Source organism: Aotus nancymaae, unplaced genomic scaffold (genome assembly GCF_030222135.1).
Source record: "Aotus nancymaae isolate 86718 unplaced genomic scaffold, 86718_ANA_hifiasm-v0.15.2.pri h1tg000012l, whole genome shotgun sequence".
Lineage (NCBI taxonomy): Eukaryota > Metazoa > Chordata > Mammalia > Primates > Aotidae > Aotus > Aotus nancymaae.
Window position 1 is genome coordinate 28507623 of NW_026988423.1, and position 72089 is coordinate 28579711.

At 36.3% G+C, this 72089-nt stretch overlaps 5 protein-coding genes across 5 annotated transcripts; 3 read left to right on the top strand and 2 right to left on the bottom strand.

Annotated features, from left to right (window-relative positions):
* Window positions 1-14104: 14104 nt before the first annotated feature.
* Window positions 14105-15070, bottom strand: LOC105729473 (olfactory receptor 10S1). The gene has a single exon (XM_012470229.2). The coding sequence runs from the start codon at window positions 15068-15070 to the stop codon at window positions 14105-14107; it is 966 nt and encodes a 321-aa protein (XP_012325652.2).
* Window positions 15071-26122: 11052 nt separating this feature from the next.
* On the bottom strand, window positions 26123-47334 carry LOC105729472 (olfactory receptor 10G6). The gene is given in 6 exon segments (XM_064375290.1): window positions 26123-26154; window positions 26157-27123; window positions 32672-32831; window positions 40581-40642; window positions 43423-43595; window positions 47265-47334. Coding segments are annotated over 6 exon segments (1464 nt in total).
* Window positions 46200-49902, top strand: LOC105718961 (olfactory receptor 10G9-like). Its single transcript, XM_064375314.1, has 2 exons — window positions 46200-46269; window positions 48930-49902. Exon 2 carries the CDS (start codon window positions 48956-48958, stop codon window positions 49889-49891), a length of 936 nt encoding a protein of 311 aa, XP_064231384.1. The 5' UTR covers window positions 46200-46269; window positions 48930-48955; the 3' UTR covers window positions 49892-49902.
* A 9962-nt stretch (window positions 49903-59864) lies between these two features.
* Window positions 59865-60800, top strand: LOC105729470 (olfactory receptor 10G9). The gene has a single exon (XM_012470226.3). The coding sequence runs from the start codon at window positions 59865-59867 to the stop codon at window positions 60798-60800; it is 936 nt and encodes a 311-aa protein (XP_012325649.2).
* A 6025-nt stretch (window positions 60801-66825) lies between these two features.
* On the top strand, window positions 66826-67761 carry LOC135274573 (olfactory receptor 10G9). Its single transcript, XM_064375315.1, has one exon. It carries the CDS (start codon window positions 66826-66828, stop codon window positions 67759-67761), a length of 936 nt encoding a protein of 311 aa, XP_064231385.1.
* The last annotated feature ends 4328 nt before the right edge of the window (window positions 67762-72089 follow it).

Genomic DNA, 72089 nt, shown 5'->3' on the forward strand with positions numbered 1-72089 from the left:
CCTTCTTGCTTTTTTGTTTGCTTGGTAGATTTTTCTTCAGTTCTTTATTATAAGCCTATGTGTGTAATTGCATGTGAGCTAGGGCTCTAAAAAACAGCATTCAGTTGCATCTTGCTTCTTTATCTAATTTGCCACTCTGTGCCTTTTAAGTGGGGCATCTAGCCCATTTATGTTCAAGATTAATATTAATATATGCAGAATTTTTCCTGTCATATTGTTAGCTGGTTGCTATGTAGACTTGATTGTGTGGTTGGTTTATAATTTCAATGTTCTATGTACTTAAATGTGTTTTTGTGTTGGCCAGTAATTTTTTTTTTTTTGAGACGGAGTTAATTTTTAAGTTTTTTCAGATATAAAAGCAACAAATTACTGATACATGTAACAATCTAGATGAATATTCAGATAATCATAGTAAGTGAAAAAGTCAATATCAAAAGATTACATGCTTTATGATTTTATTTATATAACATTCTTGAAATGGTAGAATTATAGAAATGTCAAACAGATTAGTGAGTGCCAAGTGTCAAGGTGAGAGAAATGGACGTGTGATTATAAAAAGGCAGTCTTAAAATCCTGGTTGTTATACCGTGCTATAGTTTTGCAAGATGTCGTTATGGGGGAGAACTAGGTAAAGGGTACACAGCATCTCTATTATTTCTTGTAAATATAAATACATAATTATATCAAAGTAAAAATTTAATGAAAAAATACTCAGCAAAAATGACTGTAATATTTGCAATGTATCAATTTATATTTTAAACAATATTAATATATTTAAAGTTTAAATATGCTAACTAATACAATTTATATGGTGTCAAAATTTTGCACTTGATACATCTGGGTTTTTCTTAAAAACATAGTTTTTTGGAAAAAGAAGAACCAAGGATAAATTACACAGTTAAAATTTAAGGTAAATGAAATTTAAAATCTCACAGAGTAAGCCTAAGGGTAGATTGAAAACAACAACAAAGTACAGAAACAGTAAACTCAAGGGAAAAAAATCATATAATATGAAAAGAGAAAAAATAGACTAAACAAAAATAATCAGATCCTAAGAGATCTGTGGAACAAAACTTAACATGTAATATTTTTGTCTTTAGTCACAGAAAGCAAAGCTAAGTAGTGTAAAGCTGAGAACAATATTCAAAGACATGGTGGATGAAAATTTCTGAAATTCGGTAAAGAACATAAACATTCAGATTTAGGAGTTGTGCAAACCCAAACAGAATAATCCTCAAAAATTTATGCTATGATCTATCATGGTGAATGTTTTAAAAACTATGAGGAACAACAACAAAAAACCCCAAACTAATATATTCAATGTAGGTAAAGAGAAATGACAAATATTGAGATACAGCAATTCTTAATTTGGAATAATCATTGCAGAAGAAAATGATTCAACATTTTTTCAAGTGCTGAAAGGAAGGAACTGTTAATCTCAAATTCTTTATTCACTGACAAAATCTTCAGGAGTAAAGAGGAGAAATAAAGACATTTCCAGATGAAGAAACCCAAAATAATTTGATTCCAGCATACCTACACTTACAGAGGGCTAAAAAAAAAGCATACCAGAGAGAAAGGAAATAATAACAGAAGGAGGCTTGGAACTTCAGAAAGAAAGAACAATGAAATGGGTAAAAATAGGAATAAATGTAATAGAATATTCTCCTGTGTAAAAAAATTTTTTGACAGTTGAATAAAATGTTGTAATATCATCTCATATGGCAATCAATATATGTAAAGGAAATACAACTTTCTAAAGGGAAAAAGGGAAAAGGAAAATAAATAAAGCAACTTCATTTAAAGTTGTAAAATGTCAGTACCAGTACACTGTATAAGTTACATATGTATATTTTAATAGCTAGGGCAAATAGTAAAAACTTAGAGACATATGCTTTAAATAATCATACATCAAAACTGAATTCTGAAAAATATTGAATAATTCACGGGAAAGCAAGAAAATTGAAAACAAGAATAAGAAACGGGAACAAGTAAAAAACAATGCAATAATGGAGTAAGGCCCACAACATCACTAAATCAATAAATGACCTAAATAAATTATTAAATTAAAAGGCAGATATTATCAAAGTGCATTATAATTTCTCAACTCTATGCTGTTTATTAAAAAATCACTTCAAATAAAATAATATAGATGGGTTGAAAGTAAAAGAATGGAAAATAACATACAAATATAATAAGTTATAAGAATTGTTTATGTTTTCTTAGTACATGTCCTTGTAAGATATACATTTTGAAAAAATAGTCTCTCAGTTTGTGGCTGACTTTTCGTTTGCTTAATTGTATATTACAACTTAATATTATGGAGAGGAATAACGAAATCAGAAATTAGGCTCAATATTTAAACAGACATTTCATCAAAGAAGATATAAAACAGGTTAATAAGCATATGAAAAGATGCTGAACATAAATATTTATAAAGGATGTAAGAATTAAAACCAAAATGAGAGTCTATAATTCTCTAAAATGACTGTAATTAAAAAGACAAACAATACCACGTGTTGACGAGGATGTGGAAAAACTCAAACCCTCATAGACTGCTAGTGGGAAAATAAAATAGTAGAGCCTCTTTTGAAAATGGTTGGGCAGTTTAATAAAAAATGAAAGATAAACTTTCCATTTAACATAGTTCTACTCACCACACCTTCATTTAACTTACTCTCCTCAGAAGCCCAAAAGCATTAATCAGTGCCACCACCACTAGTATCTGTATCCAGATATCTTTGTTGACTTATCATGAGCCTGAACTACTTTTTGACAAGTGGTGGTGGGATAATTAAATAGGGATATGCAAAACAAAACAAAACAAACAAACAAAACCCTAACTTCAATAATAACCCACACCATATAAAAACCTTAATTCAAAATAGACCACAGACCTGAATGTAGAACTGAAAGCTATAAAACTTCCAGAGAGAAACATAAGAAAATCTTACTGGGACTTTGGGATTAGCAAAGAGTAATTAAATATGGTACCAAGAGCACAGTCTATAATAAAATACGGAGATATTCATATTTATAAGAATTAAGATTTTTCTGTTTTTTTGAAAAACACTGAAGAGAATAAAAAGAAAAGACCCATACTAGAAGAAAATATCTGTAAATAATGCATGAAATCTCAAAAGTTAATAAGGAAACAAAAAATCCAATTTAAAAAAAGGGCAAAGACTTGAATAGTTGATTTATCAGGAAACTTATATGAGTGGCACATAGCACATGAAAAGTGCTCCATATTACTAATCATTAGGAAAATTAAAATTAAAACCATAAAGAGATCCACTACATACCTTTTAGAATGTCTTAAATTAAAATGAATGACCATGGTCACATTCATGACTGAATGAACATGGGTGTGGAGAAACTGAAATTCTCATGCACTGCTGATGGGAATGCAAAGTTGTAAAGACTTTGGAAAACAATTTGAGAGGTTTTTAAAAACCTAAACATACAAGTACCATATAACCCAGCTATTCTACTCGTATATATTTACCCAGGAGACATGAATCCATATCACACAAAGACTTGTACATGAATGTTCACAGTAGCTGTGTTTGCAGTAGTAAAAACTGGAAACAATCAAAATGTTCATCAAAAGGGCAATGGAAAAAAATTGTAGTGTATTTACATAATTATATCTGAAATACATAAAAAAACCATTTAAATCATTTCAATCACGTATGTTTCACACTGTTGAAATTGTTCCAAAGATATTGGATATGCTGTTCTGTTTCTCACTTTTTTCTTCTTGAATTTGAGTTTGGGAAATTTCTGGCCATGTACCTTCAAGCTCACTGATTTATTTCTTAAGCTCTTTTGAGTTCAAATAAGCACATTGAAATGATTCTATTTCTAACCACTTCATCGAGGTATGATTGATATACGAAAGCTGTACATATTTAATATATACAGTTCAATAAGTTTGAGTATGAGTATACATTCCTACAATTATTACTAAAATCAATGTCATAAACATATCCATCACCTCCACAAGTTTCTTCCACTTTATAAATTAACTAATTTTTATGACATGAACACTTATAAGATCTATACCTTGTTAGCAAAATTTTAAGTACACACCACAGTATGGTTAACTATAAGTGCTGTGATGTGCAGTAGATCTCTAGGATTTGTCTTGTATAACTGAAACTTTGTACACTCTGACAAATACCTCTCCATTCCCCTGCTCTCCTGTATTCCATGACAACTACCATTTTACTGTAACTATGAGGTCAACATATTTTTTAAGCTTTTACATATAAGTGAGATCATGCAGTATTTGTTCTTCTGTGTCTGGCTTATTTCACTTATCATAATGTCCTCCAGGTTCATCTATGTTGTCACAAATGGTAGGGATTTTCCCTTTTAAAAACTGAATACTATTTTATTATATATATGTCACTTTTTTTAATATAGTCAATGATAAATGGACATTTATTTCCATGTCTTGGGTTAATGGGACTGCAATGAACATGAGAGTGTAGATGTCTCTTTGAGATCCTGAATTCAATCTTTTGCAAATATATCCAGAAGTGAAAATGCTGGCTCATATGGTGTTCTTTTTTTTTTTGAGATGGAGTTTCGCTCTTGTTACCCAGGCTGGAGTGCAATGGCGCGATCTCGGCTCACCGCAACCTCCGCCTCCTGGGTTCAGGCAATTCTCCTGCTTCAGCCTCCTGAGTAGCTGGGATTACAGGCACGCGCCACCGTGCCCAGCTAATTTTTTGTATTTTTAGTAGAGATGGGGTTTCACCATGTTGACCAGGATGGTCTCGATCTCTTGACCTCGTGATCCACCCGCCTCGGCCTCCCAAAGTGCTGGGATTACAGGCGTGAGCCACCGCGCCCGGCCCGGTGTTCTATTTTTAATTTTTTTGAATAATCTGCATACTGTTTTCCATATTGGCTGCACCTATTTACATTTCTAATAGCATACAAGGGTTCCCTTTTCTTCACATCCTCATCAACACTTGTTATCTTTTGTCTTTTTGAGAATAGAGATGTGAGGTGATATCTCCTTGTGGTTTTGATTTGCTTCACCCTGTTAGTGATTGCATTTAGCAAAATCTGACTATTTTTCTCTGGATTCAGAGTCTGGAGTTCACATCATTCCACCATGGAACCATTTCAACTGTTTTCTCTATGCTCACACTCAAGATAGACCATTTCTGTGAGATGTGTGCAGTATTTCTCCACCAGCCAATTCTCTGACTCCAGGTGGGTGTCCTATGGTTTTAACTCAATTCTGATAATGACAACCTGGATATAGCTTCAGCTCCCATGGAATAAGGGCTCAATCCCACAAGACTAACCCAACTTCAGATGCCAATTGAAAGTCCAGGTTGTCAACTATGCTTCTAACTGACTGGCTATAAATCAGAGGTGTATTCCTTCTTCATGTTCAATCATTTGCTAAAGTGGCTCACATGACTCAGGAAAAACCTTTAATGTTTTTATTTAAAAAATTAATAATGTTTATTATAAAAGAATACAACTTAGTAACAGCTGGTTGGAAGGGATGCATAGGGCAAGGTTCAGAAGGGTCTCCAGCATGGGAGATTCTGTCTCTGTGGAACTAGGATACACTACCCTACTAGCATGTGGGTATGTTCTTGTTTACCAACCCAGAAGCTCTTTGTGCTCCATCTTGTGATTTTTTTTTTTTAATGGAGGATTCAACACATAGGCATACTTGATGAAATCAGCGGCCATTGGTGATGAACTCAACCTTCAGTCCCTCCCCACTCCACCCTGATGATTCCATGTTGAGGTTGGGGATAGGCTGAAAATTCCAACCATTTAATCACTTAGTTGGTTCCCCTAGGAATTAGTCCCTATTTTGAGGCTCTCCAGGATCCCCAGTCATTAGTAATCTCATTAGCATAGAAAAAAAAAAACACATCACTTTGGACATTCCATGAGTTTTAAGCCCTCCATGCCAACAATTGAGATGAAGAACAAATATATGTTTATTATAAATCACAATGGCATGTGATATTATGTACACTTTTATATACCTGTTGGCCATCTGATGTTTCCTCTGGGTGAATGTTCATTCAGTTTTTTTAAACATTTTTAAATAGAGTTATTTTATTTTACTTTATTGCTATTGAGTTATAGGAATTCTGTATATATTTGCATATTAACCCATTATCAAATATATGGTTTGCAAATATTTTCTCTTATTCTGTAGGTTGCTTTTTCATTTTGTTGATTATTTCCTTTGCTGTGTAGAAGCTTTTTAGTTTTATGCAGTCTCATTTATCCATTTATGCTTTTGTTACCTGAGGTTTTTGGGTCATATCTAAGAAATCATTTAATAAGACAAATTTAAAGAAGATTTTCCCTTCTATTTTCTATTAGAAGTTTTTTTTTCTGACCCAGCCCCTCCTCTATTAGAAGTTTTATATTTCAAGGTATTACTTTTAAAAATCCATTAGGAGCTAATTTTTGTGTATGGTATAAAATAAAGGTGCATTTTTTTCTTTCTTTCTTTCTCCTTCTTTCATTCTTCTTTCTTTTCTTCTTTCCTTCTTTCTTTTTTCATATAGAGATCCAGTTTTCCCCAATACTATTTATTGGAGACTGTTCTTATCCAGTTGTGTGTTTTTGGCAGTTTTATTGAAGATCAGTTGACCATACATGTACGAATGGGTTTATTTCTAGGCCTTCTATTCTGTTCCAGTGGTCCATTCTATTCCATTTTTCTGCCAGTGATATCATATTTTGGATACTGTAGCTTTGCAATATATTTTGATGTCAATTTAGTGTGAGGCCTCTAGCTTTGTTTCCTTACTCAAGATTCCTTTGGCCATTTGGGTACTTTTGTGGTTCCATATGAATTTTGGAATTGTATTTCTATTCTTCAGAAAATGCCATTGGGATTTTAATAAAAATTGCATTGTATCTATAGATTAATTTGGGTAGTCTAAACATTTTAATAACATTTTCATTTAATCTTTAAACATGCACTCTCTTCACATTCATTTATGTCAGCCTTAATTTCCTTCATCAGTGTTTTCTAGTTTTCATTATACAAATCTTTCATCTCTTTGGTTAAATTTATTCTTAGGTATCTTATTCTTTTTGATGCTATTGTAAATGAGATGGTTTTCTTAATTTTTCTCAGTTAATTGACAGTGTTTAAAAACATACAGCTGCTATCTGTATGTTGATTTTGTATCCTACAACTTTGTAAAATTAGTTTATTATTTCTAACAATTTCTTTCATGTGGGTGTTTGTGTGGGTGGAGTATTTAGCATTTTCTATATATAAGATCATGCCATTCACAGATAAATTTTAGGTTTTCTTTTCTTATTTGGATTCATTTTATTCCTTTTTCTTTCCTAAACCTCTGGCTTGGACTTTCAGTACTATGTTAAAGAAGCAGACAAAGTGAGCATCATTGTCTTGTTCTCAATCTTAGAGCCATAGCTTTTAGCTTTTCACAGTCAAATATGATGTTAGCTGTGGGTTTGTTGTATATGGCCTTTACTGTGTTCAGGTTCATTCCTTCTGTACTTAATTTTATTGAGAGTTTTTATCATGAAAGGGTTTTACCAAATGCTTTTTATGCATGTATTGAGATGATCTTATTAATTTCTCTTCTTTATTCTTTCAGTGTTGGCATTATATTTATTGATTTGAGTATGTTTAACTATCCTTGCGTCTCAGGGATAAATTCCACTTGATCATGGTGTATGATCCTTTTAATGTGCTGTTAAATTCAGTTTGTTAGTATTTGTGAAGGGTTTTTACATGTATGTTCCTTAGGAATATTGGACTGTAATTTTCTTGCAGTGTTCTTTCCTGCTTTTGTATTAGGGTAATGCTGGCTTTATAAAATAAGCTTGGAACTTTTCTCTTCTTGCCAGTTTTTTTGAAAAATTTGAGAAAGATTGGGATTGATTGATTCCTCTTTAAATATCCGGTAGAATTCACCAGAGAAGCTATCAGGTCCCAGGTTTCTTTAATGGGAGATTTATTACTGATTTAATCTGTGTACTCATTTTCAATTCAGATATTTTATTTCTTCATGACTCATCTTTTCGGTTTTGTTTTGTTTTGTTTTTACATCAATATTTTACTCCTGTCACCAGGCTGGAGTGCAATGGTGCAATCTTGGCTCACTGCAGCCTTGACTTCCCAGACTCAGGTGATCTTCCACCTTCGCCTTCCCAAATAGCTGGGACAACAGACATGCACGACCATGTGGCTAATTTTTGTATTTTTAGTAAAGATGTGGTTTTCCCACGTTGTTCATGCTAGTTTTGAACTCCTGGCCTCAAGTTAATCTGCCCATCTTGGTTTCCCAAAGTGCTGGGATTGCAGTCATGAGCCACTGTGCCTGGCCTATGATTCAATCTTGATAGGTTGTATGTTTCTAGAAATTTATCAATTTTTTTCTAGGTGATAATATCTAATTTGATGGTGAATGCTTGTACATGGTAGTCTCTAACGAAACTTTGTATTTCTGCAGTATCAGTTGTATCTTCTCTTTCATTTATAATTTTACTTGAGTCTTTTTAAAAGAAAACCTTGCTAAAGTTTTAGAAATTTTGTTTATCTTCTCAAAAAAACAATTCTCAGCTTCACTGATCTTTTAAAATATATTTTAGTCTCTATTTCATCCATTTCTGCTCTGATCTTTATTATTATTCATTCTGCTAACTGGTGTGGGTCTGAAGTCTGCATCTGTGGAGATGAGCCTGAGCCTGAGCCTGGGACTATACAGGCTGACCTGATGCTGGGGTTTACTTGGCTGGTCCTGGTGCATCAGTACATGAACAAGTCTGGGGTGCTCATCATTCTCCGTCCCCACAATGAGGATCTCTCATTCCTGTGTTGCCTGGGGTTGGGGAAGGTTGACATGGATGATGTAAAGCTGTCCTTCAATGTAAAACTGTCCTTCCTACCCTCTTATTTCTGTGCTTCATTCAGGTGCTGCCACATGGATTCTTTAGTTCTTGTGAAGAAGGTATTTTCACACGTGAATATTTGCTCAAATTGATGTTTTTGTATTAGGACAAGTGCTGGAAACTCCTACTCTGCCATCTTCCTGATGTTTTCTTTGTGTTATTTCTTACAACTCTCTGTAAATCCACATTTATCAAAAACAAATGTGTAATAATAAATGCAAAATTAAGACTTTTACAGAAATAATAAAATAAAAAGAATTCATCATCATCAGACTTCCAGTGTAAGAGGTATTATAGACATTAAAAAGTGTTCATGACATTAGAAAATAACACTACATTGTAACTTGTATATACAAAAAGAAAGGGTACCATAAATGATAACTAGATGTGAAAACATAAAGCCATTTTCTCTTTTTTTAGTTACTTTCTAAATCTTTCTTTTTAAAAACCTTTTATTTCAGGTTCAGGGGTACAAGTATAGCTTCATTATAGGTAAATTGCATGTCATGGGAGTTCAGTATACAGATTATTTTGTCACCCAGATAGTGTGCATGTACTTGAAAGGTAGTTTTTCATTTTTCTTTCTCTACCCGCCCTCCACCTTCAAGTAGGCCCCAGCGTCTGTTATTTCCTTCTTGTGTCCATGTATACTAAATGTTTAGCTTCCACTTATAAGTGAGAGCATGTGGTACGTATATGGTTTTTCACTCCTGTGTTAGTTTGCTTAGGATAATGGCCTCTATCTCCACCCTTGTTGCTACAAAGACATAATCTCATTCTTTTTTATGGCTGTGTAGTATTCCATGGTGTATATGTACTACATTTTCTTTTAGCCAGTCTATCATTGATGGACATTTGGCTGAATTTCATGATAAAGCAAAAATTTTATTATTTAATGTCTTTTAAAAATAATGACTTATTCAGAGCAAAAACCACAATAACAATGTATTGTAAAGTTTAAAAAAGTTGTATAAGTAGAAGTATAGTGTATGACAACAATCTATTAATAATTTTGTATCAAACATTTAAGGAAAGAAATAATACCACTTACCAAAAATTGAAGAGTTTAGAATACTTACAATCTCAGTTAATGAAGACAATAGTATTCTGGTACCAAAAATAGACAAAAACATTGAAATAAATAAAATATACAAGCCAATGTCTCTCATGAATAATATATATACAAAAATACTTAACAAACTTCTGGCATATCAAATTCAACAATATGTAAAAGGACAATACATGAAGACCAATTGGGGTTCATTCTAGGAATGCGGATTAGTTTAACATTGAAAATCAAACATTGTAACTCACCATATTAACAGACTTAAAGAAAAATTATAAGACCATGTCAGCAAATGGAGAAAACGCATTGGACAATATCCAGATCCATTTCTAATACTAATAAAAACTCTCAACTACTTAGAAGTAAAAGGGGACTTCCTCAAACTGATGAAGGACATCTATGAAAATCCTACACCTATCCTAAGCAAATATCATGAAAACATAAATGCTTTCCCCTAGGATCAAGAACAAGGCATGTATGAAAGAAAGTTATTTGGGATATTGTTGTATTTACCTCTGGAAAGTGCAATGTGTCCCAATATTTTAGAATTTTGGTAAATTTTTGAATGTGTGAGTGTGTGTGTGTGTGTATGTGTAACAGACAATGATCTAAGTTCAAAGACCTCTAATTCAAAGATTGAAGAATGCTTATCTCAAAAAAAAGCCTCTCGATTAAAAACTGATAAAACTGGTTCTCAAACACTTGACTCCAAAGCTTATCCAATTTTACAAGATTTCTTGGCCAATGTTACCTTATCACAGCCGTGCTACAGTCTGTGCTCTCCTAGGTTTAGTGTTTTCAAACATTTATTCTAACTTACATGGCAGAATTGTTAGCAATAATGTAAGTGGGAGGTGGATATAAAGTTGACAAAACTCTCACAGAACATTTTCAAAGAAATGCTATTTTATTAAATTCTGGCACTGCCAATGATGGGGGACACAATTATACATTTTACAGATCCTCATCTTATTTAAACAATAGCCTGAAATCACAAATCATTTGTGTATTCATTATTTGAATGCAGTTCCTCCTGTGGAAGTCCTCCATTCTCTGAGTCCTCCATTTAGTCAGCTTGATTACATGTATCGTAATTTTGTTTGTACTGGTGAACTTCTGCCTCAGAAACTCTATGACATAGGATGAACAATGGTAAGTTAGTGAGTCACTCTTACAGCATGTCCTTCCCTGCAAATTATCCTGTCCAAGTAATGCTTTTGTTTCCTATCCATTTGACATATATTTATCATAAGGATGTACTATAAAATATCAGCATGTACTATTTTCATTGTGGGAAAGCTAGCAAAATGATATTCTTACATAGTTCTCCTTTTGTGAAGATTTTTTTCATTTTAATTAATACTAGTTAATTTTCGAGTCCCTCTTCCCTTTAAATTTCAAGTAAATTTATACTAGTATATATACCACATCTCCTAAATCTGAAAATCAGACCCAAAGATAGAAATATCTGAAAGAAAACAATTTTAACAACTTTTCTTTCCCTAACTGGATATAAAACAAATATTCTTATACAGTAATTTTGTTGTGAAGAATGTGCCTGTGTCCTGTTTTATTTTCAAATCCTGAATACTGGACTGAACAAATATTTTACCTGGTTCCTTTGCTTAGAGCATTTAAGAGGCATAAGGGTTCTTTGCTCTTCAAGTTTTTATAAACTAGTAATGCAATGAAACATTTAATAACACTGTAGAGCAGGATATTAAGTAGTGCCATTTTGAAGGACTATTATAAGCCAATGTGTTGGAGAATCTTTGCTGCCAAAGTGTTAAGGTCAAAGTTGAGAAAAAGAGGGTAATTGGTATTGTACAGCCACAGTCTTCTTCCATAACTTAACCTTTCATTTCTAGAAGGCAGCCATTTAACAAGATTGAGGAATGGTGTAAGACGAGATCATAGCTTGTTTCAACACCATCTCCCATTCTACATTTGACTCTCACACATTCCACCTTCACTTCAAGTCTACTCTAATAGGAATGATGAATTTGCCTGAGCCGCCTCCTAGAGATCCATCAATGCCTCTGAAATAATAGAACAAGGGAGAACAGCTCTGAATTCTGAATGAGTGCTCCATCTTCACTGCATTTCTTTCTCTCTTTTTTTTCTTTCCATAAATGCTAGGTTCAGTTGCTACATTTGCAGAGGACTAGGAACTATTCAAAGGCCAAGGAATCCTTATCTGAAAAAGGACCTCTCTTTATTAAAGGCTTGGATTTTGAGACCCTTAATATATTGAGTAAAAAGTGGGGGTGGGATTTGATTATCTCTAAAGTACTATTGTGTAATTGAAATGTGTAGTCTTTAAAAACGTATAGATTTAAGTTGAAATCCTGGCTTTAACTATTATGATTGGCATAGCCTTATAAAAGTTATTTTATCTTACTTAGTCTCAGTTCCCTTATCTGTATATCATAAATAACAATAAAATGTTGCTACAAAATATATTTCTTATGAGGATTAAGATAGACCAAGCAACTAGTACAGTGCTTTGCACACACATATGTCAAAAATGATTATAGTTAGGGGAGGGATAGCAGGGGGTGGGGGGATTGGGGAGGGATAACATTAGGAGAAATAGCTAATGTACATGGTGGGGGGATGAATGCAGCAAACCACCATGGCATGTGTAAACCTATGTGACAATCCTGCATGATCTGCACATGTATCCTAGAACTTAAAGTATAAAAAAACAAAAAAAAATTTAAAAATTTAAAAATGTAAATAAAAGAATGATTATAGTTACTATTCCAATCCTAATAGTCTTATAATTTTTTCTCTTTAAAAAACACTTCTAATCTAATTCTATAAAATGCCTCTTCATCACCAGTGTCTTCACCTAGGCTTAGCAATGCTTTTATTATCTTATGTCTCTGATGTTATAATAGTTAAGTAACTGGCCAGTATACCAATTGTCCTTTTTTTCTCTTTCTTTCTAATTTATCTCACAGTTTAGCATCTAAAGAAGTGGCTTCTCAGGATAAAGGTATTTCTATAGGTGACAAGAAGGAGGAAAGTAAACGTGTAGAATGCCTAGGGCATAATCTGAATTCTTTAGATTGGCATTCAAGGACATTTTCATTTTATTGAATAGTTTAGGTGAATGCAACATGACTCCCTCCTCCTGTATGATAAGGTGCTTTAACTAAAACCTTGAGTTATCTTTTATAATTTTGAAGTCTAGAAATGCCCTTTCTTTTGTAGTTGGCCTATAAATTCAACAAAGATATTAAAACCTTGCTAATCCTTCAGAAACAATTTGAGCCTTAACTTGTATGATAAACTCTCTTAGATTTCTGCAGCCAGCTTGGTACAAAACTGGAGGACCTATTTACATGACACTTAATATAATTATTTTATTTAGACCTCATAATATCTTACAAAGCCATTATTTTAACTCTTACTCTTGAAAGTGGAGACTGAAACTCCAATTATGACATTTGTACAAAATTCTATGACTAGGACTGGTTGGATCAGGATTAGAATACAGGTAGGCTCAATTGACACCAAAACCCGTGTTATTTATATCTCTCAGTGTGGCCTTAGTTTTACACTACCATGAGTGGGAGAATAAAGATAATGACACTGCCTAAGTCACCTCGGACAAGTCACTTTTCTTGTATGTTATCACTTTTAAAAAATGTGGTTTCTTCTCCAAAGCTGGGAAATATGTATACAAAGGTTCATTTCATTGTATTTTACATTTTTGTTATAGTATTATTTAATAGGTATTATGTATTTAATAAAGTTATTTCATAAAAAGGAAACAATCCTTTACTAATACAAATGAGGATACGAATAGCATTTCACATACCTCTGAGCCATAGAACTTAGATTTTGGAGAGATTAGACATCATCTAATCCAGCCTTCTCATTTTCTAGATGAAGTGTTTGTGAGGGAGAGAGTGAGGGAGACCATTTGGCCAAAGTTGGGGGAAAGTTTGTGGCTGAGTTGCAACTCGGTTATTCTGATTTCCACCTGAATGATTTTCCCTACTCATTTTGAGTTGTGAATAGCTGCTTTCCTGGCAGGCAAATTGTGAGTTTTGATAGCACAGACTATGGGGGTGGACTGCCTGCTGCAGACTCTCAGAAGCTGCTGCACAAAAGCCTTTGCAGGGCATGCTTCATCTCCTTGTTCCGCAAAGTATAAATGAACGGGTTGAGCATCGGAGTTATGATAGTGTAGAAGACAGCAGGGGCCCCAGCTCCTGCCTCGCTGGAGCGAGGCTGCAGGTAGATACAGACAGGTGGCACATAGTACAGGAGCACCACAGTGAGGTGGGCAGTGCAGGTGGAGAAGGCCCGCTGCCGGCCGTGGGCTGTGCGGATGCGCAACACAGCTGCCACGATGAAGACATAGGAAATAACGATGAGGATCAGGCAGCCTGCAGCCACGATGCCAATGCTGGCAAGCATGACTAGCTCATTAATGGTGGTGTCTGTACAGGCAAGCTTCAGGACAGGGGGGATGTCGCAGAAGAAGTAGGCGATGTGGCAAGGCCCGCAGTAGAGCAGGCGGAAGGTGAGGGAGGTGTGGATTGCAGCGTGTGTGGCACCTATGGCCCAGGTGATTCCAGCCAGCACTGCACACATCTTTCTGTTCATGGCCACTGGGTAGTGCAGGGGTTGACAGATAGCCAGATAGCGGTCATAGGCCATGACTGTGTACAGGAAGCACTCAGTGCTAGCCAGAAAGTGGAAGCAGTAAAGCTGTACAACACAGCCCTCAAAGGAGATCACCTTCCCATCCAGAGTCAGCTGCCCTGCCATGACCTTGGGCACTGTCACCGTAGACAAGCAGGCATCCAAGAAGGAGAGGTGCCCCAGGAAGTGGTACATGGGTGAACGGAGGTGAGAGTCAGAGCCCACAGTTAGGAGGATGAGGAGATTCCCAGCCACGGTGATGCTGTAGATGAGAAGGAAGAGGAGGAAGAAGAGGTTAGGATGTTCAGCTGTGTACGTTAAACCTTCCAGGAAGAAATGGCTCACCACAGTCTGGTTGGGGTTCTCTGTTGCCATGGTCATCTTCTCACACACAGAGCAGCTAGTCATCCCCTTTGCAACAAAAGTGACATTAACGGAATAAATTGCTGTATCTCTTTCCTGAAATATCATTATCCATCAAGCCATACCACCTTGGTCTTACCCAGTAAGCAAGAGAAAGATATACAGGTTCAACCCACAGTTTTGTTCTTCTCTCTAGTGCTTCCTTGCTGCTCGTTTCTTCATAATGAATCTTTCAATACGAGATCTGCAGTTTTGGTGAGGCACATAAAGGACTGTAAGAATTATTTGCAGAAATGCACTCCCTAAATAATGGCAATAAACATACAGATTAGAAGTCCTACACTCAATGAGTATTTTTTGCAGATATTCCAGAGTTGTGATGCCTCTGCCCTCCTACTGTGTGTACTCTGCCATGCCGTAGATGTGAAAAGGCAGGGTGTTATAGCTGTGTCATCAAGGAGATGCAACCTGTCTTTGGGTAGGACTTACCTAGAGTTTGTGTGCTATTACATCAGCCAGAAACACAGCAGCCCCACCCATTACTCACCCAGAGGAGTTCTTTGGAATTTCAGTCACCCACAATCCTCAAGTGTGTAACAATGAAGCCTCGGAGAGTAGACTGAATAATCATCAGGACAATTTGTTGGATACATTTTGTGTTCTTCCTGTAAAACTCTGTTTCAAAATTTTGGGAATTGTTTGCCTTTCCCTTTCTTGTTGAGCCTTTCCACTGGACTACAATGGAGATTTAGAGTTCTCTTTGATTCTTCCATCTTTCACTTCATAAACCTAATAGATGTTGCATTAGGTGAAAATTTTCTTTGAACTGCTTTTTTTTTTTTTTTCCTGTTGTCTCTTTAATTTCCATGGATTTTACTTAAACCCACCTCTTCATATTTTACACCTAGATTTTCACAATGGCATTTTGTGTCCCATCTCTTACTCCCTGATATAGCAAATGATTCAGTATTCAACTATTTTGTGCCAGTCTTCTTAAAAAAAACAATTTGAATATATATTTTTTACTGTTCCCCACTGCCTAAGACATAAAGTGTATCTCTGTCCTATATTCAGAGTCATCTGTAAGCTATTTCCATTATCATGAAAAAAATCTTTATCTCCTACAATCCCCTAAAGAAACTCCTGTTATTCAGGGATGCTATTTGCCTCATATTCTCCTCAATTTGCCATAATCTCTCTCTGATCTTGTCACAGGATTCTTAGGATGTCACTTTTCCAGACAGAAACCTCTGTGGCTGGTGGTGCTCTGTTTGAATTTTGCTCATGCCCACTGGGCTCTTTCCACCCACTTGGCCTGGCAGGCTGCACTTGGCTTGTGCTACCAGCCTGGATCCCAAGCTTGCCAAGGATAAAAGTGGTGAGAGGTATATGAGTGAGCAAACACAGGGGTCCGGTCACTGCACACAGCCAGGCACACTTGCTGTTGTGGTGGGGCAGGCAGCTCCAGGTGCCAGCAGAAACATGGACTTCATGTGAGGCTGCAGTTGGACCAGGCATACTGCAAGTGGCTTCCACTGCATCCAGGGCACCAGCATCTGGATGAGAGGAATGTGGTGGCACCCAAAAGCTCAGAGATGCCAGGAGCTACAGAGTCCCAAAGAAGGTAGTACAGACTGTCATAGCCCTGGCTCAGGGAGTCCTGAGGTCTGGGCTCCCAGAAGCTCTTCTCTCTTTCTCATCGCCCACAATGAAGCAAATGAGGGGTGTGTTTCAGTCCGTTTGTGTTATAGCCCTTTTAGTCCCACCACCCAACTCTGACCTACAGCTTGTGAGCTGGCCTGGCCTCGCCACTGCTTCCTGTCCTGTGGGATGGCTACCCAGCACTGGCAGAGGGTGGGAGGGCTATAGTTTTTACAGCAGCTCTGGCTTGCATAATCCTGAAGTCTGAGCCACCAGAAGGATCACCACTTTTTACTTTAATAGTCCAGGAGCATGTCACCACCCACAGCTTGGCAAGTGGGCCAGGAACATGTTACACCACTTTTAGCTCTCGCCATTTGCTGGGTTCCATGTTCTTTTCTTGCATCCAGGAAGAATGAGGATATATGGACAACTGGAGGGTGAGCAAGGTGCAGAGGAGCTTTAGTAAGCAAAACAACAGCTCTCAGGATACCTGACGTCAGTAGCTCCCTTCTGCAGGCAGGTGCCACCGATGAGTGACTGAGTTTGGCTCAGTCTGAGGCTTTTATGTGCTCAGAATGAAGGAAGTGCATGCTGATTGGCCCATGGGTAGCTATGGGTGGGCCTGGAGAAAGCACCATCTAATTGGCCAAAAGGCATCAATGAAGTTCTCACTCTGGGTTGTGGACTTCACCCAGAGCTGGCAGCCCAGATCCCAGGCTTTAGGCTATCCCTGGCATGAAGGTGGGGCTTCACTGGGGACCCATCCCTCCTACCAAGGTACCTGTCTGCCTCCTGCCATTCATGGTATGCAGGCTGCACTGAGCCACCCCTTGGCCCCTTGGCCTGTGCTCCTGTGCTCATTGGCACCCAAAGTCCAGAGGGCGACAAGGCGACAGGGAGCTGGCACATCAGCATCTCTCTGAGTGCATGCACACACAGCTGGGATGCAATAGAACCTGGGCTTGGCCACAACTTTGCTCCATACTGGAGTGGGCACTGGGAGTTTTGAAAGGCCAGGGAGTGGGAGCAGGCACTTCCAAGCCTGTTGGGGAAGGGGGCTTCCCCAGCTGCAAGAGTACAGGGATGCCCATGTCCAAAGCCATAGCAGGGTGGCTGCAGCTGTGCTTGGGAGCATGGGGCTCCTGCCCCACCAACTTGGTAGGGCCTGGGGCTCTTGTTGGGATAACCTGTTTTCAGCTCTTGTCAGTTTTGTGGAGTGCACAGCCCCAGCTGTGCCCGCCTTGCTGCAGCTGGCATCATCCCAGCAGCTGCTCCAAATGAGCCACTGCCACCATCAATCTAACCACAACACCCTATTTTCAAACATAAATGGAAGACATTCAATCTCTACCTCCCCAAATCTATTCTCTATGGTTAAGTTTGAACTTTAATTTCTCAAGGAGCCTTTATAAATGTTTTCTCTCTCATTGATTTATTAATTTCTGAAGCTGAATCATATTTATGATAATTATTAATAAACACCTAGGCAGATATTAGCTTAAAAAGTTTTAGTAATTAATGTGCATATGTCATGTCTCCCTAAAAGAAACAAAGGGAAAAAGTCCTATACCTTCTCTAACATTTTGGGGACAGAACAGTAGAAATAGTAAGAAACGAAGTTTATTTGGATTCCTATAAACTTAGGTTCAGATCCTTTTCAACCACTTATTACCTGATATGAATCATGGTATTTGATTTCTGTTCTTTCATTTCTGAAGTTTAAAAAGGGGATATCATCATTGGTCCTCCATTTAATGTAGCTATTATTTTCCTTAGAATAGAGTAGGGCACACAGCATAGGACCTTAAATTTCTTCATATTCAATAATTTATTAAACGCAGTGATATCTCCTATGCTATTCCTGACAAGAAGTTATGGAACTTCTACTTGAAAAGTTTAGTAAAGAAGTAATCTCTATTTCACAACAGTGCCCATTTCATTCTTGGGTAGATCAACATATAATGTTATTTACATTAGCAGTATGTATGTATTCCTGATATTAAACTAACTATGTTTAGAGTTGCCCTTTTCATGCTCACTACAATGACTGTGATAAAAATGATAAAGATTAATAAGTATTAATGGATGTGGAGAAACTGAGACTCCTATATATTGCTAGTGAAAATGTAAAATAGACACGCCACTTTGGAAAACAGTTTGGCAGCGTCTTAAAAAGTTAAAAATGAATTTACCATATGACCTAGCATTTCCACTCTTAGGATTCTATGCAATAGAAACAAAAACATGTTCACACAAACATTTGCATATGAATATTTGTAGCAGAATTATGCACAGTAGCCAAAGCCTAGAGAAAAACAGAATTGTTGTTCATCATCTGGTGGATGGATAAACGAAATAAGTATATCTGTACAGTGAAAATCATTCAGCAAGAAGAAACAAAATATTTTTTTCTTTGTTTTCTAGACTGTTCAGCAGGAAGGAACAAAATATTAATACAGTTTACAAAATGAATGGATCTCAAGAATATTATGTAAACAAAAGAAGCCAGGCACAATTGAATTAAGATTTTATGAAATATTCTTAAAAGACAAATGAAAAATGAAAGTAGATTAGTGGATGTCCAGAACTGGGGATGAGAACAGGAAATGACTACAAATGGATATAAGGGATCTTTTCGAAAGGATGGAATGTTCTAAAATTGGATTGTGGTAATAGTTAGATAATTTTGTAAATGTACTAGTTAGTATCCCATGTAATGAAGAGACTGTATATTTTGTAATCTTTAAGACACATGATATAGTGAAATGATATAAGAATCTATATGTATTTCTTTATATGATGTAGTGAAATGATATCAACAGAAAGGTCTGGACAGAGGTAGACCTGTATTTAAATCTGGCCCTCATATGAGCTTAGTAGCTCAGTAAGCTCCCTTGAAATATCTGAGCCTCAGTCTCCTCATTTGTAAATAATTTAAAAATAATCAAGTTTAACATTTTAACAAGAAATACCTATATATAGTGTGTATATATATAAAATAGTAATTGTTGAGTAATTTACCAATTAATTGGTAGCTTTTATTATTGCATATCTAATATTCTATGATTTCCTACCCTCTTTTGAAATTGTTCTAACATCTATCATTCTATTCTTCTACAATCACTATAGTCAATAACTTAAACTCTCACCTTTGGCTTATTTTAATTTCTATTAGTTGGTCATATTGACACCTGTCACCATCCTTCTCTAAACTTTTCCCATACAATGCTTTCACATTGACTGTTTTCATTCTCCACTTAAAAGATGGAGATTCCACTGTCCAAGGCCAATCTAAACTTTTCAAGATAGGTTAGCGTCCTCTCTGTTATCTGTGGATAGCACGCACTTTCCATGTAAATGATCAATTCTTTTTTATTAGTGCTTTATCCTTCATTGGGTTATATTTGTGTTTCCTGCAGGGCCTAGGAATTTTTAAAAAATAATTTAGATTCTAAATAAAAATAGTTTAGTTAAGGATAAACAAATGCTACCTACATCACAGTGATACAAAAAGAGAAACAGAGAGAAAAGAGTAAGGTTCTGAGCCCACAGTCATCAGGATGAGAGATGCTCAGTCACAGAGACACTAGGTGTGGGTACTGGGGTTGGGTCATTTGTCCTCATTACCTTATTTTCATTCATAGTAGCTGGTTACTCTCCATTTCACTTAACTTAATTCATTCCTTTGATTTAACATATATTTTCCTCTAAGAAGTCACTTCCAACTGCAATTTCACCATGGTACATATAAAGACATATAAGATTACTCCGCAAGGCTTTGAAAATCCTATGTTGTTACTATGGTCTGCTTTTTCTTTGAATCTCTCAGTAGAAGAATTACTAATTGCGTTAGGTGCCCAAGTTATAACCAGGTGGTGTTAGTACTAATGTCCTATTTGAATAAATACATGGTCTACAAAAGGGCCTGGAAAATCCAATTCCTATAGAAGTCTTATAAAAGTGAATTTCTTCCAATCTTTTTCTGTTCCTGCTTTTGTTGGATTCTTTAGTAGAGCTACAGGTGGAGACGGTCAGTGCCTTTTTTCCAGGAGTTTTAAGAAATTTCATCCAATACTTGTGAACTTTTGCCTGGAGTCTGAATTTCATTACATCAGTAAGAGTACAGGAATCCCACCTTCCATACACCCAGAGCTAGTCTTGGAATCTGAGCTACACAAACTCTTTCAAAGCTTGGAATTGTGTGTTTGATTAATAATCAAGGCAATTTCTGTGGTTTGTAGTATTCTCTGGATTTCATCTCTAAATTTTTAAGACTCATCTTACTAGACACACCCTCTCTATTCTCTTCAATGAGTGAAGCTTGATATCAGAGTTCCATTTGAATTTTTCATTTTTTAAAAAAAATATGAATTGCTTTTTTCTTGAAATGTTGACTTATCTGAATCTGCATTTAAATTTTTATAACTATTACCCTTAGTCTCTCATTTCATAGTGAGATGAGACCCATAATAAGTCTTTCTCATGGTGAAATGAGAGACTAAGGGTAATGGTCGTAAAAATCTCATTTCATAATGAGTCTCTGATTTCATTATGTCTGAGGGATTATAATCATAATCTCCTACAAGGTCTTCTCAACTCTCAGCTCTCTCCTTTAATGAATCACTTCATCCTGCATAACATTGACTGATAAAATTTCAAAAGAGTTGATCTCACTGGTCCCCTCCCACAAATGTTAATAATCCCAATCTCACATACTGATTTACAGTGCAACACAAAATTCTCAATTTATAACTCAAAACTATCTAAAATGTGCTTGGTATCCATTTATTCTTATCCCCTACAACCTTTCTCTATTCAAGTACATTTCTGTGTTCAATAAGCATTTCTTGATTGAAGTAGATTTTCTCTCTCCTAAATTTATCATTAATCTCTTGTTCTCCTCATCCCACTCTATCCCACTTTGAAGAAATGAACTTCATATTTATCTGATAACATCTCTAAAGTTTCTTGGACTTTAATGTGCACATGAGTCAATGGGGGCTCCTGTTAAACTGCAAATCCTAATTCAACAGTTCTAGAGTAGAAACTGAGATTCTGTCTTTCTAACTAGTGCTGAGTGATTTCCATTATGTGGTTCCATAAATTGCACTTTGAGTAGCAAGAATCTAACCTGCTATTCGAGGGTAAGATCAAGCCTGTCCTCTCTATGAGGTCTTTCTATCCTAAGAATGCTTTGGTTCCTCTGTAAACTCAGTGGCATTTATTGTGTATTTTGATATGTAGCCTGTTCAGAAACTATCTTAGCATACTTCTACACTTTTCCATGTGTATGTGTTATAGTTCCCTAAGAAGAAGAATATTTTCCATAAATATCTTTGAAAGAGTAGAAGAAAATGACATGAACTATGAGGTTAGATAGTCTTGGGTTTATTGTCCTGTCACTGGCACCTACTAGTCGAAGGATATTTGGCAGATTGCTCAATTCCTCTTCTTCTTTCACTAAATACATCAATTCCACATCTTTAAAATGAAAATAATAATACATACAAAGTGTCCTATTGATAGTTGCTGTTAACCCTGGATAGTGTGTGAAATAACACAAAATCTTAACTTTTTAAAAATCAGTTACAGAAACCATTGATTTTTACATGACCCTTTCAGTATGAGAATGTCACTGCTTCACAGAAAAGCCAATTCCTATATGGGGCTATTAATATACATATACTGTTCATACAATTTAAACCAAGATAACTAAACTTCCCTCAATTATTTTTAGCCTAATCATTTAAGCCCAATGAAATAATCAAAATACCAAATAAATGCAAATAGAAATAATTTTTTGAACAAATCATGCTTACTGTATTTCACCACCTACCTGCATGTAGTATAAAAATGGTAGATGAGAAAAATCTGACTAGTGACTCTCAAGCCTGACAAAAAAATGAGATTTTGCTATGACACCTCTTTTCTTATCTGTATACCAGGAATTGTTTTTCTCCATGCTCCTCAACTTACAATGAAGTTAATGTCCTGATAAACCCATCACAAGTTAAAAATTTCATAAGATGAAAATTCATTGAATACACGTAACTTACCAAACATTATAGCTTAGTTTAGCTCACCCTAAATGTGCTCAGAACACTTCCATTAGCCTATAGTTGGGCCAAATCATCCAACAGAAAGCCTATTTAGTAATAAAGTTTTGAATATCTCATGAAATTCATTGAATACTGTACTGAATATGATAAACAGAATGATTTTATACAATCATAAAGTCAAACCATCATAAGTTGGAGACCATCTGTATACTCACTTAAAAAAGCATTTATCATGAACTTTTTTAAACTCTGAGGGACTAGAATGATTATAGAACTTTTGAATATCAAAATATAGAATAACTTAGAGATCATCTTGCTTAACTTCATTTTACCGATAAAGAAAATAAATCTGGAAAGATTAAGTAGATACTGTTAAATTGAAATGTCTTCTAGGAATGTAGAAATAAGGATAATTAGGGTTCTTGTTGGGTATTAAAATTTAAGTATTTCTACATAAATGATCTGAGCAGATAAATACAAACTTAGAATGGCTATCAGGTCATAACTGAAAGAATGTACTCATAAAAAGACACTCTAGTGAGATGTATTCAAGAAGACATAAACAAAAGCATAGGCATATCTCGTTCTAAGACAGAAAAGACTGAATATGATATGAATGATAAATATATTAAAAATGATTTCTATTTTTAATATGAGTTCAATTAAGATGCTGGAAATGTTTACATTTATTTACTGCTTGATAAAATATCTGGAAATTAATCTAAAAAACAAATATGGGAAAACAGCCCCAAATAATCTGAACCTGATTAGAAAAGAATGAGAAAATAACCTTCCTAGGTGTTTAAAACTATATTAAAGCTGCAGCTATTTTCAAAGTTTGGTACTAACAAACATGTATTATATATAATAATAGTATCTGAATATATATCAATGTAGGTATTTGAATTTTAAAATATATAGCCAAAGAATTAAAAGACGTCAAAGAATACTTAATATTCAAACTCTAAACAGTAGTATCTTCTTAGCTTCTATTTTCAAGAGTGGAGAAATATTCATACAGGCTAACACTACTTTTTCTTTTCTGCCTTATTTGTTCATTTTTTATTCTCAATATTAGATAACCTCAAAACAAACTTGAAATCAAAATACCCTCTTAAAAAGTAAAGTTGCATAAAAATACTACTCTATGTAGCCCTCTCTAGTGGAGAGTTCAAATTCTGGACTCACAGAGATAAGTTCACATATTAGCTCTGCTGCTAATTGACTGTGGATACAGAATAAAGTAACATTTGCTGTTTGATGTGTTTATGTGGTATTTTTCTTCATATAAAATGATAAGATGTATTTTATATTTCTCTATTAAGAGCAAAACACCCAATTAATTTTTTTATGTGACCTTTTTCTGTCTATGTGATGTGTCATTGGCCCTGATGAGAAAAAGAAGTCCTCATGTTTGCCTTAATTTGACTTCTAAGTAGGCAGTCTTCTGAGATCAGAGGACTGATTACCTAATTTCTGCCTCCCTTTCCCAGGGAGTGTTTATGTGCCCATTGCACTGCAGTTCTGTATGTTCGCCAGATATTGCTTGCAATTGTCTTGGGCTGCTCTTCCTAAGATAGTTAATTAGGCTTCTGTGGAGTATTCTCCTAGGATTATATCTGGGGTTTATGTTGTTTTCATCACAGGAAAACAATCACTGTAGTCTGACTACTAGACCTTACAAGACCTTCAAACTATAGATTATCTTACATTTTTCAATAAGCTAGCTTTATAAATTCCAGGCCCCATAATCTCTCTCTTTCTCTCCCACACACTCTCTCTCCTTCTTCTGAATAATATTCATTGTATATTGAATTATACCAGTCATTTCTTATTTATTTTAGGGTCATATGTTTTATCTCTCTGTCTCATATATAAATGCATTTTTTTCTCATAAGATTAAAACCCCATTTGGAACAGACAATGACATGGTTTTGGCAATACACTGAAAAAAACTGTGTCATATTGCATTGGATTGCCTGTTCATGCATATTTTGATGTTTAACCTTGCACCTCTGCTGTTCAAACAAGCAAACTCATTGACTATACACATTTTTTTTTCTCAGAAAGCTTCTGATGCACAGAAATCAGTTCTCCTTCATTATTCCAATGTTTTTACAATTAGAATTGAGTTTGAGGGAATGTAAGGATCTTCTTGGACTGTATTTGCCCATATACTTTTGAAATATCAACAAAAGCATCTGTAGCACTCAGGGAGTCCTGAGAGTGAAGGACCCACATTTAGACACTGACAAGATTATTATAAGACATAAGTGACTAGAACGTGCTTCAGGTCACTACTGATTCATCTTGTTGCAGCCAGGTACATGCTTCATCCCACCCTGCTCCACACTCATACTCAAAAGTTATGTAAGAAATGCAGGAGTGTGGTAGCATGTGCATTCATCTACCATCTCAGATGCTATGCTTCTTCAACATCCATGGAGGCATCAGGGACACCCAGTTTCTGTGACACAGCCAGAAAGCTTATCCTTGGTACACCCACCTCAATTTTACAAAAGTGGAGCTCTGTGCAAGCTCAGAAGACTAGGCCTCTGCAGATCATAATGCAGTGCACGTGTAACGGCTCCCTCACATTGAGATGAAATTGTTCCCTCAAGTTTAAGTCCGACGTCATCTACCATTTTCGTCAAGGTAAAAGGCAGAGAGAAGGGAGTTTGAATAAGCCACTTACTTGAACTTCAGTTTCCCCACAGTTACATGGAAAAATAATAATACCTACCTCACATAGTAATTGTCAAGGTCAAATCAGATGGTTTGCAGGAAAGTTATTTAGAGCCTATAAAGAGATAACAGGTATCAATGCAGGGACTAGAAGCAATAATAGATATATAGATGAATGTCACAGAGAAGCAGAGGCTTCATGCAGACATTTTCTTTTTTTTCTTTTTACTTTTTTTTTTTTTGAGACGGAGTTTCGCTCTTGTCCAGACTGCAGTGCAATGGCTCAACCTCAGCTCATCTCACAACCTCCACCTCCCGGGTTCAAGTGATCCTCCTACCTCAGCCTCTCAAATAGCTGGGATTACAGACATGCACCACCACATCCTGCTAATTTTGTATTTTTAGTAGAGATGGGGTTTCTCCATGTTGGTCAGACTGGTCTTGAACTCCTGACCTCAGGTGATTTGGACCTTTTATACAAAGTGCCACCCTTGCTGAGTTGCCTTAATTACTTTTCATTGGTACTGAAGAAAGACATATGGAAAATCATGTTTTGAGAACAGGTTACAATGTGGAAATTTCCGGGTTCCTAGGAGTCCTCTATTCTCTGCATGAATCTTTCTATTTCTGTTTTAAAATTTCCACTTATTTGGTGTCTTAACCAGGGCTCTGCATTATAGTATCTCCTGCATGTCTGTGATGGATGGAGTCAGTGAGGCTGCACTTCCTTGTGGCCCCCAGTCGCTGTAATGCTGCCTTCATCTCTTTGTTACGCAGTGTGTAGATGATGGGGTTAAGCAAGGGAGTGATGACAGTGTAAAAGACAGCTACCACCCCATCCAGAGGCTCCTGTGAATCAGGCCGCAGGTAAATGAATGTGCAGGGCACATAGTAAACAATGACAACGGTGAGGTGGGCAGCACATGTGGAGAATGCATTGCGGCGCCCATCTGCTGACCGGATTCGCAGGATGGCAGCCACAATGTAGCCATAGGAAGTGAGGATGAGCACGAAGCAGGTGAGGGCCAGGAAGCCAATGTCCACAAAGGTGATCAGCTTGTTGATGGTGGTATCAGTGCAGGCTAGATGCAACATGGCAGGAATATCACAAAAGAAGTAGTTGACCTGATTGGGGCCACAGAAGGGCAGTCGGAATACAAAACTTGTTTGAAAAAGTGAATGGATGGTCCCTCCCAGCCAGGTGCCTAAAGCCAGGGAGTTACAGACTCTGCGGGTCATGATGGTAGCATAGTGTAAGGGCTTACAAATGGCCAGGAAACGATCATAAGCCGTGAGTGTGTAAAGGAAACACTCAGTACAGCCCAGGAAATGGAAAGAAAACAGTTGGATTACACAGCCCCCAAAGGAGATACTCCTACTATCCAAGAGAAAACCAGCCAGCATCTTGGGGACAATAGCACAGGAAATGGTCATGTCCAAGAAGGAGAGGTGACACAGGAACCAGTACATGGGACGGTGGAGCCGGATGTCCACTAAGACAGTGAGGATGACGAGCCCATTTCCAGAGACAGTGAGGAGGTAGACAACAAGGAAGGCTAAGAAGAGTGGCATCCCCAGCTGTGGTGGGTGGTGTAGACCCACCAAAATGAAGTGAGACACGGAAGTCTGGTTTTCACTTTGCATTTCCTTGCTGTTCACGTCTGCCAAAAGAAGTAACAGATGGAAATGGTCAATATCCCTATAAAATCTCTAGGGGCAGCACATCAATTCTGTGTCACTCCCAAATAAGGACAGAAAAGAATATCTATCTATCTAATTCTCTCTCTCTGTCTCTCTCTCTCTCTCTCTCTCTCTCTATCCCCTCTCTCTTTCATCCTTGCTACTGGTCTTTATCATTCTCTCTCCTTACTCCCCCCACAACTTCTGATTCTGAGATTCTGGTTGGTGTCAGGGAGCAGTTTTTCTCTCCAAGTTTAAAGGTAACTGATGATGTTTACATAATTTAGGAGAGTGAAGGAAAGACCACACACGGAAGAAGTAATCTTCTTTTCCAATCAGGAAGAAGTATTATCATATAAGACCTAAATTAATTGATAAAGGAAAATATGTTTCATTGTTTTCCTTCAGTTTGATCTCTGATCTGTACAGAGAGTTAGCTTGCGTCTTACTTATTTTCTAGGAACATCAGAGTTGTGATTATATTTCCTGTCTAAGTGTGCCCAATAAAATATTTTTCAGATTTTTAAAAAAATATACTATCTGACCTGCACACTAAGCCTAATACATTTGTAATCTCTGAAGTTTTAGCTAAAAATATCTTTTTTCAAAAAATCTATATAAAAATTCACATGTTATTTAAAATCTTTCAGAATAGTAAAGCAGTACAAAATCTTAGCCCAAAGGCACTGGGTTGCCTTTTATTCTCTCTACTTCTGGAAAGTACAGTCCATTTATCCATCCACCCATCTGACCATCTGTCCATCCATCCATCTGTCCACTCATCCATCTACCTGTACACCCATACAGTAGGGCACTATATATTGTATCTTATGATTATGGTCTCTGAAGTCTTACTGGGTTCAAAGATCTAGTTCACTTATACTCATTGGTAATCACATTTTTAAATATGTTTTTACAATTGTGGGGACAATAATAGTGTCTACTTCGTAGGATTGTTGTAAGGATTAAATTCATTAATTCACATAATTTACAGTAGCACTCAATCAACATTAGCTATCATTTTTTATCAAATATATGTCGTAATCTCATTTTGTTGTACATGGGACGGTGGAGCTGGATGTCCACTAAGACAGTGAGGATGATAAGCCCATTTCCAGAGACAGTGAGGAGGTAGATGACAAGGAAGGCTAAGAAGAGTGGCAGCCCACTCTTCTTAGATTCTCAGAATCAGAAGTTGAGGGGGAGTAAGGAGAGAGACTGATAAAGACCAGTAGCAAGAATGAAAGAGAGAGGGGATAGATAGATGATAGATAGATAGATAGACAGACAGATAGATAGATAGATAGATGATAGATAGATAGATATCCTTTTATGTTGTAATCTCATATTGTTAGACAAATTCTATCTTTGCATTTGGCTCCAGTCAGAAGTGAACCTGTGGTTTCTAGTGAGTTGTTCAGTGCTCAATGACACACCCGCAAATTTGAAGCAGCATCACAAAGGGCTTCTTCTCCCAGGATTACTGGTAAATCAGATCAGCCACAGTGGAAGAGAGAAATCAGGGAACTAACTGAGGCATGCCAGAGCTCTCCTGGACACTGAGAGGCAATGTGAACTGTTCTTCCTAGTGTTACTTTCCTTCCATCAATATTTACTCTGATAGTCTGTTCACAAATTGGAGGCAAATATCCGAATGATGTGTCACCTTCAAGAAGGTTCAGGGATGATGTTGAATGCCTCAGAAGGCTTTAGAGGATGTGGAAGGAAATGGGACTTCCAACTGGGCTCCGGGTGGGTGAGGGATCTGCAGTGGCAGTTGCCTGCCCTCAGGCTACTTCTTTCCCTTCTACGCTATGGATCACTGCACATCCATCATGAAACCCTCTCAATCTTTAGTGCCACAGAGACTATGCTTCTCAGTAAAAATAAGTTTGCTATCACCATGGCACGTGTATACCTATGTAACAAAACTGCACGTTCTGCACATGTACCCCAGAACTTTAAAAAAGACAAAAAAAGTAATAATAATAATAATAAGTTTGCTGAGGATTGAGCAATTTCTGGGGCTTGGAACTTTCTGTGCTAAACCTAAAAGAGTCCTGGTAAACTGAAACAGTTTTTCCCCCTAAATAAGAGTTTAAACTGCATAGAAATGGAATAATCTCTTACAAGGTAGCTATAAAATCTATTTTGAAACAATTCTGAGGCAATTCTTAGTGATTTCTTAGGCAATTCCTTTATTACCAACTTTTCATGGTACCACATTACCCAAGTAGAAAGTGCAAATTTACTGGCTTGGCTGTGTTGACCTACTTCTCCAGCCTCCTCTCAGCACTCCATCCCATAACTGTGCCTTAACCAAACATTTTCTGCTTCCTTATACAGTAGCCCTTTCATCTGGAATGGTTTTGCTCCTCTGATGTCTGAACAGTTTCCACTGACCTTTCAAAATCCCATTCAGATGTCAACTACTCAGTAAAGCATTTCCTCTCTTTTCTCCAAATGCTCACTCATTTTTTTACGGCCTCCATAGTACTCCATTCACGTTTCTGTGATAGGCTTACTATGAGCATGTCCCTGTGCATGTGTCTAATTTCCCCATTAGGCTGTGAGCTCCTAAAGGGGCTTTGTGTCATCTTCCTTTTCATCCCGTTTGTAGCATACCTTTCACAGAAAGATTCTCAGATAGTATTGAGCAAAGGCATTTCTCTCTGCCTGGATCAGTGTATTATTTAGACACTGAATTTAGAATAATATCAATTAGATCTTGTAATCTGGCCTTCAAAATTCTAAGAATTTCAGTACCATCACTACTTATGAGCAATATTATTTTGGACAAATCTCTTAAAATTTCTAGTCTCAGTTTCTCATTAAATGAAACCTAAGGTACAAAATATATATATATATATATATATATATATATATATATATATATATATATATACATATACCATAGAATACTAAAAAAAAAAAAGCAGAGAGAATGGTAGGTATGGATTTCCCACCAAAAGAAATACCAGTGTCTTTTGCATCTATATAAATTCTCATTTTAAGTTTTGTTCTTACACAAAGAAAATCAATATTTCTCATAGTCCCAATTATCTTCTGTACTGTATGTTTTTTTCCTTTCCATCTGGCTACTTTGACATCTCAGTTTTCATTCACTTTTATAATTTATTTTCTCTACAGAGAAATAATACTATTTACCCCTGGAGAGAGAGAAAAATACCCTGCTTTACCCATCAACAACTAAAACTACTCCAGTTATTTGGTGTATACCTTTTAGTTAGTACCACATTATAGTATCAGCATGTGATATGTTCATCCGTGTAAGGGAAAAGAAAGGAATTTTGACAAGAAGTTTTGGGGAAAAAAGGACACTAGTAGCCATACACTAGCTTCATTTGGCCATTTCAAACCCTGTACGAACTGAACTAAGCATAAGGTAGACCCTAAAACTCCTGTGTCTCAGGAAACTCCAAGAGGGACATTTGCCTTTGGTAAGTGGAATACACTCACCCCTCCCCAGGTATTTGTAAAGCATAATGCCATTAAGAGAACCTAATGTGCTTTCTCTGTTCCCAGCATCTCTAACATGCACTTAATAAATATGTGTCTCAGAACAATTTCCATTACTATGCCTCTACTTCCCCTTGGGAGCCCTCTCTGCTGGAGACCACTACCTGGCTGGGAATCTACTGTGAGGCCATTGTCTGCTGCTTGCCTCAACTCCTCTGTGCTCTTCACTGTTCTTCATGAAGTCTCGTTTTTGAGCTCAGTATTTCCCTGGTCTTCGCCTTTGATGTGCCCCTTCTTGCTTATGTCATTGCGTTCCTTCTGTATGCTTCTCTGGGCTCCCTCTTTCTGTTGGTAGCCCATTTGAAATTGTTGGCAGTGGCATCCCTAGGCTCCAATCCCTGGAGTCACACTTTCTGGCAGGCAGCTTTTTCCTTCCTCTAGTCCCTGTAGGGCAGGAGACAGAGGGGCTGACATCTCTTCTGCTTCGCCCTTCAGGAGCATTAACTTACACGGAAATAAACCGCAGCGGGCTTTGTTAACAGCAATCAAGGAAGTTCACTTAGTGGTGTCCCTGTAGCATAGGATCCTGCTAAAAGCATGCACTTGATCAGAAATCAGGAGGCCCCTTCCATTTCTCTGGATTTTAGTTTTCTCATCTATAAATTAGAGATAATGATGCCTTACTCACTTACCCATAAAAGTATGGGGATACAATTTGAAATAATTTAAAAGCCACAGGTACTGAATAAATGCCATATGTTAATTGCTTTTAAATGTACCCTATGAATTTAACTCAGAACAGTTAAACTACTAGAACATTGCAATAGGACAGACAAAACTATTTTGGGCAGAACTGTTTAGATCATTTAGTATGCAAATAGGAGACTAAGCTAGATGAAATATGAAAAATGTAGCAATTCCTCAAAAGTCAAACACACTTAGGTTGGCGCTAGAAGGACCTTTAGTTAAATGACCCAGAGTACATCTCCATTTTATACATGAAAACACTGAGTTCTAAAGAGAGTAATGACTTTTTCAAAGATAAAACCTCATACAGCTTAGTTAGTGCATAAAATCCCATATGGGTCTATACAGATAAATTATACAACTTACCCAACTCTGAGAATAGAGGAGCTTGTAGTTCTGAATTAGTGCTAGGCAAAATATAGCTCAGTAAATATTTGCTAAAATACTTTTGGTCTGGTGCTAAATATGTTTTAGTTGTTTACTTTGAGCCATTGCTGGTTTGCAATGTTTAATTAGCATATTATGAAACACAACGGGGCACTTGCTCTTTTTTTTGAACAAACCATTTCCACTTAAGGAATCATATAAGGTCAACGTTAAGTATTTTACTTTGTATTACTACATATTTCTACTATAAGAATATGATGTTGAGTTTAAATTAGATTTAGGGTTCTGCTAATAGGGAAGTCTACATTTAGAAAGGAAGACAGAAGAGACTTAAGACTCCAAACACCTAATCCTCCCTTCTCGCAGAGAGTTCTCCTGTTCTGTGATGTCTCTAATGGGAATAGTGTGTATATTTACATAGAAAAATACAAGGCAAAGGAATACATGATTGCAAACTGAAGCTTTGATTCCAAATTCCAATATGGATGCTTGACCTTGGGAAGTTAGGAAAGGTCTTTAATCTACATTAGGAAGCCTTCGTGATTGTTCTTTACCCTTTTTGTTTTTCATTTGATTTTCTATGTGGATAAAGACTTGGAAAGTGTGGGGAGACTTCTTCCAAAAAGGAGCTATCATCATCTACTTTTGAAGCAGAAGAGAAAAAAGATGGGAGAAAAGAAAATTAAAAAGAAATGGCTCAGTTTTATCCAAATGGGGACAGCTCCAGTTCCCTTGCTCTCTTAGTCCAAGCAGAAGGAGGAGCAGATAAAGAGATCACCCTCAACTGAGATCAAATATATAATTAATCCATTTGCTTAAAACCGTGAACTTGACAATTCCCATGAATGGGTCAATAAAATACCCTGCAACTGACAAAAACATTTGCTAGTTCCTCTTTTGGGGCAATGTGGGGACCCAGTTGACCCACAATAAGTTGGACTTGAGCTAAAACTCCATTAATTACCTGGTCTCCATAAGCCCCTACTTTAATTGGAGGACCACAATGACCTTTTGGGTCCCCTGGAATGAACGTCAGCTCAGAGCCAGTGTCCAATAGTCTCCAAAATGTCTGATCACTTCTATTTCCCCAGTGCACAGTTACCCTGATAAAAGGCCAGAGGCCTCTTTGGGGAAGGATAGGAGAAAGATTTGCTGCATAAATTGTGGGTAGTGTAGTGGGGTCTTTCCACAAGGGAACTTGGCCTCCCCTTCATTTAAGGGGTTCTGGGTCTGTAAACTGGCTCAAGTTTGGAAATTGATGGAGGGCTGTGATTCTTTGTTTTTATAATTCAAATTAATCTTTTGTCTATTCAGCCTGGAAGTTTTCTGCTTTATATTCTGGCCACATTGGCAACTGATTAGAGATGCCCACTCAGATTAAGGATGGGTTTGTCTTCTCCAGCCTGCTGACTCAAATGTTAATCTCCTTTGCCTACACCCTCACAGACACACCCAGGATCAATACTTTGCATCCTTCAATGCAATCAAGTTGACACTCAGCATTAACCATCATACCAACTGTAAGTTTATTCCTGTCTTTTAACTTTAAATAGATGGAAACATACAGCAGTATTCTCTTCTAAAAATCGTGTCCTTGAAACTCACTGATTTCAGTTCTTGTAGCTGTAGTTTAACTTCTGCACTATCTATTGTACAAAGAAAACACATCATTCTCCCTCTTCCAATTTTTTCTCTCTTCTTTCACCTTGTTCTTTTCCCAAACAACATTTGAGTGTTAACAGTGTTTTGCTAAGTATGTAATTCATTTTTTTCTGTCTTGATGATACCTTTTGATAAATGAAAATGCTTAATTTTAATGTAATTGAATCTATAAATTTTCCCTTTGCCTTTTACCTTTTTGTGTCTTTCAAAGAGAAATCCTTCCCTATACCTTATATTAATTTATTTAAAGCCAGCTTTTTATCACTTTCAATATATCCGGCTCTATTTTGGGCCATGTTTTGCCTTAATACTTTTTGTGTGACGGTTTAATCTGTACTAATTTGTTCACTTACCAATTTACAAAATATTGTGCTGGTTGGCTATATCGATAACAGCATGTGAGTGGGACTGGGTGAGTGGGAAATAGAAGATATCCTAGAAGCCTTGGAAATTCATGTGTACCACACTGTAGGAGAAAATCCTATGGAAATAAGACATTGTTGCCTCAGTAAAATATAATTGCTTTGAGGTTAGTTTAGCTAGGCTTAAAAATCTGGTCTTTTTGATAATTTTCAAGAAGGACAGTTTGTTCTGGGCCGAAAGTGCTTTTATTTCATTTTACTTCTAATGTACCAGATAATAGGCTCAAAGGATCTAAATGAGGTACAGATATAGAAGAAAGGGCCTGGCGTCCCATGATCTTCTTATTTTTACAGGGAGTAACTCTCTCTCAGGTTTTATTTTCTTGACACACTACACAGCAAGAAATATCTGGTTTGTCACAGGCAAACAAAATTACAAAATTGCTGATTTTTATGCCCCAGCTGTATTTCCTCTAAATGAAATTCTTGTACTAATACACAGGACACTAGCTTTGCTACTATACACTCTTCCTGACCCGGACAATAAATTTAGATAATCCCATGGCATGCTGCTGCACGTGTCTGGAGGTAAAACTTAAATGTAAACAATTGCAACCTAAATTGGCAAGATCAAAATGTGTTTGGGTCTTGCCAGGATAATGATTTGACTCACCCCATTGACAACACCAACATGCTGAATTTTCTGCTAAGAAAAAGGGTTGAAGAAGCTAGAAGTCATTAATATTAACTATTGTCTCATAATCATTTGCATACTAATATCATACCTCTTGCATGTATTCTCTGTATTGCTTTGGCATGTATATATTTACATCCTTTAAATTTCCCTTCTCTATTTACTCTATTATTATATATAAGATGTGTTCACGATAACTTTACTGTTTTGTCCATAAGTCACATAATATTGAGTTAGAATTACTTACAAACTGGAGAAAGAATTGACATCACTGAGATTCCAGACTTGGTTCTGGATGAAGTAAAGAGTGATATATTGCAATGACTCCCTCTGTGAAGGGAGTCGTATGAGGAATGAAGTTGCATTGTATAAGGTGTTAATAGTGTCTGTGTGTGTGTGTGCGTGTGTGTGTGTGTCTTTGGGTGTGTAAATATGGGGGAAGAATGTACAGGTATGGTGTTCAGTGCATGTGGTAGACTGCCATAGATCTTTACAGAGGAATTTATTTATTTATATAGTTTGGCTGAATATCTTTTAAACTCTCTTCCTGTAAGTAGGACTCCCTTCTGCTATAGAAACCAAATTACCAGATACTCTTTTCATTCACTCCACCAAATATACATTGTGGGCATGGGATCTAGATTTGACCAATGAGGCATATCAATCTAGACTTTGAATATGAATCACAGGAAAATAAAAGTTATATATATAAATAATTCAAATGATGGCAGAGACATCATTAGCAACACAGAATTTTCAAAGGTGGCAGTGACAGCAGGCCCACAGTGCTTTCAGGGCTTATGCCGGTGGGGATGGTGGGTGCTCTGTGGTGATGCAGTGCATGACTCTGAATTATATCACATATGCTGCATTGTTATTTCAGTCTATTTAAACTTTTTGGACTCTTTCTCATTACCTTCCTCCCTCAAGTTCACACTAATAACCTGATTTATATTCTTCTGCCTTTTTCCTCCTTTTTTTTCTTTTTTAAAAAATAAGGTGGCATAAGTGCAGATTTCTTACATGCATACATTGTGTAGTGCTGAAGTCTGGGGTTCTAGTGAACCCATCACATGAACAGTGAACACTACTCCAAATAGGTGATATTTCGATCCTCGCTCCCTCCCACTCTCCCACCTTTTGGGGTCTCCAATGTCTATTGTTCTACTCTGTATGTCCATGTGTATCCATTGTTAGCTACCACTTGTGAATGAGAACATGTGACATTAATTCAATCTTTTTAAATGCCTACTTACTATTTCATTAAGTAGCAGTACTAGGATTTACTCAACATTGCTCTTTAGAAATATTCACTTGGTTTTCAATTGTTTTACAGGCATAAACCCTGTATCAACACAGTCAACTTGTTACATTATTTTGTGTTTCACTGAGTAATAATGAATTTAAGTATTTTTAAAGGTCTTTTTGAATTTGCTCTGCTATGAATTGTTAATGCATGTGCTGTGCCCAATTTTCCAATTTCGGGGGCAGTTGTATATTACTTATCAATTTGTAGGAATAATTTATTTTGGACCTGAGTCCTTGGTCAAATATAGACATTGCAAATATTATTTTTCACTCTGCAGCTTGTCATTTACTCTTTGAGTGTTGTCTTATATTGAACAAAAATGATATATTTAAGAATGAAAGAACAAGCAATGGGGAAAGGATTCCCTGTTCAATAAGTGGTGTTGGGAAAACTGGCTAGCCATATGCAGAAAGCAGAAACTCGACCCCTTCCTGACACCTTACACTAAAATTGACTCCAGATGGATTAAAGACTTAAACATAAGACGTAACACCATAAAAACACTAGAAGGAAACCTAGGCAAAACCATTCAGGACATAGGCATAGGCAAGGACTTCATGACCAAAACACCAAAAGCATTGGCAACAAAAGCCAAAATAGACAAATGGGACCTAATCAAACTCCACAGCTTTTGCACAGCAAAAGAAACAGTCAATAGAGTGAATCGGCAACCAACAGAATGGGAAAAAATTTTTGCAGCCTACCCGTCTGACAAAGGGCTGATATCCAGAATTTACAATGAGCAAAAAAAGATTTACAAGAAAAAAACAAACAAGCCCATTCAAAAATGGGCGAAGGATATGAACAGATACTTTACAAAAGAAGACATACATGAGGCCAACAAACATATGAAAAAATGCTCATCATCATTGGTCATTAGAGAAATGCAAATCAAAACTACATTGAGATGCCATCTCACGCCAGTTAGAATGGTGATCATTAAAAAATCTGGAGACAACAGATGCTGGAGAGGATGTGGAGAAATAGGAACACTTTTACACTGTTGGTGGGAGTGTAAATTAGTTCAACCACTGCGGAAAACAGTGTGGCGATTCCTCAAGGACCTAGAAATAGAAATTCCATTTGACCCAGCAATCCCATTACTGGGCATATATCCAAAGGATTATAAATTGTTCTACTGTAAGGACACATGCACACGAATGTTCATTGCAGCACAGTTTACAATAGCAAAGACCTGGAACCAGCCCAAATGCCCATCAATGATAGACTGGACAGGAAAAATGTGGCACATATACACCATGGAATATTATGCAGCCATTAAAAAGGAGGAGTTCACGTCCTTTGTAGGGACATGGATGAACCTGGAAACCATCATTCTCAGCAAACTGACACAAGAACACAAAATCAAACACCACATGTTCTCACTCATAGGCGGGTGTTGAACAAGGAGAACACATGGTCACAGGGAGGGGAGCACTATAAACGGGGGTCTGTTGGGGGGAGGGGGGATAGCGGGGGTGTGGGGAGTTGGGGAGGGATAGCATGGGGAGAAATGCCAGATATAGGTGAAGGGGAGAGAGGCAGCAAATCATACTGCCACGTATGCACCTATGCAACAACCTTGCATGTTTTTCACATGTACCCCAAAACCTAAAATGCAATTAAAAAAAAATGAAAAGCATCAATAACATTTTAAAAACAATAACATATGTAATAACATACAAAAAGTCAAAAATGAGAAGATGTTTGACTTCATTATTCATGAGGAAAATACAAATTTTAGCACCACACTAGAATACCACTACATACACACTAAAAGAGCTAAAATGAAAAAGACAGTGATGGCCATATGTGGGACAACTGGCGATTTCAAGCACTGCTACTGGAATTATAAAGTGGCACTGTAAAACTGTGTGGCAGCATCTACTAAAACACATCATATGCATTCTTTATGACTCAGTAATTCCACTCCTAGGTGTATGTGTATGTGATAGAAATGTGTATGCCTCTCTGTATGTGTACATATTCAGTGCATTCAAAGAAAGGCATATAATATGAAATATATTTGCAAAGAAATTCTATAAGTATATGGCATCTATGTCCAAAAATATGTATTCTAGTTTAGAACAGCAGTATTTTTAGTAGGCAAAAGTTGGAAACTATTTAAGGTGCCTACCAATAGCTGAATAAAAACAAACTGTGGTATATTCACTTAATAAGATGCTTGCTATACAGCAGTGATAATGTATGATTTATAGCTATATGTAAAATAGTTTATGCACTTATTGTTGGCACCCATTTATTTATGATTAAGGTTTAATGTAAAAAATAAAATAAATATCTAGAGCCGAGGTCAGTGGCTTCAACCGGGGACAGTTTTGCCCCATCAGAGTCATTTGGCAATGTCTGGAGATGTTGAGTGTCACACATACTGGCATCTAGTTGCTAGAAGTCAGAGATGTGGGTAAACATGCTATAATGCACTGGACAGACCCTCACACCAAGGCCTATCTTGCCCAACATGTCAGATGTGCTGAGGATTAGAACCCCTAATTGGGGTATTAATGTAAGTAAAATTATGTAAAATTATGACAGCAGAATACACAATATTTTGAGAGGGATATAAAAATTGCTGAAGAAATCAATATGATGTGCACACAAAATGGAAGAGTCATATTTTACAGATATCAATTCTATTCAAATTAATCTGTAGATGTAATGGAATTCCAAATAAAATTCCAGCATTTGGTTTTGTAGATACAAACGTGTGGATCCTAAGTTGTATATTAAAATGGAATGCACTCTCAAAATAGTCACAATAATCCAGAAGAAATAAAATAAAATTAGAAGATTCACAATACCTGATACCAAAAGCTGCTATGAAGCTGGGAGTTTTCAGGTGTCTTTATGAGGCTTGACAAATAGAAAAATGGAACTGAATACAAGGTAAGAAAATAGACTGATACATATTCATCTGACAAAGATGATCTGTGATGCAATAGAGAAAGACCAGATTCTTCAGTAAATTATTTTGAGCTATTCAGGTGAAAAAAAAAAAGGAATTATGCTTATCTCACAATGCACATACCAAAAAAATCAATACAAGTAGATACAAAATGGAAATGTGGTAGTCTTTATGACATTTGTTTAAGTGAGGGTATTTTTTTAAAGCAAACAAAAGGGGCTATCCGTCAAAATAATAAATTGGAAAAATATATTTTAAAATAGAAAATTTGCAGCTCATTTTCTTTTATCATAACTAATAAATCTAGAGCTTAGTATGCAAATGGGAGGTTGGGGAGGGATAACATGCGGAGAAATGCCAGGTATAGGTGACGGGGGCATGGAGGCAGCAAACCACATTGCCATGTATGTACCTATGCAACAATCCTGCATGTTTTGCACATGTATCCCAGAACCTAAAGTGCAATTATATATATATATAAACAAAAAATAAATAAATAAACTGAAGCCAAAATTCTAAGAAAACAATATAATTAGTTATAGATATAATCACAAGTTATGTAGAAAATTAATATATTATTCTTTTGCAACTAAAGTAAAAATAACTTCAAATGAAGTGAAAGAAAAAATTTTAAAAAGCATTAAAATATTATATAAGTAAAAACTGATATAGATGGGTGTAAGGAAAACCTCTTAAAAACAAATTTCAACTTTTTTGGGGAGGCCAAGGCAGGCAGATCATAAGCTCAAGAGATCGAGACCATCCTGGCCAACATGGTTAAAACCTGTCTCTACTAAAAATACAAAATTAGCTGGGTGTGGTGGCACATGCCTGTAGTCCCAGCTACTTGGTAGGCTGAGGCAAGAGAATTGCTTGAACCTGGGAGACAGAGGTTGCAGTGAGCCAAGATCGTGCCACTGCAGTCCAACCTGGAGACAGAGTAAGACTCTGTCACAAAGAAAAAAAAAATGATTCTCTTTTTAAACCACAATTGATAAAATATTCTAGAACACTAAAAATGTTTATAGAAAAAATATTTATAAAGACAAATTTGGAAGCACATTTTATAATAAAATGATGAATTAATGTTCTTGTTTCATAAAGGTTCAGACAAATCAATAAGAAAAAAACTATTAACTCAAAAGATAGAAGTAATAAAGTTAATAAAATTATGAACAGCTAACTCACAAAAGGATATACATGTGTCATACACATGTAACAGGGTTCCATATCATACTCATAATATGTATTTACTCATTCATAAAAAAGCAATGACAATTATGACAGCAATAATCTCTAATGGTTATTTATACAATAGGGAAATAATTAGGTTAGGTATTTCTGTGGGAAAAAGCCACTCTGAAAGTCTAAACAACAAAAAATGTTTGGGAATTTGGATCTTCTGAATCGTCATACAAAGATGGTGAATGAGAGAGTGATGCTGAGCTGGAGAGCACCAACAAGTGAGGACCATTATGGATTGTGGAAAATTTTACGTTGAGCACAAACAGTTGTGAGTGTCTCTCAATTATTGATGAGGGAAAAGGTAAGCCCTTCCTCTTAGGTATAAGTATTAGTTACAGGAAGGCATGAGCTGTTCTCAGGAGAGCTCCAATAAGAAACTCTAAGGGATTGTGTGCATGCTTATGAAGAACGTCTTATTGGTCTCTTCCTATTGTTTTTGTGTTCATCAAGGAAATCTGAAAGCCCAAGAGAAGTCCCAGCCTTTGAAACACAAATTTAGTTCCCTGAGCTTCAACTAGTTTGATCCTTGAGTAGAAATGGACTACTCTTTCTCAACACTATGTATCTGTTCTTTGAATGATAATTTTCAAACTAGTACCTGTACATAAGGTATAGAAAGTAAAATACTTGGAGAAAAAACCCTGATGAGTTTTATTATTGAAGTGAACCACATACTGGAAGGTGAATTCTTCAAGGGGCAGATTTAACTCATATTTTTCCTGCTTTTCTTCTTTTATCTTAAAGTTCCACATAGAACAATGTCACTTGGAAATTGTTAGAGCTCATCCTAATTTTGGTAATCTAGTCTCTCTTCATAGATAGATAGATAGATAGATAGATAGATAGATAGATAGATGATAGATAGATAAGAAAGTAATTAAGGACCTACAAATAGGGTCTAAGTAGCTACAGCATAAATGAGCAAATCAAACATTGACCCCATTCATTGACACTCCTGTCTTAAGTCTCAGGCTATCTTGAACTTCACATGATAAAAATTTTTATATTTCATCAAATTGGAATATGAGGCTATCTTGGGGATTGGGTCCTCCTGGTGCAGTAGAAGTTTTAGAACTATAAATTTTTTTGGAGTTCTAATATCTATATTGATGATTACAATATTCCTAGTCCTGTTATTTATTCTCATATTTGAAAAAAATCTAGGTTTAATGTAGCTTAAATCACATGCCCTAAATATAGGACACATTGTATCTTGGCTCTGCTAACAGTAGATATCCTTTTGTTTCTTTTGTATTGGTGAAAGAGTTTCATAGTGTTTTTCCATAAACTATTAATAAATATTCTGAACCAAAATGATATATGGTATTCAGTTAAAAATATCATTTCTGCTTCAATTTTAATTGTAAAGAATACCTTTTTTTTTTTTTTTTTTTTTTTTTTTTTTTTTTTTTTACATCAAGCTGACAGATGTCTTCCCTCCTGCTTTGGTTTCATTTTCCCTGTCTCAAGTGGTAGATATTAAATAAGAAACATAGATTTGATAGAATTGTCTTCTCTTATGAGCACATTTCCTAGGTTTATGAGCATGTAGAGTAAAGGAGAATGGTAGGGGCAAAATATGTTCTTTAACAAAATTAACATTAGAAAATATTTAGATATCTGGGATATAGAGGTATATGTATGATACCTAGTAGATTGTAGTTGGGAGAACACATATGAATGTCATGTTCCTAGAGCCTCTTGGGGATGGTCAAGTGTAAGAGAAACAGGAGGGGAGTCGTGTATGAAGTTTGGTGTCCTCTGAATCATTTGGAAGGTTGTGGGGAATCCCACTATGAGTTGTGCTAACGTAAGATCCTTACCTGATCTGAGAGACTGAGAGATGCCTTTTTAAAAAGAAGCAGGAATGGGGGCACCAGTAGCAGTACAGGAGTGAATCTTTCCTCAAAATCTGGCTTTGCAATTGAGAAAACTCTGGAAATAATAAACAATGTATGTATTTTCTTACTTTCTATGATCAAAAATGGCAATTCTGTGATACTGCTGCTAGGCACAGTGTTTCATGACTCACTGTTATTTATTGAGCGGTTGTCACCTGACAGACACAGTGTTAAGTACTTTACATGTTTTATCTTATTTAATACTTACAACTTCTCAGTCAGGTAGGTGAGGCTAGTAATACCAAGTAATATGTGAGAAATCTAGAGATGAATTTGGTATACTGTAAACTTTTGAAATATTAGCTGCTACAAAGAAGTAAATTCTTAGAATTAATAAAATGTGATAGAATTCAAAATAACCTCATAGATCCCCTAAACCCATCTTCCTCGTATATCCTCCTTATATAATCACCATCCCTTTAGTGTAAGTGAAACAGGAAAATGATAGGATATCACTCCACTGATTCCATTATATTACATAACACTTTGGCAGAGCAAACTGGAGAGAGATTTTCTGGCTGGCATTGAAGAAGTAAGCTGTCATGTTGTAGAAGTCCAGGTAACTATGATCTTAGGATCTAGGATAGCTTCTATAAGCTGAGAGTGACATGCCCTGCAAACAACCAACAAGAAAACTGGGACCTCAGTCCTAAAACTGCAAGGAACTGAATTGTGCCAAAAACCACAATAATCTTCAAGGATGATCCCAAGCCTCAGGTGAGATTCTACCCTCTGGTGATACACTGAAACCTGTTAAGACCCTTAGCAGAGGATCTAACTGACCTGACCCCAGAGAGGGTGAAATAATAAATTAACATGTTTTATGCCACTGTTTGTGGTCATTTACATGTACCCCATATATATATATATATATATATATATATATATATATATATATATATATAAATAATTGCATTTTAGGTTCTGGGGTACATGTAAAGAACATGCAGGATTGTTGCATAGGTACATACATGGCAATGTGGTTTGCTGCCTCCATTCCCATCACCTATATCTGGCATTTCTCCCCATGTTATCCCTCCCCAACTCCCTACCCCTACTGTCCCTCCCCTAGTCCCCCTGACAAACCTCAGTGTGTGATGCTCCCCTCCCTGTGTCTATGTGTTCTCATTGTTCAACACCCACCTGTGAGTCAATGACAATCTAATACAGTGTGTTTCTTCTACTTTCTTCTGGATGTGTGTGTGTGTGTGTGTGTGTGTGTGTGTGTGTGTGAGAGAGAGAGAGAGAGAGAGAGAGAGAGAGAGACACTAGAAAATTACTTCATCTTTATGAAAGAAGCTTTATAACAGCTAAGTCCAGGATAACCGTAGAATTATCTACCTGGTTAATGCAGTTTCCACATAGAGAATGGGTTCTCAGTTCCCAATTAACTGCTAACTGCTGGGTGCTCTTTATATCCCCAGAGGGAGGGAGACCATGACAGCACTGTTCATCCACATGGGCCTTCCCCATGCCCCAGCACTGGATAACCCCTCTTTGGAATCTTCTGGTGGTTTATGTGCTCACTGTGCTGGGGAACTTCATCATCCTGCTGGTGATCAGGGTGGATTCTTACCTCCACACCCCATGTACTACTGTACTACTTCCTCTCCAACCTGTCCTTCATTGACATGTGGTTCTCTACTGTCATGGTGCCCAAAATGCTGATGACCTAGGTGTCCCTGGGTGTCAAGGCTATCTCCTTCCACAGCTGCATGACCCAACTCTATTTCTTCTACTTTCTGGGGAGCACTGAATGTTTCCTCTATACTGTCATGTCCTATGATCGCTATAAAGGAAACACAGCACTCCTCAGCTAATGAAAATGATCCCCAGTAAGTGAACTCCCCAGGACATGAGCCAAATGCTAGTGGCCCAGGAGGGCATACGTGCTCTCACTCATCATCCTGGCATTACTGAGTGGGTACCTAAGGATGAGTAGGAAGTAGATATGCTGGATTGTTCAAAATTAGTAATATAATTTAGTTATCCATGTGATATGTATTACATGTATAGGTCTCAGCATTAAACATTATTTCAAACCACCTGCACATTGTAATTCTTTCACAGATTATCAAAGACATTTTTAATGTCACAACTAGATTTTTATTTATGATGAACATGCTTGTAGCATCTATAGATGAATTTCTCATCAACAGTTTTTTTTTTTACTTTTAAAAATTTATATATTGTAGTTGGGTCTCAGGAATACACAGTGGAATCATTCATATATGTAAGCTGATATATGTTTTCATATTTTTTTGTGTGGGCACAAAAATTTAAGAATTTACAATAATAGGGATATTATTTAAGAATAACAAATATCAGAGGTCACTTTTCTGTGTGTGGTTATTTCTGTTTAAATATTGTTTTGATTGTTTTAGTATATCTATGTATTTGTACATGTATATACAAATCCAAATTTGTATGCAAAAAAAAGCATATAAAATATAATACATAGGAATGTAATGAAAATTAAACACAAACACATATATACATATATACATATATCCCCTAAAACATTTGTAGAAATGACATATTAAATAGACAGAGGTAGCAAACTATTCAAAATGACTGTCAAATAATGAATGAAATATAAATAGTTATATGTTCACACAATGGATTACTACACAACAATAATATATGATCTATAGCCTCATGTAAGATTCTATATGCATTTATCTTTTGTGTTCATTTATTTATGTTTGGTAAGATTCAATGTAAAAAAAAAAAATCTACATCAGTGAGGGCAATTTTGCCACTGCCAGTTTTGCTTAGAAATGTCTGAATATTGTTGCAGGTCACAGGTGCTCCCATCCAGTGGCTAGAGGTCAGGGATGTGAGTAAACATCCCACAGTGCATAGCACAGACTCTCATCACAAGACTGATCTTGGCTAAAACATCCATTGTGCTGAGGATGAGAAACCTTGATCTGACATTAATTTTAGGTAAAAATGCGTAAGATTACTACAATAGAAATAACAAGATATTTTCAAAAAAATAAAAGTTGCTAAAGAAATTGGGCATTATTATATGCATATAGAATGGAAGAGTCATATTTTAAAGACAACAATTCTCTTCAAATTGATCAATAGATTCAATGTAATTCCAATAAAATCCCAGCATTTAATTTTGCAGATAGGAATATGTAAATCCCAAAGTGTATATTGAAATGAAATGGATCAGGAAAATGGTCAAGGTAGTCTTGCAGAAATAAAATATAGTTGAAAGATACACAACACTAGATATCAAACCTATTATGAAGCTTTAGCAATTCAAAAAGCGTAGTATTGGTATAAGTATTTGTATGGAAGTGAAGAGAGAATAAAATAAATAGACATATATATTCATATAACAAAGATGGCACTGCAGTGCAGTAAAGCAATAATGCCATCTTCAATAAATTATTTTCAGTTACTGGGTTTTCAGAATGAAAAAGTAATCCTGATCCTATCTCACACTATCTATATAAAAAATCAATTACAATGGATCGGAGACATAAATATGGTAGACTTTATGACATTCTGTTAGTAAATATATTTCAAAGAAAACAAATGAACAGAAGAAGCTAAACATAAAAATGATACAATAAAGTTACTACATTTTGAAATAGAAATTTTTCAGTTCATTTCCTTTGCATGTAATGTAATAAAGCCAGCATTTAATAAGCAAATTATAAGAGAGAAATCAAAACAGTGAAAATTTAAACCAAATCCCTAAAAAAACACCTTCTGTTAATGAGGTAATTACAACTATAATCAAAAAATAAAAACATCCTGATGTTACATGTGAAGTAAAATTAATTTCCAATAAAATAGGGATATAATGAAGGAAAAAACCTTAAAGCATTAAGTATTATATAAGTGAAAAGTAATAAACCTGTGTGCAAGAAAATCCTTTGAAAGCAAAATACCAACATCGTAAATATATTGGAATAGATTCATAAAATTTCCTAGAACATTAAAAATATCTGTACAAATAAAAATTATTTAAATGACAGCAATTTGAAAGCAAATTTTACCTTACAATAAAATAACTACTTAATGTTTTCAATTCGTAAGACTTCAGATAAGTTCATAGAATAAAGATTATTATCTCAAAAGAAAGAAATCTATAAAGATCCTGAAAAGTTAATTTTCCAAAGGAGGTATATGCATGACATGTTGAACAGTGTTTACTCATGCTTGTAAAAGAAATGAAAATTAAGACAGCAGTGCTATCTAATTATTACTTATACAGTTGGGAAATAATTATCTTAGGTTTATCTTTGGGGAAAAGCCACCCTGAAACTCTAAACAACAAAAAAAAGTTTGGGAATTTGGATGTTTCCAACTAGCATGTAAAGATGAATGAGAGTGATGCTGAGCTGCAGAGCACCAAGTGAAACATTAGGGATTCTGGAAAATTTTAAGTTGAGAGCAAGCAGTCCTGAGCGTCTCTCTATCACTGGTGAGGGAAAAGAGTAAGTCATTCCTCCTGCTTCTTAGATATGGGAAGATGTGGGCTCTTCTCAAGAGGGTTCAAATAAGAAACACTAAGGAAATGCGTGCATGCTTCTGAAGAAGTTTTCATTGGTCTCTTCCTGTTGTTTTGTGCTCATCAAGGGAACATGAAAGCCCCAGAGCAATCCCATCCTCTGAGACAGAGATCAAGTTAAGTTCCTTCCCGTGTTCATTTTCATTCCCTGCAATTCAACTAGTGTGGTCCCTAAATACAGATGGACTGCTCTTTCTCAACACCGTGCACCTGTTCTTTGAGTTAACCTTGCAAACTAGTGCCTATATATAGTGGATAGAAAATGAAAAATTGGGGAGAAAGTCAGATGGGGGTTACTACCAAAAAGAATCACATACTGCAAGGTGAGTCTTAGAAATGTAGACTTCACTTATTTTCTCCAACTTCCCTTCTTTTCTTTAACTTTCATTCAGAGCTAAGATATTCAGGAATTAATAGAACTTGTCTAAAATTGATTTATCAAGGTAGATTGAGAGTAATTGAGGGTATACAAATAGGGACCAAATGTCCACACCAGGGATAGTCAAGGCAAACATTGTCTCTACTGTTTGAGACTCCTGCCTCAGGTATCAGGCAACATTTGACTTCACCTGATAAAAATTTTTATATTTCATCTAATCTGATTATGCTGCATTCATGAGGATTGGGTCCTGCTGGTAGAGCAGAAATTTCAGGGTTCTGTTGGTTCTATTTTTAAGGTTCTGATACCCATATTGGTGATTACAATGATGCTGTTTCTGCTTTTTTTTTTTTTTTTACATATTTGAAAAACCTTGCTTTAATATATAGTCAGCTGCATAACATTTTACCTGAGTTCTATAAACTATGGATATCCTGGTTTCTTCTACTGACTGGTGAATCAGTTTCATAGTCTTCCCCACAGATCATAACAAGCCTGTACTAAGAAAATATTTTGTGTTCAGTTAAAAACATTATTTCTACCTGAATACCAATTGTACAAAATCTCAGCTTTTCTTGACTTCATGCTAACCTCTATTTCTTCCTCTTGCATCGGTGCTGTTTTCCTGTCTTAGGTGTTAGGTGTTAAAAATAAACATAGACTTGACAGAATTGTCTTTTATTATGAGAGTATTGCCTGGGCTTATGAATATGAGGAGGAGGGGAATATGGTGGTGGGGGGGAATATTACCTGTAACCAAGCCCATATTTGGAAACATTTAGACATCTAGGACAGAGTGATGTACAATAGAAAGCTAGCTAGTAGATTGCAGTTGGGAGATCACATATGAATGTCATGACTATAGATCCTTCCAGGGGATGGCCTACTGTGAGAGAAACAGGAGGTAGTCATCTATGAAGCTTGGTGCTCTCTGGAGCATTTGGGAGGTTGTGGGAATCCCACTATAGAGTTATGCTGACATTCCCATCTGCTCTGAGAGAAGCCCTTTAAAAGCAGGCAGTAGTGAGGACATTAATAATAGTATTGGGCATGAAGTAGTCCAGAAAGACATAACTCTTAGATTGAGACGGACTCTCTGAAAACCCTAAGAGAATATAGGTACTCTCTTTTAATCTAAGATCAAAAATGGCACATCCATAGTATTGATGCAAGGCACAGTGTTGTAAGACTCACTATCATTTACTGAGCAGTTATTACCTGCCAGGCATAATACTTAGTACTGTATATATACATAACATATATATGATCTTATTTAATACTTATAATTTCTCAGTGAGGTATGTGATGTTAGTGACGTCAAATATAATAACATATGAGGAAATGAGTAGATGATTTATGTGTACTGGGTTTCATTCCTAGTAACAATTAGATTCTTGTTCCTTTAAGTTTTCCCATGAACTCTGCAATGAAAATAGAATATGGTAGGTAGAATTCCAAGGAGCCCCCGAAATTCCTGCCCACTGGTATACACTTCCTATATAATAACATCTCTTTGAGTGCACATGGGACCTGTTACTATGATGGAATATTACCCCTGATTGCAATTATGTTACAAAACATTTTGCTACAGCAAACTAGAGAGAGATTATTTTCTGACTTAGAAGAAGTAAGCTGTCATGTCATTGAAGGCAAGACAAAGAGGATTTTAGGACATAGAGTGACGTCTGTAAGCTGAGATTGATATGTCCTGCCAAAACCCAGCAAAAATACCAGAGACCTCTGTCCAAAAACTGCGAGGAATGAGATCCTACCAATACCTGCAATAGGCTAGTAAGAGGATTGTGAGCCTCCAATGAGATGCTTCTGGTGACACATTGATTGAAACCTGATGAGACCCTCAGTAGAGGATCCAGCTGAACGACAGAGAGGGTGAGATAAAAAGTTTACATGTTTTATGCCACTAAGTTTGTGGTATTTTTATATTAATCAATGACAATCTAATACAGTGTGTTTCTCCTATGTTCTTCTGCATTTCTGTCTCTGTGTGTGTGCAACTGTGTGGATGTGTGTTAGAGAGGCTAACACATAGAGAGGCTAATTTCATCATCATTTCTATGAAGGAAGCTTTGTAACAAAGTACAGAATAACTCCAGAATTAGCTACCTGGTTAATGCAGTTTCCACATAGAAAATTGATTCTCATTTCTCAATTATGTGCTAAATAGTGGGTGCTCTTTATATCCTCAGAGAGAGAGAGATCAAAGGTGAAAGAAATGTCCAACAGTAGCCTTGTGACAGTATTCATCCTCACGGGCCTTCCCCATTCTCCAGTGCTGGATGCCCCCGTCTTTGGAATCTTCCTGGTGGTTTATGTACTCACTGTGCTGGGGAACCTCCTCATCCTGCTGGTGATCAGGGTGGATTCTTACCTCCACACCCCCATGTACTACTTCCTCACCAACCTGTCCTTCATTGACATGTGGTTCTCTACTGTCACGGTGCCCAAAATGCTGATGACCTTGGTGTCCCCAAGTGGCAGGGCTATCTCCTTCCACAGCTGCGTGGCTCAGCTCTATTTCTTTCACTTCCTGGGGAGCACTGAGTGTTTCCTCTACACGGTCATGTCCTATGATCGCTACCTGGCCATCAGTTACCCGCTCAGGTATACCAGCATGATGAGTGGGAGCACGTGTGCTCTCCTGGCCACCGGCACTTGGCTCAGTGGCTCTCTGCACTCTGCTGTCCAGACCACATTGACTTTCCATTTACCCTACTGTGGACCTAACCAGATCCAGCACTATTTGTGTGATGCACCGCCCATCCTGAAACTGGCCTGTGCAGACACCTCGGCCATCGAGATTGTCATTTTTGTGACTGTTGGAATAGTGGGCTCGGGCTGCTTCCTCCTGATAGTGCTGTCCTACGTGTCCATCGTCTGTTCCATCCTGCGGATCCGCACTTCAGAAGGAAGACGCAGAGCCTTTCAGACCTGTGCCTCCCACTGTACCGTGGTCCTTTGCTTCTTTGGCCCTGGTCTTTTCATTTACCTGAGACCAGGCTCCAGGAAACCTGTGGATGGGGTTGTGGCTGTTTTCTACACTGTGCTGACACCACTTCTCAACCCTGTTGTGTACACCCTGAGGAACAAGGAGGTCAAGAAAGCCATGTTGAAACTGAGAGACAAAGTAGCACATTCTCAGAGAGAATAAACACTGGAAAGTAGGTACAATAGTTCGTTTAAAAATAGTAATATAATTTATTCACGTGAAATTGATTATATGTATAGCTCTCAGTTTTGAACGTATTTCCAAAACATCTGCACAGTTATAATTCTTTCACAGATTGTCTAAGACAGTTTTAACGTCACAGCTAGACTTATATTTATGATGAACATGATTATATTCTGATTTATTGACTCATTTCTCATCAATACATTCATATTGTTTAAAAATATTTTAATCAAATTTCAGGGATAGATGGTTGAGTCATTGGTGTTTATAACTTGATAAAAGCCTTTTGTGTTTTGTTTCATTTCTTGTGCACACAAACTTAAGACTTTGCCATCATGGAGACATTGTTCATAGATATCGGAAAATATTAGAGGTTATTTTTCTAATTGTGGTTGTAGATGTTCAAATTTCCTTTTTTATCTGTATATTTATATGTGTATACACAAATCCAACTGTGTATACACAAGAAAGTATATAACATTTAGCATATTTAACATATAGGTTTTCATATATTTACATATGTATATGTATCTGTCTGTTTACATATATATATCCAAAAAATTTTTAATGACTACTGATATTTAAAATATTATCAATGAATCAAATAGAAACTGTGTATTCACATAATACATTACTGTTCAGCAATGATAATAAATGATCTATATGTTTAATGGTATATACACTTATCATTTGTGCCCATTTTTAAATGTTTGTTAAGATTGAATACAAAAAATTAAACCTCTTAAATATCTAGATCCCTTTGGGCAATTTTGTCTCCTGGTTCACTTGGCAATGTCTGGAAATATTGTTGCTTGTCACAGGTACTGGCATCTAGTGGCTAGAGGTCAGAGGTGTTAAACATCCCACAGTGTACAGGAGGGACCCTCACAACAAAGCTTATCATCACCAAAATGTCGATAGCACTGAGGATGAGAAAACTGGAGCTGAATTAAACTTTAAGAAACATGTGTAAGACCACGACAATAGAAATAAAATGTTTTCAGATGAATATATAATTTGCTGAACAAATCTTGGATTATAACGTGCACAGGGAGACTCATATCTGAAAAATGCCAATTCTATTCAAATTGATCTATAGATTAGAAACTATTCCAAATAAAACAGCAGCATTTGATTTTGGAACTATGCATATGTGGATCCTAAAGTGTGCATCAAAATGGAATGAGTCCCAAAATGGTCAAGACTATCTTGAAGAAATAAAACATAACTGAAAGATTCACACTAGTTATCAAAACTTGTTACAAAGCTATAGTAACTCAGAGAGTGTCGTATTTATATGAGGCTTGACAAATAGAAAAATGAAACTGAATACAGGGTGAAGAAATAGACTGATCCTTATTCATAAGACAGGATGACACTGCAGAGCAGGAAAGCAAGATTGCCTTCTTCAAGAAATTATTTTGGGGTATCTGGGTGTTCAGAATAGAAAAATCAGTTTTGAGCCTATGTCATACTATACACATATAAAAACTCACCTATAGTAGGTAGGAGATATGAATGTGGTGGTCTGTATGACACTTGTTTAAATAAGAGACTTTATAAGAGTGCAAAACCTTCTTGGAAAAAAATTAATTAAAAAACCTATTTTTAAAGAAATAAACAGAGGAAGCTAATGATAAAAATTCCTTCTTCCTCTCGTAGTCCCCACTGTTGTCCCCATCTTTATGTTTATGTGTATCCAATGTTTAGCTCCCACTTAAAAGAGAACAAGCAGAATTTGACTTTCTGTTTCTACATTAGTTTTCTTAGGATAATGGCCTCCAGTTACATTCATGTTGCTGCAAAGGACCAGATTTCATTCCATTCTTGGCTGTATAGTGTTCCAGGGTGTATATGTACCACATGGTTTAAATATTTTTTAAACAATATTTTAAACCACTCTGAAGAAAGCAACTGTTATAAAATATTTTACTGACATCTCTGTTTTAGTGATGAGAATTCTGAGGATGCGGATGACAGCTGCTATTATTTGAGATTAATTCCTTGCATGATTTAGGATTATCTTAATACTGTGCCACTAAAACAAAATACAAAGACAAATTGGATGGTAAGGCTGGTGTGGCTACAGTCGATAACTATAACCACTAATTTAAAGATTTAGGGAATCCATCTGAACAACTTCATTTTCTATAAATATGAACTAAACTTATACAAATAAAACACTATTTTATGTATTAAAAAGTAATAATAATACATGAGACTAAAGTCATTACATTTTGAAATGGAAATTTTGCCACTCATTTTCTTTGATGATAATGTAATAAAACCAGAGATTAATAAGCAAAGTATAAGAGAGAATACAAAAAAAAAATGGAATTTAAACCAAATTTCTTAAGAAAAAACCCACTTCAGTTAATGAGGTAATTACAACTACAATCTCAAATTATGCAGAAAATAAAATCATCCTATTGTCTCACATAAAGCAAAATTAATTTCAGATGAAGTAAAGATTTAAATGAAGGGGAAAATCTTAAAGCATTAAATATTACATAAGTGAAAACTGATAAACTTGTGTGCAAAAAAATTTTTTTTAATGTTTCAATTAACTTTTATTTCCTCAACTAGAACCTTACTTGATAGTATTATTTGATTCTATGCTTATATATTATAGTATTTTATTTTATTTTAAAACAGGGTCTGGTTTTATCACCCAGGCTGGAGTCCAGTGACATGATCTTGGCTCTGTAAGATCTGCCTCTCACATTCTCTCACCTCAGCCTTCCAAGTAGCTAGGACCACAGGCGTGAGTCACAACACCCAGCCAATTTTTGAATTTTTTTTTGTAGAGACGGGGTTTCACCATGTTTCCAAGGTGGTCTCGAACTCCTGGGCTCAAGCCATCTGCCTGCCTCAGCTTCCCAAAGTGCTGGGATTGCAGGTGCCAGCCATCATGCTCAACCAGGTTTCTACAGTATTTTATTTTATTTTTTGTTTTTTTTCATTGTACTTAATTTCTGGGGTACATGTGCAGATCCTGCAGGATTGTTATATAGGTATACACATGCCATGGTGGTTTGCTGCTTCCGTACCCCCGTCACCTACATTATGTATTTCTCCCAATGTTATCCCTCCCCAATCTCCCCACCCCCCACTATCCCTCCCCTAGCCCCCAACCCCCAACAGACCCCAGTGTGTGATGTTCCCCTTCCTGTGTCCATGTGTTCTCATTGTTCAACACCTGCCTATGAGTGAGAACATGCGGTGTTTGGTTTTCTGTTCTTGTGTCAGTTTGCTGAGAATGATGGTTTCCAGCTTCATCTATGTCCCTGCAAAGGACATTGACTCATCCTCTTTAATGGCTGTATAGTATTCCATGGTGTATATGTGACACATTTTCTTTATACAGTCTATCATTGATGGACATTTGGGTTGGTTCCAAGACTTTGCTGTTGTGAACAGTCCCAAAATAAACATAGGTGTGCATGTGTCTTTATGGTAGAGTGATCTATAATCCTTTGGGAATATTCCCAGTAATGGGATTGCTGGGTCAAATGGTATTTCTATTTCTATATCCTTGAGGAATCATCACACTGTCTTCCACAATGGTTGAGCTAATTTACACTCCCACCAGCAGTGTAAAAGCGTTCCTATTTCTCCACATCCTCTCCAGATCTGTTGTTTCCTGACTTTGTAATGAACCCCATTCTAACTGGCATGAGATGGTATCTCATTGTGGTTTTGATTTGCATTTCTGTAATAACCAGTGATGATGAGCGTTTTTTATATGTCTGTTGCTGCATAAATGTCTTCTTTTGAGAAATGTCTGTTCATATCCTTTGTCAAATTTGATGGGGTTATTTTTTTTTTTTCCTGTAAATTTAATTAAGTTATTTGTAGATTCTGGATGTTAGCCCTTTGTCAGATGGATAGATTGTAAAAATGTTCTCCCATTCTGTAGGTTTCCTGTTCACTCTGATGTGTTTCTTTTGCTGTGCAGAAGCTCTTTAGTTTAATTAGATCCCTCTGGCAATTTTGGCTTTTGTTGCCATAGCTTTTGGTGTTTTAGTCATGAAGTCTTTGCTCATGCCTATGCTCTGAATAGTATTGCCTTGGTTTTCTTTAGAGTTTTTATCGTTTTAAGTCTTATGTTTAAGTCTTTAATCCATCTTGAGTTAATTTTTATGTAAGGTGCAAGGAAGGGATCCAGTTTCAGCTTTCTGCATATGGCTAGCCAGTTTTCCTAAAACCACTTATTAAATACGGAATGCTTTCCCCATTGCTTGTTCTTGTCAGGGTTTTCAAAGATCAGATGGTTGTAGATGTGTGGTGTTATTTCTGAAGCCTCTGTTCTGTCACAGTGGTCTATATATCTGTTTTGGTATCAGTATCATGCTGTTTTGGTTACTGCAGCCTTGTAGTATAGTTTGAAGTCAGGTAGCCTGATGGCTCCAGCTTTGTTTTTTTGTTTGTTTGTTTTGTTTTGTTTTGTTTTCTTAGGATTGTCTTGGCTATGTGTGCTCTTTTTTGGTTTCATATGAAATTTAAAATAGTTTTTTCCAATTTTGTGAAGAAAGTCAATGGTAGTTTGATGGGGCTAGCACTGAATCTATAAGTTATTTTGAGCAGTATGGCCATTTTCATGATACTGATTCTTCCTATCCATGAGCATGGAATGTTTTTCCATTTGTTTGTGTCCTCTCTTATTTCCTCGTGCAGTGGTTTGTAGTTCTCTTTGAAGAGGTCCTTCACATCCCTTGTAAGTTGTATTTTTAGGTATTTTATTCTCTTTGTTGCAATAGTGAATGGGAGTTCACTCATGATTTGGCTCTCCATTTGTCTGTTATTGGTGTATAGGGCATTTTTAAAGTCACAGCTAGATTTTTATTTATTATGAACATTATTTATTTATTTATATATAAGCTGATGACATACTTTCATATTTCTTTGTGTGTGCACAAAAATTTAAGAATTTATAATTATGAGAGATACTGATTAAGGATAACAAATGTCAGCGGTCACTTTTCTGTTTGTTGCTATTTCTGTTTAAATACCTTTTTGGTTGTTTTTAGTATATCTTTGTATTTGTACATGTATATACAAATCCAAATGCATATGCAAAAGAAAGCATATAATATATAATATATAGGTATATTAGTGAAAATTCAACACACACACACACACACACGTCCCCTAAAACATTATTTGTAGAAATGCCATATTAAATAGGCAGAGAAAGCAAACTATTTAAAATGACTATCAAATAATGAATTAAATATAAATTGTTGTATATTCACACAATGGATTATAATACAGCAATAACATATAATCTATAGCTACATGTAAAATGATATTTGCATTTATCTTTTGTGCTTATTTATTTATGTTATTTATTTGTTAAGATTCAATGTAAAACAATTAAATATATATATCAGTGAGGGCAATCTTGCCCTGCCAGCTTTGCTCAGTAATGTCAGAAGATACTGCCACAGGTCACAGGTGCTCAAATTCAGTGGCTAAAGGTCAGGGATGTGGGTAAATATCCCACAGAGCATAGCACAGACCCTCATCACAAGGCTTATCTTGCCCAAAATGTCCATTGTACTGAGGATGAGAAACCTTGATCTGGCTTTAATTTTAAATAAAAATGGGTAAGACCACTAAAATAGAGATAACAAGATATTTTCAAAAAAAATAAAAGTTACTGAAGAAACTGGGCATTATTATATGCATATTGAATGGAAGATTCAAATTTTAAAGTTATCAATTATCTTCAAATTGATCTATAGATTCAATGTAATTCCAATAAGATTACAGCATTTGATTTTGCAGATATGAATATGTAGATCCTAAAGTATATATTGAAATAAAATGGATCATGAAAATGATCAAGGTAGTTTTGCAGAAATAAATATAGTTGAAAGATACACAACACCAGATATCAAACCTATTATGAAGATTTAGCAATTCAGAAGTGTAGTATTTGTATAAGCATTTGTATGGAAGTGAAGAGAGGATAACATAAATAGACTTGTGTATATTCACATAACAAAGATGGCACTGCAGTGCAGTAAAGCAATAATACCTTCTTTAATAAATTATTTGGGTTTTCAGAATGAAAAAATAATCTTGATCCTATCTCACACTATCTACATAAAAAATCAATTACAATGGATAGGAGACATAAATATGGTAGACTTTATGACATTTCATTAGTAAATACATTTCAAAGAAAACAAATGAACAAAAGAAGCTAACCATGAAAATGATACATTAAAGTTATTACATTTTTGAAATAGAAAATTTTCAGCTTATTTTCTTTGCATATAATATATTAAATCCAAAGTTTAATAAACAAATTGCAAAAGAGAAATCAAAACAATGAAAATTTAAACCAAATCCCTAAAAAACACCTTCTGTTAATGAGGTAATTACAACTATAATCAAAATTCTATAGAAAATAAAAACATCCTGATGTTACATGTGAAGTAAATTTTCAATAAAATAGAGAAATAATGAAGAAAAAACCTTAAAGCATTAAATATTATATAAGTAAAAAGTAATAAACCTGTGTGCAAGACAATCCTTTGAAAGCAAAATGCCAACATCATAAATACATTGGAATAGATTCAGAAAATTTCCTAGAACATTAAAAATATCTGTACAAATAAAATTATTTAAGTGACAACAATTTGAAAGCACATTTTCACTTACAATAAAACAACTAATTAATGTTTTTAATTTGTAAAACTTTAGACAAGTTAATGGGATTAAGACTGTTATCTCAAAGAAATCAATAGAGATCCTGAAACCTTAATTTTCAAAAGGAGCTATATGCATGAAATGTTGACAGTGTTTACTCGTGCTTGTAAAAGCAATGAAAATTATGACAGCAGTACTATCTAGTTATTACTTATACAATTGGAAAATAATTAGGTAGGTTTATCTTTGGAGAAAAGCCACCACGAAACTCTAAACGACGAAAAAAGTTTGGGAATTTGGAAATCCTCAAAAAAGTTTGTAAATGTTTTTAACTACCATATAAAGACAAATGAGAGAGTGATGCTGAGCTACAGAGCACCAGGTGAGGACTATTATGGATTCTGGAAAATTTTAAATTGAAAGCAGGCAGTCCTGAGTGTCTCTCGATCACTGATGAGAGAAGAGTCATTCCTTCTTCTTTCCTCTTAGGTATAAATATTGGTTCCAGGAAGATATGGGCTCTTCTCAAGAGGGTTCAAATAAGAAACACTAAGGAAATGTGTGCATGCTTCTGGAAAAGTTTACATTGGTCTCTTCCTGTTGTTTTGTGCTCATCAAGGGAATCTGAAAGCCCCAGAGCAATCCCATCCTCTGAGACAGAAATCAAGTTAAATTCCTACCCATGTTCATTTTCATTCCCTGTACTTTAACTAGTTTGGTCCTTAAATAGAAATGGACCACTCTTTCTCAACATTGTGCACCTGTTCTTTGAGTGAACCTTGCAAACTAGTGTCTGTACATAGTGGGTAGAAAATGAAAATTTGGGGAGAAAGTCAGATGAGTGTTACTACTGAAAAGAATCACATACTGCAAGGTGAGTCTTTAGAAATGTAGACCTCACTTATTTTCTCCAACTTCCCTTCTTTTCTTTATCTTAACTTTCATTCAGAGGTAAGATATTCAAGAATTATTAGAATTTATTTCAAAATTGATTTATCAAGGTAGATTGCAAGTAATTGAGGGTATACAAATAGGAACCAAATGTCTACACCAGGGATAGTCAAGGCAAACATTGTCTCTACCTATTGAGACTCCTAGCTTAGGTATCAGGCAACACAGGACTTCACCTTATAAAAATTTTCATATTTCATCAAATCTGATTATGCTACATTCATGAGGATTGGGTCCTGCTGGCACAGTAGAAATTTCAGAGTTATATTGGTTCTATTTTTAAGGTTCTGATATTGGTGATTACAATATTTTGTAACATTGGTGATTACAATAATTTTCTGATATTTGTGATTACAATACTTTGCTGATTACAAAATTTTTAAGGTTCTGATATTGGTGATTACAATAATGCTACTTCTGTTATTGATTTACATATTTGAAAAACCTTGCTTTAATGTAGCTTCAGCTACATTCCCTGGTGGTAATATGTCAGGATACATTTTACCTGGGTTCTGTAAACTGCAGACATCCTGATTTCTTCCATATTGGTGAATCAGTTTTGTAGTCTTCTCCACAAAACACTTCATAACAAGCCTGGACTAAGAAAATATTTTGTATTCAGTTAAAAACATCATTTCAACCTGAATACTAGTTATACAGAATCTCAGCATTTCTTGACAACAAACCAACCTATATCCCTTCCTCTTCCATCGGTTCTGTTTTCCTGTCTTAGGTGGTAGGTGTTAGAAAAGAAATGTAGACTTGAAAGAATTGTCTTTTATTATGAGAGCATTGCCTGGGGTTATGAATATGTAGAGAAGAGAAAGATGGTGGGGACGAAATATTATCTACAAAGCCAATATTAGGAAACATTTAGACATCTAGGATAGAGTAATGTACAACAGAAAGCTAGCCCCTTCTAGTAGATTGCAGTTGGGAGAACACATATGAATGTCACGATCTTAGAGCAACCCAGGGGATGGCCTAGTATAAGAAAAACGAGAGGCAGTCACGTATGAAACTTGGTGCTCTCTGGATCATTTGGGAGATTGTGGGAATCCCACTATAGAGTTGTGCTGAGATTCTACCTGCTCTGAGAGACCTAGAAGAAGTCCTTTAAAAGTAGGCAGTAGTGAAGACATCAGTAACAGTATCAGGGATGAAAGAGTCATAGCTATTAAATTGAGGAAGACTCTGAAAACAGTAAGAGAACTCTCTATCTAAGATCAAAAATGGCAAATCTGTAATACTGCTGCAAGGCACAGTGTTATAGACTCACTATCATTTATTGAGCAGTTATTACCTGCCAGATATAGTCCTTAGTAATATATATATATATATATATAAATCTTATTTAATGCTTATAATTTCTCAGTGAGGTATATGATGTTAGTGATGTCAAATGCAATAACAAATGGGGAAATTTTCATTTTCAAACATAGTGCATGTGTTATGTGTACTGTGTTTCATTCATAGTAATAATTAAATTCCTTTCCTTTTAAGTTCTCCCATGAACCCTGCCATGAAAATAGAATATGGTAGGTAGAACTCCAAGGAGCCCCCAAATTTCTGCCCACTGGTATATATTTCCTATTTAATAACCTCCCTTTGAGTGCACGTGGGATGTGTGACTATGATGGGATATTACCCCTGATTACAATTATGTTACGGAACATTTTGCTATAGCAAACTGGAGAGAGATTATTTTCTGACTTTGAAGAAGAAAGCTTTCATATCATCGAAGGCAAGGTGAGGTGGATTTTAGGACATAGGATGGCCTCTGTAAGCTGAGATTGATATGTCCTGCCAAGAACCAGCAAAAAAAAAAAAAAAAAAAAAAAGGAAACCTCTGTCCAAAAACTGCAAGGAATGGTGTCCTGACAACAGCTGCAATAGGCTTGGAAGAGAATTGTGAGCCTCCAATGAGATTGCATCTTTTGGTTACACGTTGATTGAGACCTGATGAGACCCTCAGCAGAAGGTCCAGCTGACCTGACCTACAGAGAGGGTGAGATAAAAATTTTACATGTTTTATGCCATTAAGTTTCTAGTATTTTTAAATACATCAGTGGAAATCTAATATAGTGTGTTTCTCCTACTTTCTTCTGATTGTATGTCTCTGTGTGTGTGCACCTGTGTGCATGTATATGAGAGAGGCTGAAATCATTTTATCATTACCTTTACCTTTATGGAGGAAGATTTGTAACAAGCAAAGTGCAGAATAACTCCAGAATTATCTACCTGGTTAAGGCAGTTTCAACATAGAGAGTAGTATCAATTAACTGCTAAATGCTGGGTGTTCTTCATATCTCCAAGGGAGAGAGACCAAAGTTGAGAAGAAATGTCCAACGCCAGCCTTGTGACAGTGTTCATTCTCATGGGCTTTCCCCATGCCCCAGCGCTGGACGCTCCCCTCTTTGGAATCTTCCTGGTGGTTTATGTGCTCACTGTGCTGGGGAACCTCCTCATCCTGCTGGTGATCAGGGTGGATTCTCACCTCCACACCCCCATGTACTACTTCCTCACCAACCTGTCCTTTATTGACATGTGGTTCTCTACTGTCACGGTGCCCAAAATGCTGATGACCTTGGTGTCCCCAAGTGGCAGGGCTATCTCCTTCCACAGCTGCGTGGCTCAGCTCTATTTCTTTCACTTCCTGGGGAGCACCGAGTGTTTCCTCTATACGGTTATGTCATATGATCGCTACCTGGCCATCAGTTACCCGCTCAGGTACACCAGCATGATGAGTGGGAGCACGTGTGCCCTCCTGGCCACCAGCACATGGCTCAGTGGCTCTCTGCACTCTGCTGTCCAGACCACATTGACTTTCCATTTACCCTACTGTGGACCCAGCCAGATCCAGCACTACTTCTGTGATGCACCGCCCATCCTGAAACTTGCCTGTGCAGACACCTCAGCCAACGAGATGGTCATCTTTGTGAACATTGGGGTAGTGGCCTCGGGCTGCTTCCTCCTAATAGTGCTGTCCTACGTGTCCATCGTCTGTTCCATCCTGAGGATCCGCACCTCAGAGGGGAGGCGCAGAGCCTTTCAGACCTGTGCCTCCCACTGTACCGTGGTCCTTTGCTTCTTTGTTCCCTGTGTTTTCATTTACCTGAGGCCAGGCTCCAGGGATGCCGTGGATGGGGTTGTGGCCGTTTTCTACACTGTGCTGACTCCCCTTCTCAACCCTGTTGTGTACACCCTGAGAAATAAGGAGGTGAAGAAAGCTGTGTTGAAACTGAGAGACAAAGTAGCACATTCTCAGAGAGAATAAATACTAGGAAGTAGATACACTATTTGTGTAAAAATAATAATATAATTTAGTTATTCATGTAAAATTGATGATATGTATAATTCTCAGTGTTAAACATTATTCCAAAACACCTGCACAATTATAATTATTTCACAGAATGTTTAAGACAGTTTTAACGTCACAGCCAGACTTATATTTATGATGAATATGATTACATTCTGATTTATTGACTCATTTTTCATCAATAGGTTCATATTGTTTAAAAATATTTTAATAGAATCTCAGGGATAGATGATTGTTTCATGTCTATAACATGATAAATGGCTTTTGTGTTTTGTTTGATTTCTTGTGCACATAACCTTAAGAATTTACCATCATAGAGACATTGTTCAAAAACAGCTACAAATGTTTGAGGTCTTTTTATAATTGTGGCTGTAGCTGTTCAAATTTCTTTTTAGTTTTAATGTATCTGTACATTTGTATGTGTATATACTAATCCAAATGTGTATTCAAAAGAAAGTACATAACATTTAGCATATTTAACATACAGGTTTTCATATACTTATTTATGTATATATATATCTATTTACATATATATACACAAAAGCCTTTCTAGAAACACTATTATTAATGGGCAAGAATAGCTAGCTATTAATAATTAAAATATTATCAATGAATCAAATAGAAATTGTATATTCATAGAATAGATTACTATCCAGCAATGATAATGAATCAGCTACATCTACATATATAATGGTTTATGCACTTTATACATTTGTGCCCCTTTTTTTGTTTGTTTAGATTCAATATAAAAAATCTAATATCTTAAATATCTAGATCACTTGGGGCAGTTTTATCCCCTGGTTCACTTGGCAATGTCTGGAAATATTGTTGCTTGTCAGAAGTGCTGACATCAAGTGGCTGAAGTCAGAGGTGTTAAACCTCCCACAATGTATAGGAGAGACCCTCACAACAAAGCTTATCATGGCCAAAATATTGATAGTGCTGAGGATGAGAAAGCCTGAACTAAATTTAATTTTAAGTAACATGTGTAAGACCACAACAATATAAATAAAATATTTTCAGATAAATATAAATCTTCCTGAACAAATCTTGCATTGTAAAGTGCACATAGAGATTCATATATGAAAAATGCCAATTCTATTCAAATTGATCTATAGATTCGACACTATTCCAAGTAACATCCCAGCATTTGATTTTGCCACTATGGACATGTAGATCCTACAGTGTGGATTGAAATGGAATGAGTCCCAAAATGGTTAAGATGCTCTTGAAGAAATGAGACAACTGAAAAATCGACAACACTAGTTATCAAAACTTATTACAAAGCTATAGTAACTCAGAGAGTGTTGTATTTGTATGAGGCTAGACAAATAGAAGAATAGAACTGAATACAGGACAAAAAAATAGACTGATTCATATTCATAAGACAAAGATGACACTGCAGAGTAGTAAAGTAAGATTACCTTCTTCAAGAAATTATTTTGGGGTATCTGGGTATTCAGAATAAAAAACTCAGTCTTGAGCCTATGTCATACTATAGCCATAAAAAACTCAATTATAGTAGGTAGGAGATATGAATGTGGTGGACTATATGACAGTTATTTAGGTAAGAGACTTTACAGGAGTGCAAAACCCTCTTGGAAAAATATTAATTTTTAAAAAATGTATTTTTAAAGAAAATAAACAGAGGAAGCTAACCATAAAAATAATACATGAGACTAAAGTCATTACATTTTGAAACAGAAATTTTGACAGTCATTTTCTTTGAGAATAATGTAATAAAACTAGAGGCCAATAAGCAAAGTATAAGAAAGAATACAAAAAAAATTGGGAACTTAAACCAAATTTGCTAAAAAAGAAAAAAACTCCACTTTAGTTAATGAGGTAATTATAGCTATAATCTCAAATTATATAGAAAATAAAAATATCCTATTGTCTCACATAAAGTAAAATTAATTTCAGATGAAGTAAATATTTAAATGAAGGAAAAAACCTTAAAGCATTAAATATTACATAAGTGAAAAATGATAAACTTGTATGCAAGACTTTTTTTTTTTTTTTTTTTGAGACAGGGTCTGGCTCTGTTGCTCAAGCTGGAACACTGAAGCACCATCTTGGTTCACTGCAACCTTGACCTTCTAGGCTCAGGTGATCCTCCCACTTCAGCCTCTTGAGTAGCTGAATCTACACAGGGCACTTACCACCATGCCCAGCTAAGTTTTGTATTTTTTGTAGTGATGGGGTTTCACCACGTCGCCCAGGGTGGTCTCCAACTCCTGGGCTCAAGTGATCTACCCGCCTTGGCCTCCCAAAGTGCTGGGATTACAGGTGTGAGCCACTAAGCTTGGCCAAGGAAATCCTTTTAAAGCAAAATACCAATGTCAGAAAACATAGTAGAATCAATTTATAAAATTTTCTAGAACAATAAACATATCTACACAAATTTAAATATATTTAAATGTTGATAAATTTGAAAGTACATTTTACCTTACAATGAAAACCAAATTAATGTTTTTAATTTGTAAAACTTCAGATAAATCAAGAAGATAAAGACTATTACCACAAAAGAAAGCAATGAATAAAGATTCTAAAAAGTTAATCTTTGACAGGAGATGTACATATGAAATTTCAAAAGTATTTATTTAGGCTTGAAAATTATGACGGCAATAATAACTAATGACTACTTATACAACTGGGATATAATTAGGTTAGGTAGGTAGATCTTTGGGGAAAAGCCAACCTGAAACTGTAAACAACGCAAAAGGTTGGGGGATTTGGATCTTTTGAACCACCATACAAAGATGGTGAATGAGAGGGTGAGGCCGACCTGGAGAAGGTCAACAAATTTTCCAGGACCCTTAAAAATCACGGAAAATTTTGAGTTGACAGCAAGCAGTTGTGAGTGTCTCTCAATTACTGGTGAGGGAAAAGGGCAAGTCAGCCCTCATTCTTTCTTCTTAGATCTAAATATTGGTTCTAGGAAGACATGGGCTCTTCTCAGGAGGGTTCAAATAAGAAACACTAAGGAAATGTGTGCATGCTTCTGAAGAACCTTTGACTAGTCTCTTCCTGTTGTTTTGTGCTCATCAAGGGAACCCAAAATCCCAAGAGCAGTCCCATCTTCTGAGATATGAATCAAGTTAAGTTCCTACCCATGTTCATTTCCATTCTCTGCACTTCAACTAATTTGGTCCTTGAATAGAAAGGGACCACTCTTTCCTAACACCATGTATCTGTTCTTTGAGTGGTAACTTGCAAACTTAGCACCCATACACAGCATGTGGAAGGTGAAAAGTTGTGGCAAAACTCAGATGAGTTTTACTATTGAAATGAATCACATACTGTAAGGTGAGTTCTTAGAATGCAGATTTAACTTATCTTCACCTGCTTTCCTTCTTTTCTTTACCTCAAGCTTCCATTCAGACAATTCAAGAATTGTTAAGACTTTGTTATAAAATCAATTAGATAGATAGATAGAGACAAACTTGCTACGTATACTACTAAATACTAATATTTAAGTCAAACATTCACCCTGCAGATTGAGACTCTTGCTTTAGATCTCAGCCTACCTTAGACTTCACTGGATAAACATTTTCAAATTCCATTAGAACTGATCATGAGGTTCTGCTGGGGATTGGTCCTGTTGGTACAGTAGAAATTTCAGAGTTATACTTGGTTCCATTTGAAAAGTTCTGATATACATGTTAGTGATACAGTAGCCTCCTTTCTGCTATTTATTTACATATTTAACAAACCTTGCTTTAATATACCTTAAGCCACATTCCCTGGAGGTATCTTATCTGGGCTTTGAGAAGAGTAGACACTATGGTTTCTCTCATATTAATTAACAAGTTTCATAGTATCATCCCACTGAACAATTAGTAAGAATCCTGAACTAAGACAATATTTTGTATTAAGTAAAAAATCTTGCTTCTGCCTCAATTTCCATTACACATAATCCCAGCTTCTCTTGACATCAAGGTGACATAGGCCTCTCTTCTTGCATTGGTCCTATTTTTTCTTTCTCAGGTTCTAGGTCTTAAATAAGAAACACAGACTTGATGGAATTATCTTCTTTTGTGAGATCACTCATGACCCGGGTTTATGAGAATGAGGAGTAGAGGAAGATGATGGGGGCAACACATGATATCTAACAAAGTTGATATTAGAATATATTTAGAAACCTAGGGTAGAAGGAGAGTGAGAGACAGCTGACCCATACCCAGTAGATTGTGTTTGGGAGACTACATATGAATGCCATGTTCTCAGAACCACATAGGAAGTGTTCTAGGGTAACAGAAACGGGGGAAGGAAGCAGTGATGTATGAAGATTGGTGCTCTCTGGATCATTTGGGAGGGTCTGGGAATCCCGCTATCGAGTTATGCTGAGATTCTTACCTGATCTGCGAGACCTGAGAGAAGCCCTTTAAAAGCAGGCAGTAGGGGGACATCAGGAACAGTAAAAGGCATGACAAAGTACGCAAAGAGCTAGCTCTTAGATTCAGAAGGACTCTCTGAAAACACTAAGAGAATATATGCACTCTCTTTCTACCTAAGATCAAAAATGGCAATTCTGTAATAATGCTGCAAGGCACAATGTGGTAAGACTCATTGTCATTTATTAAGCAGTTATTACCTGCCATCACAGTACTTAGTGCTTTAAATGTATCATCTTATTTAATGCTTATAATTTCTCAGTGAGGTAGGTGATATTAGTAATGCCAAATAGCATAAGAGGAAACTAGAGAATGATTTACTTGTATGGTTCAGTTTTCAAATATTCCTTGCTACTGATAATTAAGTTCTTGGTTTTTTTTTTTTGTTGTTGTTGTTTGTTTGTTTTTTAAGTTTTCCCACAAGCAAGGGAGCAAAAATAGGATGTGGTAGGTGGAATTTTGTGTAGCCTTCAAGATTCCTGCCCGCTGCTATACACTTTCTATTTAATAACCTTCCTTTGAGTATGCCTGGAACCTGTTAATATGATGGGATATCACCCACTTGACTGCATTCCATAACATTATATAACACTTTGTCATAGTCAACTGTAGAAAGTTTATCTCATTGGTTTCAAAGAAGTAAGCTGTCATGTTTTTTGTTTGTTTGTTTTGAGGCAGAGTCTTGCTCTGTTGCCAGACTGGAGTGCAGTGGTGTGATCTCGGCTCACTGCAACTCTGCCTCCCGGATTCAAGAGATTTTCCTGCCTCAGACTCCTAAGTAGCTGGCGCTACAGGCGTGTGCCACCAGGCCTAGCTAATTTTTCTATTTTTAGTGGAGACAGGGTTTCACCATGTTGGCCAGGATGGTCTCAATCTCTTGACCTCATGATCCACCCAGCTTGGCCTCCCAAAGTGCTGGGATTACAGGTGTGAGCCACCACACCTGGTCGTGTCATGTTTTAAGAAGGCCAAGTAGATAGGACTTTGTAGGACCTAAGGTGACCTCTATAAGCTAAGAATGATACGTCCTGCCAACAAACAGGAAAAAACCTGATACCTCAGTCATAAAACTACAAGGAACTGAATTGTGCCCACAACCCCCATAAGCTTGGAAGATGATCCCCAGCCTCAGATGAGATTGCAGGATTGCAGCCCCTGGTGATTAAAACCTGGTGAGACCCTGAGCAGAGGACCCAGCTGACCTGATCTACAGAGAGGGTGAGATGATAAATCTGCATGTTTTATGCCAGTATGTTTGTAGTAATTTATACAGCCACTGAAATCTAAGACAATGTGTTTCTCCTAATTTCTTCGGCATGTGTATCTCTCTCTCTCTCTCTCTCTCTCTCTCTCTCTCTGTGTGTGTGTGTGTGTGTGTGTGTGTATGTGAGACAGAGGGAGAAAGAGACTAGGAAATCACTTCATGAGCTTTATGAAGTAAGCTTTATAACAAGCAAAGTCGAGGATAACTCCAGAATTATCTACTTGGTTTTCACATAGAGAATAGATTCTCAGCTATCAATTAATTGCTAAACGCTGGATGCTCTTTATATCCTCAGAGGGAGAGAAACAAAGGGTGAGAAGAAATGTCGAATGCCAGCCTTGTGACAGCTTTCATCCTCACAGGCCTTCCCCATGCCCCAGCGCTGGACGCCCCCCTCTTTGGAATCTTCCTGGTGGTTTATGTGCTCACTGTGCTGGGGAACCTCCTCATCCTGCTGGTGATCAGGGTGGATTCTCACCTCCACACCCCCATGTACTACTTCCTCACCAACCTGTCCTTCATTGACATGTGGTTCTCTACTGTCACGGTGCCCAAAATGCTGATGACCTTGGTGTCCCCAAGTGGCAGGGCTATCTCCTTCCACAGCTGCGTGGCTCAGCTCTATTTCTTTCACTTCCTGGGGAGCACCGAGTGTTTCCTCTACACGGTCATGTCCTATGATCGCTACCTGGCCATCAGTTACCCACTCAGGTACACCAGCATGATGAGTGGGAGCACGTGTGCCCTCCTGGCCACCGGTACTTGGCTCAGTGGCTCTCTGCACTCTGCTGTCCAGACCACATTGACTTTCCATTTACCCTACTGTGGACCCAGTCAGATCCAGCACTACTTCTGTGATGCACCACCCATCCTGAAACTGGCCTGTGCAGACACCTCAGCCAACGAGATGGTCATCTTTGTGGACATTGGGGTAGTGGCCTCAGGCTGCTTCCTCCTAATAGTGCTGTCCTACGTGTCCATCGCCTGTTCCATCCTGCGGATTAGCACCTCAGAGGGGAGGCACAGAGCCTTTCAGACCTGTGCCTCCCACTGTACCGTGGTCCTTTGCTTCTTTGTTCCCTGTGTTTTCATTTACCTGAGGCCAGGCTCCAGGGAAGCTGTGGATGGGGTTGTGGCCGTTTTCTACACCGTGCTGACTCCCCTTCTCAACCCTGTTGTGTACACCCTGAGGAACAAGGAGGTAAAGAAAGCCGTGTTAAAACTGAGAGACAAAGTAGCACGTTCTCAGAGAGAATAAATACCATGAAGTAGGTACACTAGTTTGTTTAAAAACAGTAATATAATTTAATTATTCATGTGAAATTGATGATATGTATAATTCTCAGTGTTAAACACTATTCCAAAACACTGCACAGTTATAATTATTTCACAAATTTTCTAGGACAGTTTTAAAATCACACCTAGACTTTTATTTATAAGAAATATGCTTATATTCTGATTTATTGATTTATTTCTCATCAGTAGATTTGTATTTTTTTTCAAAATAATTTTGACTGAATCTCAGGGATAGATGGTTGAGTCATTGGTGTTTATAACTTGATAAAAGGCTTTTGTGTTTTGTTTGATTTCTTGTGCACACAAACTTAAGACTTTACTATCATGGAGACATTGTTCAAAAATGGCAACAAATATTTGAGGTCATTATTCTAATTGTGCTGTAGTTGTTCAAATTTCTTTTTAGTTTTAATGTATCTGTATGTTTGCATGTGCATATACAAATCTAAATGTGTATACAAAAGGAAGCATGTCACAGCATATTTAACATACAAGTTTTCATATATTTATGTATGTATATGTATCTGTCTGTTTACTATCTATCTGAAAACATTTTTAGAAACACTTTTTAATGGGCAAAATAGCAAGCTATTAATATTTAAAATATTATCAATGAATCAAATAGAAATTGTATATTCACAGAATAGATTACTATCCAGCAATGATAATGTATGATCTACAGCTACATATATAATAGTTTATACACTTATCACATGCACACTTTTTTTATGTTTGTGAAGATTCAATATAAAAACTTTAATCTCTTACATATCTAGATCCCTTGGAGCAATTTTGTCTCCTGGTTCACTTGGCAATGTCTGGAAATATTGTTGCTTGTCTCAGGTGCTGGCATCTATGGCTAGACATCAGGGGTGTTAAACATCCCACAGTGTACAGGAGGGACCCTCACAACAAAGCGTATCATGGCCAAAATGTCGATAGTACTGAGGATGAGAAACCCAGAGCTGAATTTATATTAAGTAACATGTATAAGACCACGACAATAGAAATAAAATATTTTCAGATGGATATATAATTTGCTGAACAAGTCTTGGATTATAACGTGCACAGGGAGACTCATATTTTTAAAATGCTGATTCTATTCAAATTGATCTATAAATTCAGTACTATTCCAAGTAAAATCCCCAGCATTTGATTTTGCAGCTGTAGGTATGTGTATCCTAAAGTGTGTACTCAGTGAGTCCCAAAATGGTCAGATTATCTTGAAGAAATAAAACTTAACTGATAGATTGACAACACTAGTTGTCAAAATTTATTACAAAGCTATAGTAACTCAGAGAGTGTCGTATTTGTGTGAAGGTAGACAAACAGAAAAACGGAACTCAATACAGGGTAAAGAAATAGATTGATCTTTATTTATATGACAAAGATGTCACTGCAGAGCAGGAAAGCAAAGATTGCCTTCTTCAAGAAATTATTTTAAGGTATCTGGGTATTCAGAATAAAAAAAAATCAGTCTTGACCCTATGTCATACTATACATATAAAAAATCAATCACAGTAAATAGGAGATATGAATGTGGTGGCCTGTATGAAACTTGTTTAGGTAAGAGATTTTATAGAAGTGCAAAACCCTCTTGGAAAAAAAATTAATTAAAAATATATTTTTAAAGAAAAGAAACAAAGAGAGGAAGCTAATCAAAAAATAATATGTTAGATTAAAGTTATGTTTTGAAATATAAATTTTGCCACTCACTTTCTTTTATGATAATAAAACTAGAGGTTAATAAACAAAGTATAAGAGAGAATACAAAAATAATTGGAAACTTAAACCAAATTTCTTTTTTTTTAATTTTACTTATTTTATATATATATATATATATATTTAAATTATACTTTATTTTCTGGGGTACATGTGAAGATCTTGCAGGATTGTTACATAGGTATACACATGCCATGGTGGTTTGCTGCCTCCATACTCCCGTCACCTACATTAGGTATTTCTCCTAATGTTATCCCTCCCTAATCTCCGCACCCCCTGCTATTCCTCCTCTAGCTCCCCAACCCCCAACAAACCCCAGTTTGTGATGTTCCCCTCCCTGTGTCCATGTGTTCTCATTGTTCAACACTTGCCTATAAGTGAGAATATGCAGTGTTTGGTTTTCTGTTCTTGTGTCAGTTTGCTGAGAATGATGGTTTCCAGATTCATCCATGTCCCTGCAAAGGACATGAACTCATCCTTTTTTATGGCTGCATAGTATTCCATGGTATATATGTGCCACGTTTTCTTTGTTCAGTCTATCATTGATGGACATTTAGGTTGATTCCAGGTCTTTGTATTGTAAACAGTGCCACAATGAACATGTGTGTGCATGTATCTTTAAAATAGAATGATTTATAATCCTTTGGGTATATATCCAGTAATGGGATTGCTGGGTCAAATGATATTTCTATTTCTATATCCTTGCAGAACTGCCACACTTCCACAATGATTGAACTAATTTACACTCCCACCAATAGTGTAAAAACATTCCTATTTCTCCACATCCTCTCCAGTATCTGTTGACTCTAGATTTTTTAATGATCACCATTCTAACTGGTGTGAGGTGGTATCTCAATGTGGTTTTGATTTGCATTTCTCTAATGACCAGTGATGATGAGCATTTTTTATATGTTTGTTGGCGACTTAAATGTCTTCTTTTAAAAAGTGTCTGTTCATATCCTTTGACCACTTTTTGATGGGGTTGTTTGTTTTTTTCTTGTAAATTCATTTTAGTTCTTTGTAGATTCTGAATATTAGCCCTTTGTCAGATGGGTATCTTGCAAAAATGTTTTTCCCACTCTGTTGGTTGGCAATTCACTCTAATTGTTTCTTTTGCTGTGCAGAAGCTCTGAAGTTTAATTAGATCCCATTTATCTATTTTGGCTTTTGTTGCCATTGCTTTTGGTGTTTTGGTCATGAAGTCCTTGCCTATACCTATGTCCTGAATGGTATTACCTAGGTTTTCTTCTAGGGTTTTTATGGCATTAGGTCTTATGTTTAAATCTTTAATCCATCTGGAGTTGATTTTTGTATAAGGAGTAAGGAAGGGGTCCAGTTTCAGCTTTCTGCATGTGGCTAGCCAGTTTTCCCGACAGGGAATCCTTTCCCCATTGCTTGTTGTTGTCAGGTTTGTCAAAGATCAGATGGTTGTAGATGTGTGGCATTACTTCCGAGGCCTCTGTTCTGTTCCATTGGTTTTTATCACTTTTTGGTACCAGTACTATGCTGTTTGATTACTGTAGCCTTGTAGTATAGTTTGAAGTCAGGTAGCATGACGCCTCCAGCTTTGTTCTTTTTGCTTAGGATTGTCTTGGGTATGCAGGCTCTGTTTTTGTTCCATATGAAGTTTAAGGTGGTTTTTTCCAGTTCTGTGAAGAAGGTCAATGATAGCTTGATGGGGAAGTAATTTATAGATTTAATGCTATCTCCATCAAACCAAATTTCTTAAGAAAAAACCCTTGCTCCTCATGTGGGCATTTATTGCTATGAATTTCCCTGTAGATACTGCTTTAAATATGTCCCAGATATTCTGGTATGTTGTGTCTTCATTCTCATTGGTTTCGAAGAACATCTTTATTTCTGCCTTCATTTCATTATTTATCCAGTCTACATTCGGGAGCCACTTGTTCATTTTCCATGAAGTTGTGCCGTTTTGAGTTAGTTTCTTAATCCTGAGTTCTGATTTGATTGCACTGTGGTCTGAGAGACTGCTTGTTATGATTTCTGTTCTTTTGCATTTGCTGAGGAGTAATTTACTTCCAATTATGTGGTCAATTTTACAGTAAGTGCGATGTGGTGCTGAGAAGAATGTATATTCTGTGGATTTGGGGTTAAGAGTTCTGTAAATATCTATTAAGTTCACTTGGTCCAGATCTGCATTCAAGTCCTGAATTTCCTTGTTGATTTTCTGTCTCATTGATCTGTCTAATATTGACAGTGGAGTGTTAAAGTCTCCCACTATTATTGTGCAGGAGTCTAAGTCTCTTTGTAGGTCATTAAGAACTTGCATTATGTATCTAGATGCTCCTGTATTGGGTGTGTATATATTCAGGATCGTTAACTCTTCTTGTTGTATTGATCCTTTTACCATTATGTAATGCCCTTCTTTGTCTCTTTTGATTTTTGTTGGTTTAAAGTCCATTTTATCAGAGACTAGGATTGCAACCCCTGCTTTTTTGTGCTCTCCATTTGCTTGGTAAATCTTCTTCCATCCCTTTGTTTTGAGTCTATGTGTGTCTTTGCACATGAGATAGGTCTCCTGAATATAGCACACCAATGGTTCTTGGC

Coding starts and splice junctions, on each gene's coding strand:
- LOC105729470 (XM_012470226.3), top strand. CDS start 59,865: ATGTCCAACGCCAGCCTTGTGACAGTGTTCATTCTCATGGGCTTTCCC.
- LOC105718961 (XM_064375314.1), top strand. CDS start 48,956: ATGTCCAACAGTAGCCTTGTGACAGTATTCATCCTCACGGGCCTTCCC.
- LOC105729473 (XM_012470229.2), bottom strand. CDS start 15,070: ATGACTAGCTGCTCTGTGTGTGAGAAGATGACCATGGCAACAGAGAAC.
- LOC135274573 (XM_064375315.1), top strand. CDS start 66,826: ATGTCGAATGCCAGCCTTGTGACAGCTTTCATCCTCACAGGCCTTCCC.